Source organism: Hermetia illucens, chromosome 4 (genome assembly GCF_905115235.1).
Source record: "Hermetia illucens chromosome 4, iHerIll2.2.curated.20191125, whole genome shotgun sequence".
In the NCBI taxonomy this organism is placed as follows: domain Eukaryota; kingdom Metazoa; phylum Arthropoda; class Insecta; order Diptera; family Stratiomyidae; genus Hermetia; species Hermetia illucens.
Genome location: NC_051852.1, coordinates 70,680,368 through 70,752,456, shown reverse-complemented (window position 1 = coordinate 70,752,456; position 72,089 = coordinate 70,680,368). Strand labels below are relative to the sequence as shown.

The 72,089-nt window shown below is 41.7% G+C and overlaps 1 protein-coding gene across 3 annotated transcripts; it reads left to right on the top strand.

The window, feature by feature from the left end:
* The first annotated feature begins 22,459 nt into the window (after positions 1 to 22,459).
* Positions 22,460 to 66,948, top strand: LOC119653658. 3 transcript variants are annotated; one of them, XM_038058480.1, is made up of 4 exons: positions 22,460 to 23,451; positions 35,180 to 35,671; positions 37,627 to 37,851; positions 66,146 to 66,948. In XM_038058480.1, the coding sequence occupies exons 1-4, from the start codon at positions 23,159 to 23,161 to the stop codon at positions 66,336 to 66,338; spliced, it is 1,203 nt and encodes a 400-aa protein (XP_037914408.1). In that variant the 5' UTR covers positions 22,460 to 23,158; the 3' UTR covers positions 66,339 to 66,948. The 3 variants fall into 3 exon arrangements, with proteins under 3 accessions (XP_037914408.1, XP_037914410.1, XP_037914409.1); XM_038058481.1 differs by lacking the exon at positions 37,627 to 37,851 and adding an exon at positions 36,958 to 37,179 and having other exon boundaries at positions 22,470 to 23,451; XM_038058482.1 differs by lacking the exon at positions 37,627 to 37,851 and having other exon boundaries at positions 22,464 to 23,451.
* Positions 66,949 to 72,089: the final 5,141 nt, after the last annotated feature.

The window sequence follows — 72,089 nt, the reverse complement described above, 5'->3', positions numbered from 1 at the left end:
CTGGTACGACCGGGGACCCGACGAGTCCTCATTGGATACGGTCGCTGATGAGCTCCGGTGGGAACCTAAGTTCCCGGATCTCCTCCCGTAACCGCTCAATCTGCTGGACGAGCACAGAGGATCAATCTGAGTGTAAGTTACGTCTGCTGTTTATTTCCCGAGAGGGAATGTGGGGCGTTTTTACGTCAGCGCTGGATGGTAGATCCGCTAAAGGCGCTGATTCTTATCTTCCCAATCTAATGTCACCCAGCGATTTGCCTTATGGAAATTTTGGGTACAGCTCCGGCCGGTTTCGACTTGACTTCCTCATCCTCCTCCAACTGTAGGCAGGCAGTGGCTTCTTTAAAAGCCATAGCGAGATAGTAAAATTTGATTCACACTTTCGTGATGAAGAATATAACAGAAAAAATTATTGTTATAAATTCGCGGTATTTATGCCCCTTCCCAATTCCCTGAAAATGGCAGACCTCATAAACAAAATCTCCTATGAAGAAAAAAGCCGACTACCACTCACCCACCAAGTAGATTAATTAGCCCAAAGCTTTTTAGGAAAACAAATTGGAAAGGACGGGGACTCTACGTTTTGTGAGGAATCTGATCAGAATCCCAGACCCTCTAGACTAGGGATCAGGTGACGGCATGGCCATCCTCCCAACTTCGACTAGTCCGGTCGAAACTCAAAGCCACGATGCAAGCCAGACACTCACAAAGTCAACAAAACGCGTTAAAGACCTTTAACTTTAATATAGTGAGTCGATAATTTGAGCTAACTCCTCGGCAAACATTTAAAATGTGGAGCTCCTGAGTTTTGGATGGGAAGTGAATGGGCACATCCTTTTTCCTACATCCTCCACTCAGGCACCTTGGCAATAATTTCAGCCGGCTATCCAAGGGAATCCTCTGAAGAACCCTGCTTTGAGCATCAGGCTCGAACTTACAAGTGGATGTTCACCTAGTGAACAAAATCCTCCTAAGTTCGTTTAGGTATCTGAGTATTCGCAAACCAAGGAAGCTCTGTTCCTATTACTAATAAGCCCGGTGGGTGTAAACCCCAACTCTGTTACGATGTGAGCAAGACGGTGACCACCTTGGCACCAACACGTTCACCACGGCTGCTAACCAACCAAACTCTTCTAACAGGTTTACCAGTTGTGAACACCGACTGCGCGAAATGATATATGGAACCGGACGGCACATGCTGGACCTAACCCGAGGGCTAGCAGTTCGGTGAGATGTGGGTCGGGGTTCCTGGTTGTCACATATTATCTCCCTGTCAGGACACAGAGATTTTATCACCTGCCTTGATTCAGGAGTAAACAAAACTAAACGAAGATTTCAGTCCCAAAGGAACTAAATTGCCAACCGTCCTTAATAAGGGAAGAGGACTAAATCGCAACCTAACGCGCGCGGGACGGACGGGGAAGGACTAGTTCTGAGCCGACTCTAACATCTACTCGACGAGTGGCCCCCCTTTTCCTTTCTTTTACTTTCACATTACCGTAGATTTTCAATAGAAGGCCACTTTAATACACATAATTGTTTCTGTAAGCTATATTTGATCATTTTTATCCTTAAATTCTGCTTATGTCTATAGTTTCATGTATTTATATGCTTGAACAATATTATATAGATAGAAAATAATTATAAGTATTACTAAATAAATCGGGAAACTGGAAGCGTGACGCTTCAGGTATAAGAGGTTTTTTGTTTCCCTATTTGAGTACATGACAGTTCCGGGTGCACATAGTTAAAAATGCCATTCCCTTTATATTTTAGAAAGCGATTTAAATAAATCATTTGATGGAAAGCACTGTATTGATAACAGTCAGCCTCATACGTTTCACACTCAGAGTTTAATATTATTAGCAAATGCCAAGAATGTAACCTACATCAAATATAAAAAAAGGCTGGGGACAATTAGATTCTTCTTGAATGGAATTTTAATATGACTCGAATGTGAATTATTCTCGTTAATTATGACATCAGCATCTTAATTGCATGGCTTAGGATGTTGTTAATTCGCACGAAATTGATAAGTTTGAACTGCTATAACTTTGACACTAATAGTTTGATTTTCATGAAACTTGGCATGTATATGCACGAGGCTGTCCTCTATCTCATCATCATCAACGGCGCAACAACCGGTATCCGGTCTAGGCCTGCCTTAATAAGGAACTCCAGACATCCCGGTTTGGCGCCGAGGTCCACCAATTCGATATCCCTAAAAGCTGTCTGGCGTCCTGACCTACGCCATCGCTCCATCTTAAGCAGGGTCTGCCTCGTCTTCTTTTTCTACCATAGATATTGCCCTTTCAACTTTCCGGGAGGGATCACCCTCATCCATACGGATTAAGTGTCCCGCCCACCGTAACCTATTGAGCCGGATTTTATCCACAACCGGACGGTCATGGTATCGCTCATAGATTTCCTCATTGTGTAGGCTACGGAATTGTCCATCCTCATGTAGGGGGCTAAAAATTATTCGGAGGATTCTTCTTTCGAACGCGGCCAAGAGTTCGCAATTTTTCTTGCTAAGAACCCAAGTTTCGAGTAATACATGAGGACTGGCAAGATCATAATCTTGTACAGTAAGAATTTTGTTGGCTGACATCAACCGTGCGCGGATTTCATCATCGTAGCTGTTATCGGTTGTGATTTTCGACCCTAGATAGGAGAAATTATCAAGGGTCTCAAAGTTGTATTCTCCTATCCTTATTCTTCTTCGTGTTTGACCAGTGCGGTTTGATGTTGTTGGTTGGTTCGTTTTCGGTGCTAACGTTGCCACCATATATTTTGTCTTGCCTTCATTGATGTACAGCCCAAGATCTCGCCGCAATGGCAGCCTGCTTGATATGGATGAAGGCAGTTTGTACGTCTCGGGTGGTTCTTCCCATGATGTTGAGATCGTACCTCTTGCATTTACATCAGCATCACGAATCACTTTCTCGAGGGCCAGGTTAAAGAGGACGTAGACCGTTGTTGATGTCGAAGGGTCTTGTGAGTGATCCTGCTGCTTTTATCTGGCCTCGCATATTGGTCAGGGTAATCCTAGTCGGTCTTTTTAATTTCGCCGGGATACCGAATTTTCCCATGGCCGTGTACAGTTTTACCCTGGCTATGCTATCACAGGCGGCTTTAAAGTCGATGAAAAGAAGGTGCAACTGTTTTCCATATTTCAACAGTTCTGCCATCGCTTGCCAGGATGCAAAATTTAGTACACCTAGGATGAACTTAAGGGGAGTTTTTTAGTCAATTTCTAAAAGTCGATAATATACTATTAGTAGATTTATTTGAGCAGATGCCGGAATGGGACATGTCTCGAAGATTAGATTTCACATGTTTTAGACAAAACCTTAACAAGGGCTGCAGATAACTAGATTCTTCATAAATGCTACTTTAATATTTCACGCGAATGTCAATTATTCCCGTTAATTATGGCGTCAGCATCTTATTTGCATGGCTTTGGAAGCAGTTCATTCGCGCGAAATTGCTAATTTTGAACTGCCATAACTTTGGCGTTAATGGCCAGATTTCCATGAAACTCAGCACGTAATATTACCCTCTATGCTGGTGCAAAATTCGGAAATTCCTAGGATGAATTTAAGGGGGTTTTTCAGTAAATTTCAAAAGTTAGTAATATACTATTAGTAAATTTATTTGAGCAGATTTCGGAATGGGACATATTTTGATCTTACCTAAGCGCACCGCCCTGATTTTTTTCGGATTTTTGGGTGGGGTAGTTTCCGAAAATGAGTCCTCTCTAACTTTAAGTGCGTACATTTTGACTCCTTACTCACGCACTTTGAAATTCACGCCGAAACTAATGTCAGTCTCGGAAAGTACAAATCGATACCTTTCATTTGATACCCTACACGACTACATTTCGGTGAAAAAATTTTTGAATCCCCTTTTGCATCTATGGGGAGCCCCTCTTTAAATTCCACCTAAATTTATCCCACTAGCTGTATGCGTGGGATTTCATAGTTCTCATCTGTCCACCAAATTCCGTTCGGATTGGTTTAGCCGTTTTGGAGAAAAGTGCGTGTGATAGATAGACAGACATTGAATCGTTTTTAATAAGGTTTCGTCTTACACAAAACCTTAAAAAGGGCTGGAGAGAAGTAAATTCTGCGGGAATAGAATTTTAATATTTCACTCGAATGTCAATTATTATCGTTAATTATGACGTCAGCATCTTGTTAGTATGGTTTAGGATGCGGCGAATTCTTCCGAAATTGATAAGTTTAAACTGCTATAACTTTGACACTAATTAATATGCACGATGCTCTCCTATATGCCAAAGTGGCGCAAAATTTAATGCTCCTACGATGAACTTAAGGGGGGGTTTTTCAGTCAATTTCTAAAAGTTGGTAACATACTATTAGTAAGTATTCAGATATCTGAAATCTTCCGAGGCTTACATTTCTTATAAGTGTTTTACACAAAACCTTAAAAGGGGCTTGGAGAAGTAGATTCCTGCCATTTCACGCGAATGCCAATTATTCTCGTTAATTATGACGTCAGCATCTTATTTGCAAGATAATATCCTCTATGTTGTTGGTAGTTCTAGGATGAGCTTTAGGGGGTTTATTAGTCGATTTCTAAAAGTTGGTAATATACTATTGGTAAGTTTATTTGGGCAGAAATGGCACTTATTTTGAGGCCTAGATTTTTAGTTGGGTAGTTTCCTGTCACAATTTAAGCCTGTACATTTTGACTCCTTACTCATGGACTTTACAATTCATGTCAAAACTAATATCAGCTAACCGAGACTTTTCATTTTATACCCTACACGACTATATCTGGGGAACATTTTTTAAATCCCCCTTTGCATGTACGGGACCCCCCGCCCCCTTTAAACTGTACGTAAATTTATGCCACTCGCTGTATGCGTGGGATTTCATAGTTCACATCTGTCCACCAAATTTCGTTCAGTTCCGTTTAGCCGTTTTGGAAAAAAGTGCTTGCGACCGACAGACAGACAGAATGGCAAGTATGCCAGGACTTTACGTACCGCGACCACCAGGCAATCACCTTTTAACTAAGGACGGAGCCACAAGGCGGGAGACCCGCACTCCGCAAGCCGAAATCCAAAAGAACACGACGATGGTCTGCATGCACATGCGATGGATGAGCAAACATCCATGGAGGTGTGGTTACCACAAAGCATCTCTAAAGCATGTGACGCGTCGATGCCTAGGAGATGCTCATTCCCCATTAGAAGACCCAATTATGGTAGAATAGTGAACTTGCCAGCCTTCGATCGATTTACCACAGACCTAGAGGAACGGTTCAGAAGGAAATAGGTAGGATCGATAAAGGGCAAAAGGGCATGCCTATAGAGAAGACGGCAAGAACCTCAAATTGGCCATTCAACGAAGTACGAGGGAATGTTTTAAGGAGCTCTGTTCGGAAGCGGACATAAATCTATGGGGTAGCGCTAATAAAATCGTGACAGCACAATTCAGAGACAGATCTCCGCAGATCACTTGCCTTATACTCTTGGTGAAAATAGTCCAGCGGTTATTCCCCAGAAAGGGGGGGGAGGGTACTGACACCTTCCAGCGCCCATTGAATGTGACGCCGATTTCACCAGTCACCAGGGACGAGCTACTGGAGATCTGCAGTCGAATAGGCGACAGCAAAGCCCCGGGTCGAGACGGCATACCAAATAAGGCCTTCGAACTTGGTGTCAAATGTAGATAGGATATGTTCGCGGAGTTGTTCTAAACGTGCATGCCGGAGGGTATCTTTCCTGCACCATGGAAGCGGCAGAAACTGCTGCTGTTGCCTAAGGCTGGCAAACTTTCAGGGAATTGTTGGAGCGGGTAATTTATAGTAGATTACTCCCAGTCGTCGATAGCCAAGGGGCCTTTCAGATAGATGGGTTCCGTAAAGCCAGATCAACCACTGATGCCATCAAAATGGTTACTGGCTTGGCCGAAAATGCAATTCACGGAGAGGGGTTGTACCAGCAAATACTCTGCGTTGGTGACCCTGGATGTGAGGAATGCATTCAATTCGGCCAATTGGAACCTTATACGAAAGTCTCTGGCGACGAATGGTGTTCCCACCTACCTCCACGCTATTATCGATAGCTGCTTTCAAGAGCGGACACTGTGGTATAATAACGATGATGGACCCAAAGAGTTCACTGTTTCCGCGGGTGTCCCACAGTGCGAGAGTGCTAGGTTGGCACTTGCGGTGAAAAAGACGGAAGCGGTCCTCACTACTAAGGGCCGCAAGAAAAATTACACCTGCATTGGAATCAGAAATCGTATCAACACTCCCAAGTTGGTCATCAAATACTTGGGGTGATGATTGACCGAAAGTAAGTAGCACATAGAGCACATTTGCGAAAAGGCAGCAAACGGGTTAACTGGAATCAGCCCGAGGCAGTCGCGCTGACAGGTGGAACTGGTCCAAATATCGGCAATGATTGTGGAAGTGGAGGCTGAGCAAATTTTTCAGTTGAAATCTGCTCGAAGTATTCTCGCCACCTATCCATTGTGGCTCGACGGTTGGTAAGCAAAGTACCGTTCTTGTCATTAACGTAACAGAAGTGTTCGATATCCTGTGTACATGTTCGTTACGGCTTTTAGCAAGTCGATACAGATCTCTCTCTCCATCCCGAGTGTCCAGTTTATCGTAAAGATTTTTGAAATGGTTCACTCGGGTGACCGCGACCGCTTTCTTTGTTTCCCGGTTGGTATTCTTATAAATTTGCCAATTAGCAGGCGTTTTATCGTCGAGAAATTTGTGGTTGGGGCGTTTCTTTTCACGGACCTTCATTTCAACATCATCATTCCTAAGCCAAGTATCTCGGTCGATGTACCGCTTACCCGGCTTGGTGACACCGAGGGTTGCAGAGGCCGCTTTGCGGATCGTATCTTTCATTTGGTTCCATGATTCTTCCACATTCGTAATGGTCGGCAATGGTATGAGTGAGACCGTTTCTTCTTTCTTCTCACCAAATCGCCACCATTTAATGCGCGGCGGGCCAGTGCATTCCTCACGCTGTTTTATCGGTTGCTTAATTCGCAGGACGGCAATCAACGGTCGATGTTGAGGTGCGATGGTCTCATAGGGAACGACTTTGCAATCAGTGACGGTGGTAAAATGTTGGCGTCTTACGAGGATATAGTCGATTTGCGTTTTACTGTTCCCACTATAAAATGTGGGAAGATGAGCCAATCGTTTGATGAACCATGTATTCATAAGTATCAATGATCAGCAGATATCAATGCGCTTTTTCCGAAGGGCTCTTGCGAGTTCCTCGGTCTTTCCAGTTAGGGTACCAACATTTAGCGTGCAGACACGTATTGGTTTTGTTCGCTGTATTCGGAGTAACTTGCTTACGTCCTGACGCCGTCCATGCGTCAAGAATCCTTGCCCATTTCTCGACAGGACCGGGGCCCGTCCTGCCGCGTCGACTGAGGTGGACGCCCTAACATTTCTCCGAGGCTTGTGACTCAATCCGATCATCATGTTTGTAACGACATTGTATGCATTTTCTTGGTCGACCTGTCGCTGGGCCTTTCACCAAGAGAGATCAGGTAGGATTTAGCATAGTAGAATAACTCCAACTATACTTTATTTATCTCTTTCCCTGATCTCAGCATTTTATTTTTGTTTTACTGAGGATAGTACAGAGTACGTTGCCTCAAACCCTCCTCCTTTACCTGGGCTTGGGATCAGCATACTATGTTAATAGCATGGCGGAGTTTCTGAAGGCAATCCAACTATTATTATTATTCGACGTAAATTCACTGTATTCCAGTAGTTCTGAGCCCGCCATCTATTAATGGCTAGCCGCACTAATATGAGAAGCAAATCGCTCCGCCATTAGTAGATACCACCTGAACTACAGTACAACTAGTTTTCGCTTAATGACACTTACAACGCTTCAGTTAGTCCAAAATAATATTGACTGTAAAACCCTTAATATTTACATTATGAGCAGAATCAAATATATCGGAAGACGCATCCGACATCGAACGAAGGGAATATTCACTACTTTAGCAGCAAACGGTTATTTGCGATTTCTGAAAATGAAGCAGTTGATGGAAAGATAGAAAAATAAATAGTTCGTGACGAGAATCTTTATTGACTACTGAGTTTATAAAAAGCCCTGTGACCAGCGCGACCGAAGCGGTTCGCAGGCAGGACTACGAATTATATTGAACATAAATCCATCAATACTTTAGGCCATGGGCCAAAGCTTGGCCTCTGTCCTGGTACGACATCGTTTTTATTTTTTTAAGCTTGGGTTCTAAGCCCAAATCAGGGGCCCGTGGACCAAAGAAGAGGCAGTAAGGTGCTTCCCATTTAATGCGATCCGGCACCAAGTGGATGCGGACCCCAATCCTCAAACAAAATACCGAGTTTATATTTAAATGAATTGTTTTAAACTCTATTTGTGAAGCTCATTTGACAGACGAGAGAGAAGAGCGCTAGCCTCTACTCTATGTCAGAGTTCAAAGATTGGTAGTTAGGCATAAATTCTAATAATTTTTGCGCTAGTCTGGAAGCCTATAAAATAGAGCTTTGTTTCTGAGTCGAAGTTGAGAGTTGCTTGGGGTTTCTGCGTTTTGGCTGTCAAACGTAAATATGGGTGCTTGTTCGGAGTTTTCGGATTAAGTTGCTAATCGGTTGGTAGCTTTCTGGGGTGTAATTGACGGCTAATAAAGATAGGGCAGATAGGAAGATAAGGCAGTAACGGTAGCTTGCTAGGTGAAACGAGGAGAGATATTTGTATATGAGGGATTTTCCTCCTTCTCTTCTGGAAATTTCTAGGTCCAGCATATTACAATTTGATGCGATATGACCACGCCTCTGGCAGTTTTTACACTGCATAATATCTTTTGTTCTATCAGCTTCAAAAGACACTATTGTGTGGAACAGACCGCGAATATTAAAGAGACTGAAAGCCTGGTCTAAATGTATTCTAACTAAGAATAGTTGCAGATTTTTGATTGTGGAGTGAGTAGTTTGTGTCGTAAAGACGAACAATGTTGCCTCTATTATTCCTAAACGATGAATTCCTTATAGTACCTCGTCGCTATAGTGCAAATTATCTAACCCTCTTATAACGAGAAGAAGAAACGAATTTTTTTAAAAATAATAATCGTTGACGCGGCAACCTAATTGGATTACGGCCTTAAAGCGTGTTAGTGCACTTCATTCAAAACCGTAACGGTACACTTCAGTACACTGTAGGAGCAATGTGGTCAGCATTACGCTGATCTGTGATTATTACCCTGATTTGATTTCTACTATACCACCTTCGCTGGGCGCTGCGCAATCAATTCTATCTCTGTTCCTACTGACTCCTCTTACGTAAATGTTGGCCTCCTTTGAAATTTTGGTCAGTGCATAGTAGGTAGGAACAAAGCCCCTATACCCGTTTCCTGACCTGCACTTATCTGATTCCAGAACGTACAGACAGATCAGCGCTCGCTCGAGGAAACGCGGTGTCCCGACGTGTATCAGTCATTAGCAGTTCACTCTTCATCGAAAAACTTTTTCGAGACTAATACCTAGGAAGGAATTATAATGCCAACCACGGGGTTAGAACTAATTACTGAGGCACCTCGGGGACGCCACCCTCCTTACTGTAAGCTAGCCATTAAGAATCGCTGACAACTGGGGTTTATTGTGCACCTCAAATATTTGAGCACGGCTTTAGCTCTCATAGTGACCACCAGGCAATTCGCATAGAAATCAAAGACAAAACGAGCTCGCAGAATGATGTTTGGTTTACTCGCCTGGACGAAAGTTTTTGGCGGGGACACTTTTTCTGTGACGTTCAAGCCCGACATATCCTTAGATGGCACGGTCAGAGAAAAAGTCTCCCACATCACAAAATAACAATTTGGATGGCATCCCTAACCAAGCTTTGAAGCCAGTGGGGAAGACTAGACTCTTTCCGCTAACAGCTTCGAGGCGTGCCTAAATGAAGGACTATTCCGTGTTGAGAGGAAAAACCAAAATTAATGTTGCTTACCAAATCCAATAAGCTACATGGAGATCTAGCGTCATATCGGCCGATCTGGCTGTTGGATACAATGGTGAAATTTATGGAGAGAGTCGTCCACAAAAGACTGCTACTCATCGTCGAAAACAGCACAAAGGACTGCTACTCATCGTCGAAAACAGCAATGAGCGCCAGTATGTTTTTTAGCATGATAGTGAACTGGCAAAAGGTACAATGGTCTCTGGCGGCTGTTGTGCCGTGCTGGCATGGATATCAAAAACGCATTCAAATCGGCCAAGAGAAACCGAATTAAAGGGGGGTTGGCTGGCAATTATCTTTCCGGATATTTGATGAATTTTGTCGGAAATTATCTCTCGGAGAGGAGGCATGGATGAGGGACACAATGAGTACATTTTCACAGCCGGGGTACCACCAGGGTCGGCGCTAGGTCCCCCGTTATGGAATATCATATATAATGGGGTGCTTGCTGTTCCCGTTCTAGATGAGACTACAATTCGCGGCTTTGCAGATAACCTAGCTTTTGTTACAGCAAGACATCCACAGAATGTGGAGGTCTTCGCGACGGAAATAGTGAAAGCGGTCAAATGTGACCTTGGTAGACGTGAAAACGGAAGCAGTCCTAATAATGGACCATCGAAATGGGAACACTGCGAAAATGAATGTCGGCGAATATAGGATCGTGTCAAACTCCTAGAGATGATGATTGATGCCAAACCGAACTTTAGAAAACACATAGAGTATGCATCTCAAAAGGTAGCTAGTACCACAACCGAACTTGCAAAAAAGTTGCTGAATATTGGCGGGCCGGAACACTGTCGGGAGATTGGTACTAGCTGGAATAGTCCAATTCATTCTACTTTACGCGCCCATGTGTGGGCGACTTAATCGACCCTACCTACCGCCCTCTGAGCCGTAGGTCTCGCTTGGTGGCAAATCGATCCAAGGCTGACCAGTTCACTATTCCACCAGAAATTGGATCTTCTAGTAGGGAATGAACATCTCTGAGGCATCGATGCATCATACCATATGCTTTAGCGGCGCATGTCATGGAAAGCTCTATCCGTTGAGGTGCTTGCTAGGCGGGTCTAGCCACCTCTATGAACATTTGGGCATCTATTGGTCTTGCAGACCATCCTTGCCTTATTTTATGACTTTTGGATTTCGGGAAGAGTCTCCGGCATTAGTTCAAAGATGATGACCTGGTGGTCGCTATACACAAAGCGCTCGCTAACTTGGCAGGACATATTACGGGCATATTATTACGACAAAAGTTAGAATTAAAATTGAACCGGACACACCTTTCTGATAGGTGTTTACAACACCGCACCAGGCGCGGAAGTTTTACCAACAAGTCAGCAGGATGAAGCCTTATACACCTCGATGCTCATCCTGCCGAGACAAAGAGGGAAATCTGATTTCCGACAGAATGGGCATATTAGAGCGATGGGTAGAGTACTTTGATGAGCTACTGAACAACCAGAACATCGGCGAGTTGGAGGTCCCGCCAACTGAAGACGACGGACAAATACTGCCACCACCAAGTTTAGGAGAAACAGTCCGTGCAATTCATCGGCTAAAAAATCATAAGTCGCCAGGAGCCGATGGAATTACAGCCGAATTGGTTAAATATGGAGGCGACCAGTTACACCAAGTGGTTCATCAACTTGTGCTCAAGGTATGGGACAGCGAATCAATGCCTGACGATTGGCAACGAGGCATAATCTGTCTCATACATAAAAAGGGAGATATCACACAGTGCAGCAATTATAGAGGTATCACGTTGCTGAGTACCATCTATAAGATATTCTCCACTATCTTCCTAGGCCGGATAGCCCCATACGCCCAGAACATCATTGGCCCATACCAAATCAGCAACAGATCAGATTTTCTCTCTGCGGCAGGCGATGGAAAAACTGTTGGAATATGGACAACAGTTGCACCATTTGTTTATCGACTTTAAAGCCGCCTATGATAGCATAGCCAGGGTAAAACTGTGCACGGCCATGAGAGAATTCGGTATCCCGACGAAATTATTAAGACTGACTAAGCTGACCCTGACCAATGTGCGAGGCCAGATAAAAGCAGCAGGATCACTCTCAAGACCATTCGACATCAACAACGGTCTACGACAAGGGGATGCGCTATCATGCGTCCTCTTTAACCTGGCCCTAGAGAAAGTGATCCGTGATGCTGAGGTGAATGCAAGAGGTACGATCCTCTTCAAGTCCACCCAACTACTGGCATATGCTGACGATATCGACATCATGGGAAGAACCACCCGAGACGTGCAAACTGCCTTCATCCAGATCGAGCAGGCGGCGCGAGATCTTAGGCTGCACATCAATGAAGGCAAGACAAAATATATGGTGCAACGTCAGCACCGAAGACGAATCAACCAACAACATCAAACCGCACTGGTCAAACACAAACACGAAGAAGAATAAGGATAGGAGAATACAACTTTGAGACCGTTGACAATTTCTCCTATCTAGGGTCGAAAATCACAACCGATAACAACTACGATGATGAAATCCGCGCACAGTTGTTGTCAGCCAACAGAGCCTATTTCAGCTTACAAAGACTGTTCCGCTCGAAACGTCTCACCATAGGGTCAAAGCTCTTACTGTACAAGACTATGATCTTGCCAGTCCTCATGTATTCCTCGGAAACTTGGGTACTTAGCAAGAAAAATTGCGAACTCTTGGCCGCGTTCGAGAGAAGAATCCTCCGAATAATTTTTGGCCCCCTACATGAGGATGGACGATTCCGTAGCCTACACAATGAGGAAATCTATGAGCGATACCATGACCGTCCGGTTGTGGATAAAATCCGGCTCAATAGGTTACGGTGGGCGGGTCACTTAATCCGTATGGATGAAGATGATCCCACCCGGAAAGTCTATAAGGGCAATATCTATGGTAGGAAAAGAAGACGAGGCAGACCCTGCCTAAGATGGAGCGATGGCGTGGGCCAGGACGCCAGACGGCTTTTTGGGCATATCGAATTGGTGGACCTCGGCGCAAAACCGGGATGTCTGGAGTTCCTTATTAAGGCAGGCCTAGACCGGATACCGGTTGTTGCGCCGTTGATGATGATGTTTACAACACCTTCGTTGGCCAGAACTATATCTAACTGGGCGAATGCTTCTAATAAGCACCGCCCCCTTCAGTTAGTGGCTTTGCTGTTCGACTCGATGATCCAAGCATTAAAGTCTCGCCGGTGACTTTAATGCGTGGATTTTGGACTTCGTCCTCTTGCATCGAGAACAAGACCTTCTAACAGGTCTTTGAGTTTGTGGCGCGGCAGGATTCGCAGCATTTGAAATTTATTTCGAATGTTGCGAGCGAATAGATGGCGCGGATCTATCCACTTTGCGTGGCACACCAAGGGAGTGGAAGATCGCAGTAATTATGTTTTTCAGACCTGTCACTGAATTTAATTATTAAGTTGAAAATTGCTAAAGAATATGGAAGTCCTTTTTGAAAATAGAATTTGAGTTGAGTTTACTGTATAGAATTCGGGTTGAGTTTGCTGTATAAAATTCGCATTGAGTTCGCTTAAATATTTCAATAAAAATAATAAGTAATCATAATTACTTAATTGGATTACTTAATTGGTGACCCCGGAACTCGCACCAACAGCATCAACAACTAGGATCCCGAATTCCCAGAACCTGCAAAATTGAAAAACTCAAGCACATCATCATCCCCATCAACAAATCGCAGTCTGCGCAAGCACAATCGCCCAACAGGCAGCCGCAACAACCGATTGGAGATAAGTAAGAGTTCCGCAGCCGCAGCCGCCATCGCTGCCGCAGCCACTTTCGCCGCCGCACTCAACTCCACCATCGCCGACATTGGTGAAGTTCTATTAACGACAAAAATTCGTCCGAACAACACGGCAGAAATAGAACTTCCAAGGACTGAGAAATCCTTCCAAAACATCAGTAGACCGTACGGCAAGCGATTTTCACGCGTTCGCATCTACAGTTGAGTGTGGAGTGCCGTGGTAAACATCACGAAAACGTGTCACATCTCCACATCCCGAGTCGGAGCAGAGGCAAGAAAGAAAAACGCGAGAAAACCTTCTCTACACAGTGTACTGCGCGACACACGTCGGACCCTCACCAGAAGTGGATTTTCACGCGACTTCCCGTACGCACGCCCTCCTGCACAACACCTTTCACGCACCGGACTAGTCATCATTGCCACAACGATCAACAACGGCAACAAACGGACGTCCCCAGCACCGCCAACGCCGCAGCTACAGCCGACAAACAACGAGGAGTTATTCTTAAGAGAAATTATTATTCATTTATATATAATATTTATTTATTTATTCAGTTAAAAAAAAAAAAAATAGTAATAAAAAAATTGAAATCGCTGCAAGAGACGGCGTGCAGGTGTTTAGCATCGCGAGTCCTCCATTCTCATTGGTGGTGTTTTTGGTCTGCGCTGGATAGCGTCCGCTTCGTTTTTTCTCGTTTCGTGCGTGCATTTGTGGGTGCGGCCTGCCGTGTCGGTGTAAAGTTCACCGCGTTTCAGAATAAACTCACCGCGTTTGCATTTCAATCTCGTACTTTTCGTGAAACAAGATGTCTTTTGACAATAAAGACGCAGCAGGCCCATCGAACCCGCAAGTGACCGCCCTCGCCGTACGCGTTCCTCCGTTTTGGCGGCGGAACCCCGAACTGTGGTTCGTGCATCTGGAAGCACAGTTCCAAATGTCCGGCATCACATCGGACGCGACCCGTTTCAACTACGCGGTGATCGGCCTGGACGAAGAGTCCATACTTCTGGTGTCCGACGTGGTGAAGTCGACATCGTATGTGCAGCTCAAGAGCGAGTTGATCAGGCGCCTGTCGGCAAGCGAGTCGGCAAAATTAGACCACTTGCTGGCAGGTTTAACCTTAGGTGATCGAACTCCCAGCCAATTGCTTCGTGAAATGAGGCAATTGGGTGGGAGTAAGATCGGCGAAGACCTGATCAAGTCGCTCTGGCTGCGTCGGCTCCCGGAGGGCACCCAGGCGATCCTCGCTTGCGTCTCCGGTTCCTTGGAGGAACTGGCAGCGACGGCCGACCAGGTTCAGGAGGTGTACGTACGCCCAACCTTGGCGGCCGTTCAACCACCGTCGGATGAGGTGGGTGAATTGAGGCGCGAGATTGCTGCATTAACAGCCAGTATGGCCGAGATGCGGGCGACGTTGGACGCTCAGCGTTCGGGCGCCAGATCGCGAGCACGCTCGCGGTCTGCCATCCGAAAAGGGCGATCAGGTAGCAGGTCGTCAAGACAGTCCACGGACCCAGGGATTTGCTGGTACCACCGCAGATTCGGGGATAAAGCGACAAGATGTACGCTACCGTGTAGATTCTCTTCTACCGCAAAAAACTAGGTCCGCGGGGGGTTTTGGCGGCGGCCACCCAGAACGCAGCACCACGTCGCCTAACTATTTTTGACCCCCTCAGCAGGCGCAACTACCTCGTCGACACGGGTGCGGAGGTTTCGGTTCTTCCCGTACCCCAGCATCATCAACTTTTCCCTCAACCGCTCAAACTTGCGGCAGCAAATTCCTCCCGCATAAACACGTACGGGTATAGGCAAGTGGACGTGAGTCTTGGCTTGCGTAGGACGTTTTCGTGGCGTTTCATCCTGGCGGATGTCAGCTTCCCCATACTAGGCGCAGACTTCCTGTGTCACTATGGATTGCTGGTGGACTTGCAAAACAAGTCTCTTATAGATTCCACGACCAACCTTAATACGTCGGGACATATGGTATCTCACCCAGGCAATAATCTTTCCGTTCTTTTAGAAGACATTACCGACTCTCGTGTTCGGGCACTTCTCCAAAAGTTCAGCCAGATTACTACCAACTGTAGTCTCTCCAAACCAGTGAAGCACAATGTGTAGCACCACATTATCACTACTGGTTCCCCGATCTTCTCGAAGGTGCGTCCTCTACCATCTCAGAAACTGGCAATTGCACGGAAAGAGTTTGAACAACTCGTTCAACAGGGTATCTGCAGGCCCTCAAACAGCTGTTGGTCTTCCCCACTGCATATGGTCCCTAAGCCAAACGGCGAATGGCGCCCATGTGGGGATTACAGAAGGCTAAATGCACAGACTGTTCCTGACCGATATCCAATTCCACTCATCCACGACTTTGCGCATCACCTCGCGAATTGCCGCATCTTTTCGACCTTGGACTTAACCAAGGCTTATCACCAAATTCCAGTAGCTCCTGAAGACATTCCAAAGACGGCAATATGCACACCCTTTGGACTCTTCGAGTTCACCCGGATGACTTTCGGATTGTGCAACGCGGCGCAAACCTTTCAAAGGTTCATTCACTCAGTCCTGCGAAACCTCGAATTCTGTTTCGTATATTTGGATGATGTTTTGGTCGCTTCTTCCACTGAGTCTGAGCACTTAGCCCATCTCGAGTGCATTTTTCAACGTCTCCTTGAGGCCGGTTTAGTCCTAAACGTTGAGAAATGCAAATTCCTTCAACAACAGGTGAGATTCCTCGGCCATTTCATTTCCCCTGAAGGAATACAGCCCGACCCAGACAAGTTGCAAGCAATCACAAGCTTCCCGCGTCCAAAGACAGTGAGGGAGTTGAGGAGGTTCTTGGGCATGCTAAACTTCTACCGTCGTTTCCTGCCCAAGGCCGCCCATCTCCAGTCCATTTTGAACGCGTACTTGTCTGGCCCCAAAACTAAGGACACACGAGAGATCGTGTGGTCTGTAGAGGCTATCTGAGCGTTTGACAAATCTCGTCAACAACTGGCTGACGCTACACTCTTGGCATTCCCTCTGCAAGATGCACCCCTAGCCGTTTTTGTTGATGCCTCTGACATCGCAGTAGGTGCTGCCCTTCACCAAAAGGTGGACCAAGTTTGGCAGCCGTTGAGCTTCTTCTCGAAGCAGTTGAATCCCGCTCAACGGAACTACAGCACTTACGATCGCGAACTGCTCGCCGCATACCTGTCCATCAAATACTTCCGTTTCTCCCTAGAAGGCAGGCCGTTCACAGTGTTCACGGACCATAAGCCTCTCACGTTCGCTTTGAAACAGAAGCCCGACAAAGCGTCCCCTCGTCAGCTTCGACACCTGAGCTTCATAAGCCAGTTTACGTCGGACATCCAGCACGTGTCCGGGAAGGACAACATTGTTGCTGACGCTTTGTCTCGTGTCTCCGAAGTTAACATCCCCGCCTCACTCGATTTCTCGGCTATTGCCAAGGCGCAAGTGGATGACGCAGCACTTCAGAGCCTCAAGTCCAACCCCAAATACAAATTTCGGGAGTTGCCCATCTTCGGCTCAAACCTCTCGCTCTGCTGCGAAGACTCGGAAAAGGGACCTCGGCCATACATTCCGGCCACATTTCGCAAGGAAGTGTTCCACGCAGTTCACGACTTGGCGCACCCCGGCATCAGGACAACAAACCGGTTAGTCACCGGAAAATACTTCTGGCCCTCCATGAACAAGGATATTAATTCCTGGGCCAGAGAGTGCATCGCATGCCAAAAATGTAAGGTCTCCAGGCATGTTAGGAAAGAAGTGGGCTCATTCCCCCGCACTGCCAAGCGTTTCCACACCATACACCTCGACATTATAGGGCCTTTGCGAGACTCGCATGGTTATAAGTATTGCCTCACAATCATCGACAGGTTCACGCGGTGGCCTGAGGCAATACCTCTGAACGACATCACGGCGCAATCATGTGCTGAAGCCCTCTGTCGAGAGTGGATACCTCGCTTTGGCGTCCCTGCAGTGGTCATCACTGACCAGGGAATGCAATTTGAGTCCACCCTTTTCTCCGAGTTAGGCAAACTCCTTGGTTTTAAACGCCAGCGGACTACGGCATACCACCCACAATCCAATGGGATGTTGGAACGTTGGCACCGGACGCTGAAAGCCGCCATTATGGCACGCGACGACCCGTCCTGGACGCAAGTCTTGCCTCTCGTCCTACTCGGCCTTCGTACAACCCGCCGAGAGGAATTTGCTGCCAGCCCCGCGGAGCTGGTTTACGGGGAGAACCCAAGACTCCCAAGCGATCCGGTCTTCGACAAGAGATCGGGTCTCACGGAGTCGGGGTTGGTGCGTCTGCTGAGGGACAATCTCCGGCGCATCAAGGCGACACCACCCACTCGACACTCGTCCATACCTGCTTGTTCGCCCAAGGAACTGGACACATGCACGCATGTGCTGATCAGGACGGATGCCGTCCGGAAGCCGCTGCAGCCTCCATATGAGGGCCCGTACCGCGTTCTCGAGCGGGGAGAACATTTCTTCCAGCTCGAGATCGGTGGTCACAAAAAGGCGGTCTCTTTGTCCAGGCTGAAACCCGCGTGCGCCCCGAAGCAACGTCGTGTCCGCTTTGTGGATTAACGGCGAACGAAGTTCGGGGATCAGTCGCTGAAACCCCCTAGGTTTCATCTGGGGGCGGAGTGATGTGGCGCGGCAGGATTCGCAGCATTCGAAATTTATTTCGAATGTTGCGAGCGAATAGATGGCGCGGATCTATCCACTTTGCGTGGCACACCTAAGGGAGTGGAAGATCGCAGTAATTATGTTTTTCAGACCTGTCACTGAATTTAATTATTAAGTTGAAAATTGCTAAAGAATATGGAAGTCCTTTTTGAAAATAGAATTTGAGTTGAGTTTACTGTATAGAATTCGCGTTGAGTTTGCTGTATAAAATTCGCATTGAGTTCGCTTAAATATTTCAATAAAAATAATAAGTAATCATAATTACTTAATTGGATTACTTAAAGTTCAGGAAATATGAGGCACGCCGCTTATTTTTGGTTACACAAAGCCACTAGCTGCCAGACCCATAGTATATTGTATGGTTTAGTGGTCGCCCGCCCATGTCTTCGCTCCACAAGTCGAACCTGCGACAAATACATCACCCTCAAGGTTTCTATAGCTGTCGCTTATGATGGCAATCTCCATTGCGGATTCGTAAATGATCTGCTTAAGCAAAATCTGTGCAGCTCTGCAATGATTGAGGTTTATTTGTATTAAGTTAATCATTTCATTGCAATTAATGCCTTCCTAAATTCCGGGCATTCAGCACTTCAGGCAATACGCCGGTTATCCCGTTCATAGCCTGCAACCCAAAGTATCCAGATCCTTATTGTGCGAGTCCTAACTGTGCAGTCTCTCAAGACATTATAATACCAGTTTAGAGTTCACCTGGTTGGAACTAAGTGTCTTGATTGCTCCTTGGTTCTCGGTTAAATTAGCAATGTTCCGGCCCCTATAGTTCCTTTGGAGTTTGTAGGTAATACACTTGCCTATGGCGCATATTTTCGCCTGGAATATGCTAGTGTGCTAAACCATTTGTTCAAAGTACGTTTTCCTTGGCCTAATAACCCCGGTACCCATTGCCTCTGCTGTCAGGGATCCATCAGTGTACCAGGTAATCAGTTGTTGGTTTAAGTCCTATGTCGCAGCCACGCTCTCCCAGTTTGCCCTCTTACTCTAACGTGTTTCAAACTTCTTATCGGAATGAAGCCTCGCTGTCATTAGTATCAATAATTCGGTGTACCGCTTAGAAAGAATATCAATCTTCCTTCGATTTAGGCAACTTCCCGGCTCACAGATATTCCCGGACATTCTGAAGATCGCTTATTACCTGCATCTGTATGTGCAGATAAAGAGGATTCATAGAAAGTAGAAAAACTTCCAGGGATGAAGTTGGCCATGTTCTCATTATCTCACTGATACAGACGCAAGCCAGTTTTTGGAGTTTATGTAACTCCTTGAGCGTTGTGCTAACATAAATTGCAAAATGTGCCAGTAAGGAACCAAAACGAGCACACTTAAAATGAGACAGGACTAATTTTCCGAAACTACCCATACGAAATCTAAGCCCATTCCGATGTTTGCTCAAATAAACTTACTAATAGTATATTACCATTTGTAGAAATTGGCTAAAAATCCCTTCCTAACTTCATCCTAGGAGCACCTGCACTGGCATAGTTGTCAAAGCTATAGCAGTTCAAACTTATCAATTTCGTGCGAATTTACTGCATCTTAAACCATACCAATAAGATACGACATTCGAGTGAAATATTAAAACTCCAGTCATGAAGAATCTGCTTTTCCCCAGCCCTTTTAAGGTTTTTGTGAAACAAAAAGTTGACTATTATGGATACAGTGCTTTCTAGATCATTTTTTTGTGTGAATTGATCTTTAAAAGGAAAGGCACAGTTGAATATTTAAATATGTACACGCGGAATTGTCATGCGCTCATCGTTCCTCATATGGGAAAACTCAAAACCTTTTATACCTGAAGCGTCTAGCTTCGGGTTTCCCGAATAAGAAAACATATACAGGGAAATATGAATTTCGTCGGCAACTTTATGCAGACAAAGGAGGAGGCTCTGTGCGGGCAACATTGTCAAAGAAGTGCTGGTAGATAGACCGGTACTGTTCATTAAATTCGGGTTCTTAACCTCAGGAAGAAGATTGAGTTCGACCGGTAGAGGGACCGGATTGGAATTCTTTTCCTCTTGTTGGTGGAAGGAATTCCCAGACTTGAAGGCTCCCTAAGGCGGAAGATGAGAAGGACCAGCCCGAAGTAATGTGTCAAACGATTTCAGGCTAGTTATCTGATGACGAGAAGGTGTTTAGTTGGTAGTCCGATGGCTTACCGTTGTGAAGTCCAGAACTCAGTGCGTAGACATGTTCACATATTACCCAAAAAAAAAAAAAAACAAAACTGGAATATCGCCACCTATGGAAAAATTAAATAAAACAAGAAAATACCTTGTAAACTGAAAATAAAATGAAATGAACCACTAGAACCGCTTATACTAACTTCAGAGTGGCACATGTAAATAAATTGTTTGCTCTAACTTCCAAGATTTTCTAATTTCCGTGAGTTTTAATTTTCGAGCGACTACTTCTTACTTAGAACACATGGTTCTTGATGTATTAGCGAAATTTTTCCGATGGAAAACCGACATGCTTGGTGTAGCCGATTTCGAGGAAAGTGCGTCTGACAGAGAGGCAGATTGATTTTAATAAAATTCTGTTTTTACACAAAGCCTTACAAAAAGTCGGAATACCGGAAGCTGGTGCTTCGGGTAGAAAGATTTTGTGTTAATTTTATGTGAGAAATTTTCTATTAATATTCTTCCATTTGTATATATCTAAAAACCGAAATATTCCTTTATATTTTTCGAAACTACAGAAATAGATATTGTGCTTAAATGACATTGCCTATTACCGGATGCTGAACATATAATTGCACATATATATAAGTTGATCATACACAAATTTCTGATTTACTTCGTGCTCAAAAGCAAACATATGTACAAATACAGTAACTATATTGAACACCGCTGGTGAAATGTGCAAATACGTATATCTATTATAATATGAATTAGACACTCACCGCAAACTTCATTAGCATATGCATATACATACATACATATGCCTGCCTTGAGTAATTGACACTGATATCGAATGACTAAAAACTAAAACAAAATGTATCCTTGTGTTCTTCCATTCAAAAGAGCTCATTTTGTGGTATTGACATCACCACGTATTAAGGTGATGACGTCACACACGCTTTGCAATGCACGAAATTCACATAAAATGGAAAAGTCTCTCCTTCTATAACTTTGCTAATAATAGTTAGATTTCCTTCAAATTGCTAAAAATTATGCCTTATGTTATTCCTTATACCAATGTCCACAGTACTTCTAGGATGAACTTAAAGCGAGTTTCCGTTTCCAAAATATGGTAATATACTATTATTTACTTTATCTGTGCTGATTTCAGAGGCCTAGATTTCATATAGAAACATCATTGTGATTTTTTCAGATTTTTCGCTTCCACGAACGAGACCTGTTTCACTTTTTGGGGACACATTTTGAGCCCTCACTCCCCTATGTCTCCCTCAGTATCAGAAATAATGATTTTCGAAAAGTACTAATCAACACCAAATTACGGTTTTATTTCACACAAAACCTTATTAAGAAAAATTTTCGGCAAAAATGACCGGCTGTAAAGGGTTAAAACTAAATTCGAGATAAAGGTAAGGCTAAACGCACAACGAGTGATGACCGGTATGTTTGTAACTTTTTCCCGAACTCTTTACTTCGCAGAACACAGTTTCACTTCTTATCCCTAAGAAAGGCATGGATTCAAAGTACTATAGTCCGGCAATGCAATTAAAATCTAAATATCTGATGCTTGTAAATTAATAAATCTCCCACATGAAAATTACTCACGTTTCATCACGGCAGAGGGAGACAAATTTACCCACACTGCAGTCGTACTAGTTGGAAGCATGCTACTAGCAGAGTTGAATACAACTGCTTTCAATAGCTCATTTATTGAAAGTTCCACGTTCAGTTGAATGCTCACGAAATTGCTCTCTGCGAACGGACGGTGCCCGCTACATACGAACTACCTCACACACCCGCTGGGTCACCTGTTTAACACGGCCATGGTCGGTTGAGGAATGCCTGTCGCACGGCGGTTCGGAAGTGGAAAGCAGTTCAGGGTGTTGTGCGCTTGAGCTGATTTGCTACAAAGCGGCAATTGCCGCTCGGCTGCTGGCAGGTTGACCAGCATTGGTAGGTGAACGCTTGCCTGTTTCTCGCGGGCAGTTTATTAGCGCATTGGAAGTGTACGAGGGTGGACGTCGTGCGATTGTCGTTAGAAAGTTAGTTACGTTTAGAGTAACAGTTTTGCGGCCACGGTAAACGGTCGCATACGCGGAGCGTAGTTTGTAATTTCGAAGCCAAGATAAGTGATTAACTGAAATGTGGAGAATTCATTAAACCGGAAGCAGGAGTGCTCTGTGATTCCGTTGAGGAAATAAGTGCAGCTTTGTCTCCTCGAGAGTTTATAGCGACGAGAAGTGTACAATTGGTGTTGCGATTAAACAATCCGTGAAATAAATTAGTTGGCAAGTTGGTGCTTAAGCTCCTTGCCTCCCAACTTCACTGCACCTCGCGTGGAAAGACGTTGCCGATACAAATTTGCGCCACTGTCAATCCACTTTGTGCACCGATCGGAATTTATTGTCAATCTTACCGCGGCCACAAGTGGATGCTTCCACGTTGGGAATGGTTTCATGTGAATTTGACCTTAGATAATTCGCAAGCTTCTATCATTTGATAAACTTTCGATATGAATAATAGAGTTAACTTACGACTGTTTTTCGCCATTGTGGTGTTAATGGGCAGTTTTTGGTCATGCAAGGGCAAATCGTGGACTAGAAGTAACGAAGCAGAAAACGATTACAGGACACACTCAAGAAGGCACAGCTATTTGCGGCATCTAGAAAAGGATTTAGATCTACCTGCGTGGGTATATAACGAGAGCTTCATCCTCACAGATAATCTTGAGGATGGAGAAGGTGAAAGGAGGATTTCATCGGAAGGGATCGCCGCGAAGGAAACCAGTGTAGTACACTCGAATGGGTAATTATTTTGCTATCTTTAAAAATTGGACACATTCAGCTTTCAGTTTTGTGTCGCAAAGATTAACAGTCGAACTGTACAAAAACGACATTGTGTTGTTTTACTTCACTTATGTCTGTAGAATACTTTACTTATGAGTAAAGTTTCCAACAAGGAAATTAAGTGTTAGGGTGGTAATAGATAGTAATCCATTCCTTCAAATCTGGTTCGAGTATGTTAGTGAAAACCAAATCAAACTTTGTTTTTGTGTGCAATTAGGAAATCCGCATTTCGCATATTGGGTGATAATTATACCATCCGATTCAGACCGCTAAGATAGAATAGTTTTCGGGAAGATATTAACCTTCTTCTTTCTTAAGGCCTTTGATTTCAATATGGAAAACAAATATGTAAATTTGTGTACAGATAAACGGGCCAAAGGTATACACGTATTTAGCAATATATATATTTTTTTTCGGGTGCATTTTCGTAATGCCTTTCTATGTTGATATGATATATTTAGTGTTGTTTTTCGAAAGTTCTTTTTCAATTACTCATTAAAATTTCAACATCACACTATGAAAGTTCAAGTTTTTAATGTTAACCATTTAAAGTTTTCATATTCATGCATTCATTCAGAACATTTGACTTCTGCAATTCACACAAAAGGAATACCAAAACAAAAGCCTTTCAATCATAACTTGTGGTCCCATGCCAGATATTTTCATCTCTAAATCTTGTGACGGTTCACATAATTGCAGTTGGATTGACATAAGGATTGTTATTTGAGAGCAATTTGCAGCTATTATGTGCAATTAGACTGTCCGAGGGTCTAGTGGTTATGGTTACGTGACCGATTAAACCATTTTACCAAGAAGTGATTTTGACCAGAGGATGTTCTACATATAATTCGAATCTGAATGCATATTTGACTACAGGCCCATATAGAACTGACGAGGAGGGATATTGATACCAGATCTGGCAGGAGGAGGTGCTTAGAAACTGCGCTTTCCATACTACCTAAGTCACAATCAATATTGCCAGAATATGCTACTCCGAAACCGGGCATATGCATTGAAATTAAAGCTTTTGAAATAAGATTTCAGTTCGTGCGGAAAACCTCGTCCGATCTCGATAATGTTTAATCTAGAATTTGAAATGGGTGATAAGATCCAGAAGCTGAATCTCGTTACCCTTGGCACTCGATAAAATCACGTTCTATTGCATCATTTGACAATATATTGAAAAAAAGGAAACTTCCGGACGCAAAGTCTCAAGAAGGGAGTTACTAATTCAAGACAGCCTGGAACGGTCCACTCAATCATTCTATTAATTTGTATACTAAAGCTGAAAAGAGAGATTTCAATTAAAAACAAGCTTGACTCAGTTGTGACGCATGCCCCTTTCCTATTATCTACATACATATGTTTTGCTATATATATCTTATTGCAATTAAAGAATGGGCTCTGGCGCTTATTCACAACACGTCATGTTACGTAAATTTTGCTGGCAGTCAGATTTAGGCGGAATTCAATGAGGCATATACACTAAAGCATTACAGAAACGGAAAATGATTCTCAGCAAATCACGCGATGTTATTTTTAGTGACGAATGTATTGCTTAGTACGCAATGCTGAAGGAGACACAAGTTCTACACCACAGAAATTCCAACGTATGTATATTAAACGCTCGTACCTATTTTTAGAAAGTGTTTAATTGTTGTTCCCCATGGGTAACATAAACAAATCATTTCTTAAAAGCAAGGCCTCGGAGAAGGATCGCACGTCGGTGCATTCTGCATATTGATCACGTCAGTGCAATCGAGTTCTTCCAGCCTGAGTTGCGCTTAGAAAATTCTCAATTATTCGACCAATGGTTCTCCAACACTTTTTTAACTTGTATTAATTGGAAGATCTTTTATTATTCTTTTCTGTTTGCAAGCAAAATATTACTCTTGAAAATTTAATTGCCTGCCCTTAACTTCTTTTAGTGTACATGAAAGGCGCGGTGAATGCATTTCGAAAAGTAAATGTGAACTTCGCTCACAAATCAAACGTCTAGTGTAATTCCGAGTAAACATCAGGTGATTTTAGGTGAATCAGAAGAAACGCATGCCATACTAAAATCAAACGATGCCGCAGCGAATGGTGCCCCTTTCGGAATAAAACGATATTGTAGAAATTCTCTGAACTTTGAAACACATAGCTTTCGTCTAGATAAAATTTGCAACTCGTCACCCGTTGCGTCATTTTCTTCCCCCCGAAACCATGCCACGATCGAACTACCTCATATTCCGATGTTTGATCTACGAGCATATCTTTACTCACCTTACAGCACGGAATTGAGTTCCACGTTATCATGTGCTTAGAATTATAACATATTGCGGTCGATCAAGTTACTATCCAGGTAATAAGAAACTTTCCGCCAGCAGACAGTAAAATCATCCGATTTAGCATCTAGTATGCAACTCGTTCTTTAATGAGCAACTCATGTGCAAAGTTTCGATTGGTATAAGCACGGAAATCACCTGAGGTTTCGTACCAGCTCGTGTTGCTGCGTCATCGCGATCATACGATATTCCCAAGCCATGAGGTAACAAGTTGGCAATTTTTTCTCTCACCCCACCTTGCTGACGTTCCGCAGTCATTCCACCTTCCACGTCATGCTCAGTTGTTTCTCCACATTCTTGTATTTGTTAGGCGCCGCTGTTAGTGAGGCCTCAAAGCTGCTCACTTTTCAACTGTCCATATTTTTTTCATTTGAATCAATAAAAGTGAATAGTTGTTCAGATTGTTACTCTACATACATGTGCTTTTTGGCGACTACCTATTTGGGTTATATATATATACATATTTTCTGCATTTCTTAACGGATTTGCAATGGATTTTGTCTTTCCTTGAGTTGGAAATTATGGAGGAGCATTTTGGCAGACGTGATTATATTAATCAATCCAATTGTTTGTTGTTTCAATTTTATTCATAAAAAGTATTGGAGAAAATGTATACATTTTCGGTGTTGATGGTGAACATTTGGTACGGTCTTCCAAAAGTCATTGTCGTGGTTTCTGTTGAAATCTATTATTGTTGCCACTTCAATAAAGGGGATCCGCTTATCTACTACGATTTCAAACTTCGCCATCTTTTATATAAGCCGGACAAATTGAAGATAAATTCAATTGTAAACATCGTTTCCGTCGTTAATAATGATATTTATAATGACTTTCAATGAATCATTTCAACCTTAGTAAAGCGCGATCTGGATCCCCGTTTACGTTCAGCCCTTCTTTCACTCTTTGTTTTTTGCGGAAAAGTCCTATTATTATACACCTTAGTCGGAAGAAAAAAATGTTGCAGGTAGGGTCTAATCTAGAGTTTGCTTTCAGTATATAAGTAGGTAAGAATGATGGAAAACCCATTGTTTCAAGCACTTACGTCTTACATCACAATGGGTATATTGTATTACCTTCTATTATAATTTGTACCTATTCAGACAGTTCCCTGCTTTTGCCGCTCGGAAGCTTTTAGGATTTGTCTTAACGACAAAAAACGTTTTCGAACAGGAGTTCGCAAAGGAAAGGACACCAATGCATGTGAAATATAGGGGCCAATAAGACGATGATAAACTGAGGGAGTAACTGCGTCTTGGAATTCTATGATTTTGTCTCATTTCGTCCTAAATAATAATAAATAATAAACGCAACAATCCAAGTAGATCTAGGCCTTGAAGCGTGTGAGATCCCTTCATCGCTGGTCCATTAGATGATATTTCTGGACAAGAAACGTAAGATAACTCTGAAATTATTCATCAGTGCTGGAGAGTCGAGAGAGTGCGATTATTATCCAATCTATAAACTTTAATTTCAAATCTCACTGGTGGCAGAGGGATTTGTTATCGTGACTGGATGTCGGATTCCAGTCGATTTAGCTGTAAATGAGTACCTGAGTAAAATCAAGGTAATAATCTCGGTCGAGCACAATCTTGACTCCATTGCCTCCTGCAGTATACTGTAATGTACCGTTACGGTCTTCAATGAAGTGCTCTAACACACTTGAAGGCCCTGATCCCATATGGATTGTTGCGCCAACGTGCTGCTTATTACTTGAAATTTGTTAAAAAGACAATGACTGGCTGATTGAATAAGGAATTGATTTACGCTAGGAATTTCCCTTAATTATTTCACATACTCCAGAAGATTTTAATAGGTTGACATCCGTTGTAAAACAAATGGCCAAAATGCTGGGACACCTTGATTTAGCACGCGACATTTTGCACTATCATATGTCGCTCCAATAATAACTATTAGTTTCTCCCGCGTCCAGAGTCTAAACCAGCTTCCTTTCTGCCAGTATTCTTCTTTTTCAGCATTTGTCCCGTTCAGAAGCGAGGTCGTCTTGATCGGATGCTCCATTTTGCCCGGACAAAGGCCTAATCTGGATCGAATCAAGGCTTACAAATCATCATCTAGCGTATTAAGTCATCATTGTTTCGACCGTTTCCCGAATTCGATGCTTAGACCATTCTTGGCAAGTTAATTCTCGTTAGCGTGAATTACATGTCCTACCATCGTTTGGTGCAACCGAATATTGATCGCTGATATCCTCATTTCGAATGCCCAACGCAACATCTTCGCCTCCGTTACTGCGAGACGCCGTTCCAATTGTCGCCTTCACGACGGAAGGTCTTTTCCGGTGTGGCGGAGCGAGTAACTTGCGTGTCGGACGCACGCAGGTGTGAAATCGTCGTGGCCATGACTGATAGCGTTGAGTTGAACAATAGGACATCTGTTCCTATTGTTCTTAAAATTAATTTGTTCCCGTTTAAATTATTAAGTATATAGAGTAATTTGCATTTCTATATGTTTAAGTTTGAAATGAATATAAAGTGAATTTTTCAGTGGTAACCCCGCAGAAAAGAATAAAATTTGAAAGATTCTTTGTCCTCCTCCACTTCGACAAGTCTCTTTCTTGCTGTACGAGCACTAATATCACCATTTTCAGGGGTGCTAATACCTTTGGCCCAGGCTGTATATCGCTAAACAACCCAAAGAGCGACACATGGTCATGCGGGGATGTCATGAATTCAATGATCCATAAATTTGTGAAAGAACAAGCAAAAATGGGTGACATGAGCACGTTATTGTTTTAAGAACTCAGTGCATATAGGGAGAGAGAGACAGAAACAGTAAAAAACAGGAACACTTCAAAGAAGTTCCCGCAATTACAGCAACTAAAAAAAGTTCAAGTTAATTCTCCATCGGAATCGTAAAAATCATCCCCTTCTTCCACTTTTGCGAAAGGATCTCGAATTGCCAATGCAACTCTGCAGAAACTGCAGAAGCTATGACGAACAATTTCGCGAGGTTACCATCAAGCCCGTCGGCTTCATCACGCTTGAATTCACGAATGATATCACTTTTTTTAAAGGAGCAGTCCGTATCTGCAAATTACCGCAGAACCTCCCTGAATATTATAATATCTTAAATCGTGGTGAAGTGCTCCTTATCGTGAATGAAAAATTTGTCATCCCATGCAAGTGCGGCTTTAAATTCATTATTATTTGCGGTAGTTTCAGCTTTCCTAATAATCGAAGTAATAAATTTCGTTTTGTCGCGGCGCACTACATTGCACTTCCCGAGGTTTTCCGCGGTAATGGAATTCGAGGTTAACAGCAGTTATGTACACATATCATATCATCACAAGGAACTCCTTCTATGCTATCTAGAAACAATATTTAGTGGAATTGCTTATTTCTCCCATTGCCAAAAGCACTTCCACTTTTTTGCTCTGTAGAACTATTGCTCATCCTCTACATACGAATTTTACGCTTTTAAACGTGTGACTTGTATTTACAATAATTATACATGATGAATGATAGCTATGAAATTTTTACAGTGGAAGAAAATATCCTCAAACTTTCGAAAAATAATACTTCGTCCTTTCGAAATGTTGGGATTTTACACTTATCCGATACCTTGTTTTTTTAAAACTACCCAATTCAGTGTTATTCCTTCTTTGGTTTGTCGGCTGACGTCGACTCTGCTATGCACTTGGCATCTGCTTAACTTGATCTAAAGTGGTCAGATTCCATTCACTCCATGAGAATTCACTGTCACTGGCAGTTGGAGTAATTGACATGCATGCGTTTTGAAGTGTTGTGGTATCATACATAAATCTAAAATTAATTAAGCGTGACTTTAACAGCCAGATCGTATATTAATTTAAAGGGGGCACAGATTCCTAAATGTGCTTCGATGTTAATACATTTGGATGTTGTTATGATTCCTATTATTCCCTGTAATTTCTTGACAAAAGACAACGCTAATAGTGACTTCCCGAAGGTGAATATTTTGCGGAAAAGTGGGAGCGATAATTAATTAATCATAGTTTCTCCGTTTAACTATGTGAAGGTGAAACGTACATGTTAATCGCTCGGTATTAACTGGACTGAAAATATGCAAGATATTGCAGCGCCTATACTTTACTTAGCAAATAGTCGGAACTTGATGAACGTAATTTCAGAATTTTCTGGTAAAAGCTCAAAATAATTCCTATCATTACATCAATGGGCGTTAGTTTCATATTCATACGATACAAAACCGCACTGATGTGAAAATATGTATTTTTTTAGTAGTTTCGGAAAAGTAAGTGGTATACTCGTAGATTATTGTAGTATTAGTCGAAGATAGATTTCATCAAAAATTAATACCAGAAAAATAGTAAAAGTACCTATTCTTCTTTATATTTTATTCACAATGGCTGCGAAAATATCAGTGGGACATTGTTTCGAATGTTATCCGATATTTCTTCATGATCATCTACCTTACCCAAAACATCGCAATATGGAAGAAATGCTTACGTGTTAATTAAAATAAAATTTCAACGAAGTTTTCAAACGGACACACCCGTTCATTTTTCTAACTACTCCGAACTGAGGTGCCCTCTACGATCAACGCTACGCTTCGATGAAGAGAATGTAATATATTTCTACCATTCGCTGCGTTCATTTTGAAAAGCATATAGTGTTGACCTGAAGCAAATAATATAGAATGACTCGGTTTTGAAAAACTAGCTGTAGGTTTTTTAAATGTTCTGCATTTTGAGCTTGAATCCTTTGCAAAAACAGTTTTTGCTTCGAAATTTAATATCTTTCTGTAAATCTGAATTTGTGTTATTGCTTTGGAAATTTATAAGGAAAAAACTCAAAACAATTTACTCCGTCGTAGAGAAAACAAGAAACAGAAAAATTCACCACAAGCATAAGAGAAATAATAAAATAATAAAAGTACAAGTGCGAAGTGTGTACGGGTATAAATACACAAAAAATTGTTGGAAATTCAATTATTTCTGGTAACCCTGACATCAAGTTGACATCTACCTACCTGAACAGGATCGACTTCTATTGACTTTTGTATAATGTCGGTGAAACGATGATATTTATCACCGCGCTAAGATCTTTTTTCATATGTGAGCGATAGGCGACCCAATCTTCAACAATATACCAGAACAAGTCGGAATACCGGAAGCTTGCACTTCGGGTATAAAGGTTTTTTTGTTCACCTTATGTAAGAAAGTTCAACGCACATTTTTCTATCCGTATATAGCTAGGAATCCAACATATTCCTTCATATTTTTCCAAATTACAAGCCATACGTACATATTACAGCCATAGATATTATCTTCACTCTAAACAAACAAACTACCTATTTCAGAATACTGTACATATATATGCAAGTATATAAATTAATCGTACCCATATTTCCGATTTACACATATTAAATGTGGCTGGTTTAATGTACAAATATATCTATCTGAATTAGACACTATCCGCAAACTTCATTAGCACGCATATACTATATACCTACATACACACATGTCTGTTTGGAGTAATTGATATTCATGTACAAATGACTAAAACCTTAAAATAAAATAATTCTTTGCGACTGCATTCATATGAACTTACTTCGTTGTGGTATTGACGAATTGATATGGGATGATGACGTCACACACTTTGTAGAGTGCACAAAATTCACCCTATAACTTTGTTAATAATAGTTGGATTTTCAAACAAAGACCAAATTGTGCACTATATTATCCCTTACACCCATGCCAAATTTTGTACTTCTGGGATGGACATAAGGGGGGTTGCGGGAAAATTTCTAAAATGTGGTAATATACTGTTATTTACTTTATTTGCGCAGATATCGCAACCGGATGTATTTTGAGGCCTAGATTTCGTAGAGATGCACTGTGATTTTTTTCAGATTTTTCGGTTGGACAGGTTCTGAGAACGAGACCTATTACACTTTTTGATGGTCATGTTTTGAGCCCTCAGTCCCCTACGTTTCACCCGATATCAAATATGGAACCAGTTTCGAAGTACTATTTGAGCCCTTTCATTTAATACCTCGTACGGCCACATTTTATGAAAAAAAAAAAAAATGTTCCACCATCCCTTCATATGTATGGGACGCCCCACATTAAACTTAAAACAAAATTGCGCCATTTGCTGTATGTAAAGAGAACAACGATTCCGTAGCCCTCACAATGAGGAAATCTATGAGCGATACCATGACCGTCCGGTTGTGGATAAAATCCGGCTCAATAGGTTACGGTGGGCGGGTCACTTAATCCGTATGGATGAGGATGATCCCACCCAGAAAGTCTATAAGGGCAATATCTATGGTAGAAAAAGAAGACGAGGCAGACCCTGCCTAAGATGGAGCGATGGCGTGGGCCAGGACGCCAGACAGCTTTTAGGGATATCGAATTGGTGGACCTCGGCGCAAAACCGGGATGTCTGGAGTTCCTTATTAAGGCAGGCCTAGACCGGATACCGGTTGTTGCGCGTTGATGATGATGATGATGAAAGAGAACAACAGATCACACGCCCTTACCAATTTTCGTGACAATCGGTCCAGTCGTTTCCGAATAAATGGGAATTGGATCGGAATGGGATAAATCGGTTTGTTTACACAAAACCTTAAAAATTATATTATTGTTGTCCCTAAAATTCTGACTACATTGCGCATACAAGGTAATGATACTTGGGTTCAATCCTAGTTCGTCATTATGACTATGATTCCAGGATTATAAGTTACATTAATGTTTTCAAGTTAAGTTAAGCTTAACAATATTGCATAACACACAATATAATAAATTCTAATTGTCAATCGAAACTGCAAATCTATTGATTTGTCCATTAGTTACCACTTCACCAACGAGAAAAACAACATATCGGTGAAGCAGCTGGAAGAGATTTAGTAGCCTGGGCTTCATGTCATCATTGAATTATGTGAATGCTTATTATAGTTAATGGTACAAATTTATTATTTGCTATTGCTTTTCATATAAACATGGACATTATTAACCTACATACACGAGCGTACGAGGCGACAACTGGATTTTATGATGAGTAATTACCCAGTAAGCCTAGAGAATACGTAGAAGTATAATATAACACATACCTCTACGGACGAGACTGTGGGTGAGGCGTGATATGAACAAATATGCATTCGCACTTGTGCTCTGTGCCCTTTTATATTTAAGATATGTTTTTCCATTATAACGTTGTTTCACAGGGACGATTTTCAGAATAATAGAAAGAATGCACGTTAGCAAGATGGACATTTTATTTCCAAAAAACATCTCCTTACCTGCTGCTGGAATACAAAAAATTAATCCTAACAACAGAGCAGTTATATGTACATGAAACTCGGATCATAACTAGTGTCTAGAAATAACTTATGAGTTTACCTAAAACACAAGGTGATAACGTTGAAAGTTACTTTTGTATCCAGCGTCTAGGTTAGATTTGTTGTTAATTCGTCCTTAATTATGTAGTTTGTAAGAACAGTATATTCTCTTTATCTTGCTGACTTCAGAATTTGCGAAAATATTCCGTAGATATGATCGTTAATCATGTCATCATCAACGGCGCAAAAACTGATATCCAGTCTAGACCTAGTTTAGACCTAGGTCATCGCTCTGTCTCAGGCCGGGTCTACCTCGTCTTTTTTTACCATAGATATTATATATATTGTTATAGACTTTTCGGGTTGGATCATCCTCATCCATACGGATACAGTGACCCGCCCACTGCAACCTGTTGAGCCGGATTTTATCCAGAACCAGGCGGTCGTGGTATCGCTCATAGATTTCGTCATTATGTAGGCAACGGAATTGATAACATTGACCCGCGATATTTAAATCACTCAGTTCTGGGTAAGTCACTGCCGCTTACAGTGATTGTGCTTGCTTCATGTGGATCAGTTGTCAAAAACTCAGTTTTATTCAGATTCAATTTGAGACTGTGTTGCATGAGGCAATCATTCCATTTTTGGACAAGTTGTTCTTCCCATAATATTAATATCGTCGGCCAGTAGTTGAGTGGATGATGGTGTTTGCATTGACATCAGCATCACGAATCACTTTCTTCAGGGCCAGGTTAAAGAGGACGCATGATAGGGCATACCCTTGCCTTAGACCGTAGTTGATGTTGAGTGGTCTCGAGAGTAATTCTGCTGCTTTTATCTGGTCTCGCGCATTGGTCAGGGTCAGCCTAGTCAGTCTTGTCAATTTCGTCGGGATACCGAATTCTCTCATGGCCGTGTTCAGTTTAACACCTCTTTATAAGCTTTTTGGTTTTGTGTAAAAAAAAATCTTTATTAAAATCGGTTTACTGCTTGTCGGTCCTCTTGTCTGTCTATCCCCCTGTCTGTTATAACGAGATTATTTAGAAATGGTTATTCATGATCAAGATCATCTCTCTATTAAGGATTGTATTTCAAATTCTCTTCACGTTGTTCCATTGGTAATGGATGATGATCTGGTTTATTAAAAGAGATGCTTCAAGTAAAAGTTGCGGAGCCATATTTCAATATATAGCGCTCATCATATCTGTGATTATGCATTCACCAGCGACTGAAGCGATGAATCTACCTATGGGAAGAGTTAATTTGCGAGTATTTTCAACTATCTATCTGATTTCCTGTATGAACATTACACTACCCTGTGTTCATGTATCACTAACCTACTATTGAGATACAATTATTTGCAAGGAGATGGCTACCTTGCATGCTGGCGGCATAGAGAGTGTAAACAGCCATGTTGGAGATAAAAGACAAAAGCCACTCAAGAATCACGTAACGACCATAACGAAGACATGTGTACTGGCTTCGTCAGGTAGAAAACCAAATTCAAGTCAGCTTTCGTGATGGTCACATTCAACACTGATAAATACAGTGGAATCCCGATAATTCATACAACTTATTCGTGTTTCCGGCTAATTCGTACGAATTTGCTGGTTCCCAATTTTCTTTCCTTTGTACTCCCGATTATTGGGATTTTACTGTATTATACTTGAAATAATACCCAATTCGAAAACATTTATAGAAATGCGGCTGCAACTGCATTCATCTGGTGAACAATATGGACAATGCTATGAGCGTTGGATTCCCATTCTATGTAGTGAGACAAGTGTTACACATGAGTATAAAACACTTGAGCAGTGGATTATTTGGGAATCCACGCTAAAATCTATTCAGCGAAATTACACTCTTATTAACTTTAAGATTTATTACTTTTATGCGATAACCTTTATACACACTCTAAATTACGTACACATACATATGTGCGTTATCTCTGACGGCCTTTAAAGATTTCAGTTTAAAATTAAGTTGTCTGATAGGACTTTGCCCTTAAAAATGCGCTTGCACCAATTAAATATTTTATAAATTTTCTATTTCTTCCAGCAAAGCACTAAGCCTTTTGCAAATATCAAACGGCCATGGTTTCATACAGTTAATTTACTCAAGCCTCGGTGAACTTGTTGACTGTGAATATATTCGGCAAAAACCATTAGTTATTGGGTTTTTAAGAAAATTTTACGATGACGTTGATGTAGTACGTTCGCGAAACTTCACGTCGCCACAATACAAACCTAGAGGCAAATCGCTTATATCCAACCATGAGTTCCGGAGATACATTGACGACAACATTATTCCAGACGAATTTTACGATTTGGATGAGATGACACCTGCTGCAGATGCGTTTAGTATGAGAAATCTATCGTACAAGAGGATCAAGGACAAGCAAGACATTCCCACGGATATGAGACGTTGGTTGAATTTCAACGAATTGAAAACTACGTGCACTGAAAAGCACCGGCAAATGAAACAACTCGTACAAAAAATGAGCAGTATAGACGAAAATGCTCGAAAAAATGCCACCGAACATTTCAACAGGTAAGCCAGCATATCTTTGAAGTCAATACTTTTGATTGAGACTAATTCTATAATGTTAATTCATGTTTGGTATTTGATTTGGTGTGTTTATTCAGACGTAATCTAACCTGAATGAATAAGTGCTGCCTGATGGTTTCTATCACTCTGTCGTGAAATTTAAAGTCCTTTCATTTGGGCGGATATATTCGTATTCTAATTAACGTTTATGTATTGTATGAGCTTAATAATTACGGACTTGTAACTAATTGAATTTCAATTTCATTGAGCGCGTTAGAAGAATTACACACGTTACACTTCAATTGTAAATATGTTCTATATTAACCTGTTAGTGATTTTTTTTCCTCTGAAGCATGTGCATAATATTGAACGACAATGAACTAAAGAAGTGGCAATTTCCGGATGATCTGTTAAACTCACTGGGCACTAATTTTATATTACGACAATTATCATTTTCCTTTTTTTCGCGAAAGAATTATGCATATATGTCTATACAAAGTAAGGAGGAGATTTTATCATTCTTAAAATCGCTATTTGTTTTTTTTTACTTTTTCATTAGATTAATCCTTAGTAAGCTGAAAATATCATGGATAAATAAGATATCACTCGCGCTGTGTAACATATGAATATGTTTGAACCACTTTCAAATACCAAACATGATTCTATCTGATGACATGGCCTATGTCCTACTAACCATTTCTAACTTCCTGATAAACATTGCATTTGCAAGTTTGTCGTCCATAGTCCCATCGAAGTCTTTCCTTTCAAATCCTGAGTTTGTTTGTATCTCCTGGAAAAGAGCGAGAACTAAATGATGACTGCGCTTGCGTTAAAATTAGATATATAAATGTAAGGTGTCGGGCATTGTATACCTTTGGATTTATATAAATTTCCTTTTTATCCAATGAGACCGTGAGGTTAGGTCCACACGTGCACACTTGTACTGTATACACTCGGATCGACTCACTGTGGCCACAAATGTTGGGGGCCAATCACAGGACTCGATTACCTATTGCAGGTCGTATATTCAATTCTAGTTTGTAGATTAGGCAAACTAAAGTCTCTTGCTGTAGGTGTGTATGGTTTATATCATTAATTATAATGTAATGTGTATATGATTAATTGTAATGTAAACTTTTTATCTGGTTAATTACCAAGTGTTTTGTTTTCCAATTTTTGTGCATCTTCAATCTTTTCTGATCCTATTTCTTTTTCTTCATTCTTTTTTGTTCCAATTTTTCATTGTTGGTCAATTTAATTTTTATGATTTCATTGTTAATATTAAATAGGAAGAAACGGGCGTTATCGGACTGGTTGATTGCTCCTAATACTAAGTGGTGCGGCCGTGGGCATAATGCAAATAAATATAGTCATTTGGGTGGCGCTTCACGGGCGGACAAATGTTGCCGGAAACACGACCATTGTGCACTTCATATTCCAGGATTAACCACAAAGTGGCAACTATTCAATTACCGCCCATTTACACTGAGTCACTGTAAATGCGATATGAGGTTAGTAACCATTCCATCTTTTTCGTCATTAAAAATTAGTTGCAATACAGATATTGTCTCTATATATACAAATGTTTCATAATCCCTTTAATGAAGATTAAGAAAAGTCACCTGTTTACGGTATAAGCATGTAGAAAAAATATGCTATATAGGCTTCTGAATCTGTAGAAGAATGTAAAGAAAGTGGATATATGTCTGTTGTGCAGAGTCTGACATAGGGCACTTTATGCATTAAAATAGTTGCCTGCTCTCATTGTACTTTTTGTACTCGGCTTTGTTTATCTACACGCAGTTAATCTGTGAATGAAAACTCGTTCCCCCTTTATTCCTTTTATTGGTAATCCTTTTCAACCTTTCCAACTTCCCATACATAAACATTTCTATCGACAAAATAGAGTGTAACATAATAACGACGAATGGAGATATAAAAGTTGAGAACGTTTGCAGGCAACGTAGAGACTTAGCAAGCTTTCTAAGAGTACCTGGGACAAAGTGGTGCGGCAAAGGTTGGAGTGCGACAAAATATGCTGATTTGGGAGGATATTCAAAAACTGACCGATGCTGTCGGCAACATGATAAATCGTGTCCTTTTTGGATTATGGGATTCGAGACAAAATACGGTTTATTCAATTGGCGCATTAATACCCTAATGCATTGTAAATGCGATGAAAGGTAGGTAATTCGGCACAGAGCTAAACAAGTTTTCTGAAATTTTAGTTTTGTTGTTTTTTTCTTTAATATGTCCATGTTGCTATTGAGTGCAGATAGTAAGACTATGCAATTTAACAGAAATTAATTACTTTTCGGGCTGTATATTCTACAAATATTATTCCCACTTTATAAACAAACCAATAACGGGATAGGTAAGTATCTGCTCTTCTACATTTATTCGTTCACACAAATCTTCTTCACGGAATTGCTTTTAAGATTTTGAGTAAATCAAAACTGTATTAAAATAGATTCGTTAACATAAAGTTATAAGAAGAAGTTACGCACAAAAACTGTCTACTTCTTCTTCCCGTCTCTTCGTAAGTTTGCTCAAAAGCATTGCATCGCGGGGCTGGATCAGTCTTTAACTGCGGCCCGTTGTGGATATCGCCATTGCTATCAGTTCTTGACAATGTGATTCAGCTTTTCCCACAGCGTGCTTTCCTCCCCGACTGTCTGTGTCTAGGGCAACCCAGTCGCCTGCTATGCTGGGATGATGCTCGATTGCATTACGTCGCCTGTTCCAAATATGTGATCAATACACTGCAATTTCTGCCTTCTTATTAACATGTTTACAGGGAGTAAGTTCTTCATTTGTTATTGTCCCAGGCCAGAGAACCCCGATGACACGACGCAGACATGAGTTGATGAAAGGTTAGAGCTTCCGGGTAACAGCGGCCGTTACTTTCCATGTACTGCTCCAATATAGTAGCACAGAGTGATTGTTGGCACGAAACAGCGCCAGCTTGATGTTGGCATTAAGATGCTTGCACTTCCAATTTTTGGACTAAATACTGAAGGCCGAATTAGCGATGTTGATACGCCGAGAGACTTCAGTCTGCAGTCAGCAAAGCTACCTAAATATACGAAATGCTCGACGCCCTCCTTGTTCTGTCCATTACTGCATCTGTTCATTGCTGCCTGGTCGACAGCTTTAACCACGTCAAAAATAAAGCACTTTTGTATTCTCGGACATGATGTTCAGGGTATGTTTGGGTTGCGCAACGAGAAAGATTTCGCACTGCAGGGCGACAGTCAGATCGCGGAGACCATTTTGGAGGTCCAAGGCTCTGTTTATTTGTGAGAAGCGATGCACACTCTATCGAGGCGAATGTCAGCATCGCTCTCGTTACAGACATTCAAAAGACAACTCCTGATCTGATTAGATGTTCGTTGTCGGTGAAACGAAATCCAAATGATCTTGTGGCAGTGCCTGTGTTCAAGCTATACACCACCGATAACGAGCCGATATTCTCAGAGTCCACTTCTTCATTCTTCATTTAACCTCTCCTGCGTGTAGTTACCAACAAAACCTCTTTCTCATCTATATCGGAAATCTATGTCAGAAGGAGCCAATATGGTCAGCATTGCGCTCGCTCGCGATTATTACCCTGATTTGACTCGTTCACAGCTCAGTCGGTTGGTATCCAACGGTGAGATTTGAACCGAGACCTTCCGCTACAACAGCTGAGCGCTCTAACCACTTGAACCATCCGAGCACACTATCATTATTGTTACCAAAACCGCACAGTGACGCAAAAGGGAGAGCAGAGCAGAAACCTCTTCAGCTGCTCTTCATCGTGGATATAACGTCTGTCACAGAACCTTCGAAAGGTTTGCCATCACAGAGTATTCTTGCTGTTCTTTAAACTACTGGACATTTTCTCTAAAATGACGCCACACTGAAATTAATTTATAAAGCAATGCAATCTGCAAGTTGCAGATAAGTTGGATAAATAAAATAAAATACAAACTCAAAAATGAGAAGAGGGAGAAGGGTTGGGCGAAGCCAAAGAGCGTGTATAGAATTCTTGGAAATGGGTCATTTGCATAGACCAGGTATTCCAAGGCATTATGCATCTCCAACAACTCCGAGAGTTCTATCTCAAATCAATGATGAGATTACATCTCAACTGTGTGCTGATATGTCACTGCTGCAACTACAATCACTTGTGTATTCTGGTACAGTTGCTGCTGTCAGACTGCACGGTCAGAATATTCCCTTTCGCATTTATGGGTTGACCGAAGAGATCCACCATGGAAAATTCGTCTGGAACGTCGGCCAGTAAAGTTTTCGGTAACGAAAGCGAAAGAATATTGGAGTGGACTTTGGGGATTACCCGCCCAGCATGCTGAGTGGATCACTAACGAAAGCACCCGACATGCCACTATGCTGAGCATGAATTCTCATGATGTTACCGAAGAGGAGATCTGGCGAGCCATAAACAACTCGAAGAAGTGAATGAGGTCTGAATCGGGTGGAGAACTTTCTCCACACCAACAACATTCTATCCTGGGAGCAGAAGGGCTGTCGAAGCGGTTCAAGAGGTTGCAAAGAGCAATTCATTATCGACTCGGTAGTTGTAGGACAGGCACCTAGAGGCCAAAGAAACCTCGGTAATTGATGTACTGTATCGCATTGATCCCAAACTAATAAAGTTTTTGGCGACAGTCATGGAAGCGTAGCATACCATCTTATCAGTGCGTTCATCTGAGCTCATCCGTATATGGAGAGACATCTTCCATCTTCGTTGAGTCCCATTTGGTTTTATATCACACTGAACCCCCTTTCATGGCTACTGAATGATGCTAGAGGACATGGTTTCGCAATCAAATATGACCTACGTGCTAAGTGTGAGCTGGCACACTTAATGTACTTAGATGACATCAAGTTGTATGCTGGTACTGACGACCAGCTTAGAGGTCTGTTGCGAATAGTAGACTTGTTCAGCTGTGATATTCGGATGGAATTTGGATAAAACAAGTGTCGACTCCAAGCCATCCGCAAATATCATCACGAGCAACATGCCGGACAACAGATTGGTGGCCTCCACATCGAAGCTATGACCGAGACAGATTTCTGCAAGCACCTCGGAATTTTGCATGAAACCCATGCTCGGCTACTATGTCGAAATTCCGAATGCATCACCCAAACTCTGCGTGGAGCCGATGAACCGGCTTCATCACATCGGAGGTAGGGGCGTGGTTGACGTTTTTATAAAAAAGAGCAGGCGAGTCCCTTGCATGCGGCTGTCTGTAATGCAGACTGTGGCCTGACTCCACTTTACTTGAAAGATCGATCTTGCAATCCTCTGAGTGGGGTGAAGTCGGACCAAGAGCGGATCGATGAATGCACGGCAAACACGTGGCAGCCATTGCATTCGTAGAACAGATGGCTGTGTACTGGGGAACTTTTTGCTGAGACGAAGGGATTTAGTGTGGTTGCCACCCGAGCCCATAAAAAGCTTATAATGAAAGAACGGGTGGAGAACGGCCAGTGCAGAATATGTGGTTCGCCGTTAGAAACGTTGGATCATCTCATTGCTGGCTGCACTGTAATGGCACCGGTGTAATGCACGTACATGCATAAGGGTGTATGTAAGGTGTTTCATCGAAACCCTGCATACAAGCATGGGCTGATCACTGGAACATGTCCGGTTTACTGATATGAGCCGCAAGTAGTACTTGATAGTTGTGCTTACAGCATGTATTCGGACCGGCATGCTGTTAGTTGGCAAGACAGGCCGCTCCGCGTATATTATTGAAGTTGCTATCACGTAAGCAGATTCTGGTTTAAAAAACGATCTAATAGTACCGCCATGACCCAACTGCATTCTCCCATCGAATATTACATGGACGGACTGCTGCCTTTATAATCGATCCTACAAAATGTCTTGCACAAAATAAAATATTTTTATTTTAAAGAACATTGTCTAACACAACTTTTGACATAATATTAATTTACAATTTCTGACGCAGAGAAAGCAGAATGATTAGCTGTGCCGATGATACTTCCCCCGCACGGAAACGCACGATCACACATTGCCAATGTCACCTTGCAAAAGATCGATGAATTGGGTTGGACAATCCTACCCCAACCGCAATGCAGCTAAGACTTGGTGTTGTTAATTTACCAATCGTTGAGGCGATGCAGCGCTTCTTCACAGAGAATAAGTTCAATAACCAATTTGGGGAAACAGGCAATAAGTCAGGTTATGGTCAAGAAATCAACCTCAATTTTAATGACGATTTTCTTTTATAATTTCCATTCTGTGCGGGAGCGCTATGATGGTTAATAACTCAAGCCTATGGCTCAGTGCCGTAGGACTTATCACTTTATTTTTCACAAATATAAAACAAGACGATTTACGCATTTACAGACTCGAATTCAACGAATGAGTGAATCTTATGAAGAGTTTTCCAACGAAATTTCCAACAACCTGGAAGAAGTTGAAAAGCAAATGTCCAGTGCCAGAAAGGCCGTTCTCCAAGTTTCCAGTGTCAGTGACAATTTAAGACAATATGTGAAATTTTATCATAGATAGAAATGTGAAATGTGAATTCCACCTAAACCAAATTTATTCTCTATCAATTCAGTCAACAATTTTAAAATTTTATTTATTTATTAACCTTCTGTCATTAGGTGGTTTACCGCCCTTTTTAGGATTTTTCCCGAAATGAGCGTTTAGCTTTCCTGTGGATGCCTCTAGAACCTAAGTATCTAGATTTTCTCCTAAAAGTGCAGATTTGCGTTTTTCACTCATTTATCTTGATTCCCCAACTACGGTAGTACCTGCAGAGGAATACAATGTAGTTCTCAACCGCTTTGGCTGCCCTGTTGGGGTGGAGGTTTGAAGCGAAGATAAGCGTATCATCGGCGAATTGGATGAGGTCAACGCCATCATCGGGGATCGGAATGTCAGCCGTGAAGATGTTATAGAAGGTTGGCCCTGAAATGGATCCTTGCGGTACACCCGACGTTACCGGCAAGAGATCGGAGAATTCATTCCCCACGCTGACATAAAGGTGCCTATCTTCGAAAAAACTTAACGCAAGTCTAATTATCGGGGCAGGGACTTCGTTGTCTATTAATTTATATATAAGTCCGTTTACCCACACGGAGTCGAAGCCCTTTTCCAAATCTAACGCACATGCTACTGTGGGTTTATTGTTGACGTTAAGTCTTGAGACAACAGTGTCGTGAAGGTAGCTCAGTGCGTGCTGGGTTCCGTGTTTGGAGCGGAATCCGAACTGGTGGTCAGGGATAATTTTGTTGAGGTTGCAGTGCTGGACTAGCCCAACTGTCCATGCTTTCTCAAACAGTTTGCCAAGGTTGGATAACAGAGAAATGGGCCTGAAATTGCTTGGCTCGCTGGAAATGCCTTTTTTACAGATCGCAATTATTTTTGCAACTTTCCACGTGGATGGAAAATAGCCATTATTAATACAGTTGTTGAAAACTGCTAATAGGAATTTCAATGAGGCTCTGGGCAGGTTCTTTATTACAAAGTTCGGGATTTCATCAGGTCCGGCTTATATTTTACCGTTGAGGTTTTGGGTTAAGTCGGTGAGTTGTGGTAAACTCAGAAAATGTTGCGATTCCGATGGTTTGACTGAGGTGTTGGTTCTGGTGAATTTAGTGTGTTTCTGGGAGTTCTCAGAGACGAAGGCCTTGATTGTTGAATCAACAATCGAGGATATAGCCGGATTGTTTTGAGGCGGAGGGGAATTGAGCTGAGTCTCAAAAGATTCCGCGAGAACTTGCGCTTTCCTAGCGTCACTGCAGATGTGCTCCCCGTTCTTGGAGAGAGCGATATTACAGGATTTGTGTCTGCCGGTTAGCCTGTTGATATGCTGAAACATATCTGGGCCCGGCTTAATATCTGCTAGTTTCGACGAAATGCTCATGGCGCTTGTGGTTTATGGGTTTGTATGTCGATGGTTCCTAGATGGTTTTCTTGTGTGTGTTTCCCCATCCCATGTGACAAGCCATAAATAGTTGTGCGATGCAATATACTCAATACTTCAAAAAGTGGCCGCACACGAATGCACTGTATCACCTACATGGCATTAACGTCAAAGCTAATGCGCGGACTTTTTTCGTGTACGTGACGTAGAAAGTCGAACATATGCATTAGTTTTCTTCCCCATATAATTTCAAATAGTGCGCCGGGAGAGGAATCTGTAGTCTTCTTATACGTTCCATTTGACCCTCGCAATTGCCATGGTTATGACTGCGGTAAATGCCGTTTCACTTGGTTCTGAGCTTTTTGGATCACATTGCAAGTCTGATGGATTTAATGGCTTTTAACTGTCATAGCATGTTCGGAATGCTTTTACTGAACTCAATTCATTGCAGCAGGAAATGTTGTGTTGAGATTCCTTGAAATTACAACCACTTCTATGATTTCGTCTCTTCCAGAACCACGTAGCACCGAATTTTCATTCAACACCTTTTTCCACTATCAAATTGATCATATGTTTTGGACTTCTTTTCATTAAAAAAAACCGTCACACTACATATACGTAGAATGTCACCGAGATCACATTGCAAAAGTCCGAATGGAATCAACACAATTTGTGAGAAAACTGGTCGTTTATAATAAAAACAGAATTAGTAAAAAAGCTATTTCAGAGTCAGACGCCAAATATGCGGCGTGTGATAATGTTGAACATGATGCCTTTTAGCGTTTCGATTCAATGCCTATCTGTCCATCCGTTTGTCTGCCACCATATGCATGTGGTCTGGGGAACCCTTTACATAGAGCGAGTGCCATGATTTTGTATTGCCGTTAGGTTTCCCATACATGCAGAAAATATAGTCATGTATCATAAGTGTAAGAGAATTCGTTCCCCCGTCCTCCCCTCTCTCAAAACTCAATGTCGAACGAAGTAATGTTTCAAGCAAGTTTTTTGTAACTGTTTTCGAGCGGTATTTGAGACAGAAAGACGGACAGACGGTTTTCAACAAAACCTTATTCAATCGATTCACTGTCTGCTTGTTTCTCAGAAACGACTGTACCGATTAATACAAAATTTTGTGGAACGGTGGGAACTGTGAACCCCCACGATTGCGGTGGATTGCTACACGTTAAGGGTGCCCCCAAACACTTATGAAATGAAATGGTCTCGATTAGTACTTCAGATATTAATTTTGACATTAGTTGCAAAGGGGAGGAGTGAAGGGTTTAAAAAGGGTTATTACTTCAAGGAGCCATCCTCAAAAACTACCAAATTGAAAAATCTGAAAAAAAAATTATGGTCGTCTGAGCATAGATACCATATGGTCGGCCTTAAAATACTCTCCGTTACGATATCTGCTCAAATAAAGTTAATAAAAGTAAAGTAATATATTTTTATTATTATTATTGAAAACTTAAGTTCGTCTTAAATTTTGTAGGATAGGGTTTGATAGGAAACATCATCATACTTTGATGGAAATCGTACTATTGTTGACAAAAGTTATAGCAGGTCAAAGTTTTTCCATTCGCGTCAAATAACTATTTGCAATGAGATAAAATGTTAGTTCCACGTCAAATTTAATATCGGGTATATTCAACGTATTTACAATACGAGTGATATGTAAGTGGAACCATCGTGTAGCCAAATATTTTTACATAAAGAATCAACGAAACCTTTCGTACTTGAAGCGCCGAGCTTCCGATCTCCGACTTGTTTGTAGATAGAGAACGCTTTCACAGTAGGAAGTTGAGTTTATCAGGTGGTAGGAATTTGCAAATTTACGAAGCAGCTATCCGTGAATTGTTCATTAAAAAACATATTCAAATAATTACTATTTGATAATACATTTTTTTTCTTCTGCAACCTTTGTCCCGTTCGCAAACGAGGTCGACTCGTCGTGATCGGTTTCGCCATTTGGCTCTATCGAATGCCTGGGTGCAATCTCGGGACTTTTAAATCCCCCATCCAGCGTATCAGGCCACCGTTGTTTAGCTCTACCTTTTGGGCGTTTACCATCGCCTTCGATGTTCAGACCAATCTTGGCAAGTGTATTCTCGTTAGCACGAATTGCGTGACCATACCATCGAAGACGCCTCTCTCGCATTTCCATAACGTGTCACGCCACTAGTCCAACGTAATATCTTCTTCTCCATTACCGCAAGACGTCGTTCATTGTCTTTTATAGTTGACCAACACTCAGAACCATAGAAAGCGACTGGACGGGCGACATTGCGGTAAATTTTAGATTTGAGACGTTCATTGATACGTCGATCACAAAGAATACCAATTGTAGAACGCCACTTCATCCAGGTTGCGTTAATTCGTGAAGCAATTTCATAACGAAGTTCTCCATTGGCTGATAGCGTTGATCCGAGGTATTTAAATCGCTCAGTTCTGGGCAGATCACTGCCGCTGACAGTGATTGTGCCTGTTTCATGGGGATCGGTCGTCAAAAATTCAGTTTTGTTTAAATTCAATCTGAGACCGTGTTGCATGAGGCGATCATTCCATTTTTGAACAAGTTGCTCGAGATCATTTTTGCTATCAGATGCTAGGAAAACATCATCTGCATAAAGCAGTGCGTAGGGCGCTGGACGTTGGATATCACTTGTGACGGTGTCCATAACAAGAACATAGAGGAGTGGTGAAAAGGCGCTTCCTAATTCGAACATTACTTTTCGGATCGTGGTAGAGCAATTGGACCCAGCGCACGAATTCTTCTGGCACTAAATGTTGTCGTAAAGCATACCAGATTAGTTCGTGTTGCACACTGTCAAACGCTTTTTCTAGATCCAGAAAGGCAATGTAAAGAGGGCGATGCTTCTCACGGTGTTTCTCCATGAGTAACCGCGCAAAGTGTATTGCGTCAGTATTTCCGCAGTTTTTGACAAATCCGGCTTGATTCAAAGTTATTTCAACGATATCGCGAATATGGTTGTCAAGAATGCGTTCAAAAGTTTTCATGGTATGGGAAAGTAATGGGATCGGACGGTAATTTGAACATTCTGCTGGACTACCTTTCTTTTTCCATATTGGAACAGTGGTACTTTCTTGCCAGTCAGATGGTGTTCTTCCTTCCTGAATGACCCGGTTAAAGAATTCACTGAGCCACAGTGTTGGATCCCAGCTCTTCGCTTTCCAGAGCTCAGATGCGATGTCGTCAGGTCTTGTTGCTTTCCCCGATTTCATTTGTTTTATTGCCTCCTCGACTTCAGTTGCACTGACTGGTGGAACTGCTCCAAATGTCGGCAATGATTGTGGAAGTGGAGGATGAGCAAATTCTTCAGTTGAAATCTGTTCGAAATATTCTCGCCGTCTATCCGTTGCAGCTCGACGGTTGGGAAGCAAAGTACCGTTCTTGTCATTAACACAACAGAAGTGTTCGATATCCTGTGTATGTTCGTTACGGCTTTTAGCAAGTCGATACAGATCTCTCTCGCCATCCCGAGTGTCCAGTTTATCGTACAGATTTTTGTAATGGTTCACTCGGGTGACAGCGACCGCTTTCTTTGCTTCCCGGTTGGTATTCTTATAAATTTGCCAATTAGCAGACGTTTTATCGTCGAGAAATTTGTGGTTGGGGCGTTTCTTTTCACGGACCTTCATTTCAACATCACCATTCCAAAGTCAAGTAAGTATCTCGGTTAATGTACCACTTACCCGGCTTGGTGACCCCGGGGGTTACAGAGGCCGCTTTGTGGATCGTGTCTTTCATTTGGTTCCATGATTCTTCCACATTCGTAATGGTCGGCAATGGTATGAGTGAGATCGTTTCTTCCTTCTTCTCACCAAATCGCCACCATTTGATGCGCGGCGAGCCAGTGCGTTCCTCACGCTGTTTTATCGGTGGGTTAATTCGCAGGACAGCAATCAACGGCCGATGTTGAGGTGCGATGGTCTCACAGGGAACGACTTTGCAATCAGTGACGGTGGTAAAATGTTGGCGTCTTATGAGAATATAGTCGATTTGCGTTTTACTTATAAACTTACTTATACTTATAAACTTTACTTACTTATGAAATGTAGGAAGATGAGACAATCGTTTGATGAACCATGTATTCATAAGTACAAGGTCATGAGTGCCCTGAGATGGCAATGCCAACACCATATTGAGTGTGTGGGCTACCAAAATAGAGAATTTTATAGCCAATTTTACCGCGTTCGCGTTCAATGTCGCAGCTTTTGGCACCAGACCATCGGGTTTCTTGCGGAGTGCAGATATCCATGCGCCTTTTCCGACGGTCTCTTGCGAGTTCCTCGGTCTTTCCAGTTAGGGTGCCAACATTTAGCGTGCAAACACGTATCTGGTTTGTTTGTTTTGTTCGGACTAACTTGCTACATACCCTATTTATCTCTTTCCCTGATGTCAGCATTTTATTTTTGTTTTGCTGAGAATAGTACAGAGTACGTTGCCTCAAACCGTCCTCCTTTACCTGGGCTTGGGACCAGTATACTATGTTAATAGCATGGCGGAGTTTATTTGATAATACCAACCTAAAACGAGACTATGCAATTAGTAAAAAAAATTCGCCAGAAACATCCGCTGGTTATCCCAGCCCGCAGTCGACATGTTCATAAGGTTTTGCCTTCCGGAAAACCATGCTTTATAAATTTTATATACTATACTATTCAAAATTTTATGATCCTGTAATAAACTTAAGTCAATGTTAAAAAAATATAGCGAAATACTATTATTTACTTTATTTCAGTAGATATTAGTGTGAAGAGTATTTTGATTTCTAGGTCGGAGGGGAGCAATTTCATTATTTTTTTTCAGACTTTTGGTTTTTGGTCCGTGAAATATATGATCATTTTCTAGAAGGTTTTCCACTTACCTCCTTTGGATGCAGCCTATTTGCATGTAGTTTGAATCAAATCCACAATCAGTCACCCAGACTGATATTTTTGTTTGAAAATTGAACCTACTTTAAAGTGGATACATAACTTTTGTTTCTTTCGTCACCAACTAATCTCCCACTTCAAATTTCATCTGAATCAGTCTTGACGGAAAAATTCAGAGATTGAAAGCTTTAATGACAAAGATTGTGCGGATGCCCTGGTAATCCGCTCAATTTTTGTTGTTATTTCCTTTCTTATCCGATTCTCAAATTCATTATCTTATTAATCCACGTTCATAATATACTGCATTAGGCATAACAGAAACGGACTCTTTTCTAAATAATTACCAATGGAACTTCTGAAAGACAAAGGCAGATTCTTATTATGTCTCTCCTTTAATTTAAACGAGCAGACACCTGTGCAAACCACAACTCCCTTAACTTTTTACCTCAGGTTGCGCTCCTTTCTATTTCACGACTGTCTGAAATATAGATGCGATTCATCTTATCAAAATAAGATATCTCTACTTTATGTCTGTAGTGAACGCCAGCACTCCTAATAATTGGTAATATTAATTCCTCTGGCGAATAATGGTTATAATATTTCTAGTTACGTTTACATTTCTTGATGGTCAAGTATAGGCTATCATCTTCATACATCGTAGATGGATAAATAGCAAAAAATCTCTACACGTATCACCGTCATCGTCCAAGTTGACACTTTTATACATTTCGTTAAGGAATAATATCTATTGTATATATGTACGTATATATGAATGGCCTAGTGCCACAGTTTGAATCAAGTTGGGGTTGCAGCGCACTATGGTAGGAGCAATTAGAGGCAGTTGTATTCAATAGATATAATAAAAGTGACAAAAGCATGCCTTCTTAATGTGTTCGCTTAGTTCCAAAGAGGCAGAATTTCAGATTGTTGATATTTTATTGACTTATTGATTTTTTTCTTATTTATTATGTACTAAACGTGGATGAAATATCCTAACCAGATTCTCTATTGATTTTGCACCGTAACGTGCCGTTTTACGTTGCGATTGACAAATCGTAGGTCGATAGAAAGTATTGTTACCTCATACATATAATATAATTTCTCAAATGCAATTATTATTTTTATCCCAAACGAAAAATATCAAGCATTAGCGCTTAGATTATGAATAGATGTCCACACAAAGTGAAAACACTAAAAAGTGCTGATTAGAGTCTGTCGGTGCCGTGGGAGGCAGCAATTTCCACAGTAAGAAAATTTTTAATACTACCCTTATATTCAGATTTGACTGCAGAAATTAATTTTTGGCTATCATTCGTAATTGTCTGATTCCTACTTTTATTGAATAATGTTAACATAGATACAGAATAAAAAGTAAACTTTAACAAAAAATGAGTGCTATCAAATACACAAATGTATGCAGTGTACATAAGCGAACAATCCAATTGGATCAGGACCTTGAAGTGTGTTAGAGCACTTCATTCAGGACCGTAGCGATACACTACCGGATTACAGTACCCTATAGGAGGCAATGTGGTAAACATTGCACTTGCCCGTGAAGATTACCCTGATTTGAATCGTGTACTCATTACATCTAAGTCGACTGGTATCCGACGTCATCCGATACAAATCCCGCTGCCACCGGTGAGAATTTATTGAAATTTAAGACGTGTGTGACGTCGTGATTATATAAGGTGAACTCATATGAACGGCAGAATTAAGTATATCTAGGAATATTTTCAATTTTTTGCTATGTACTAATGGAAAAATGGGAATAGGAAATTTCTCACAAAATGGGCACAAAATCTTTATACCCGAAGCGTCCAGTATTCTAATTTGTTTAGATTTCGGTTGGGTAATTTCTGGTGAAGTTACTGGCTACAATTGATGAAGTCCTGTTTCGAAAATTGCTCACCAGGACTTTCCATGTTAGATCCGTTCACTAGGGCAAAGGTATGAATCATTTCAAAATTTCCACACTCCCATGAAATTTCGTAACAATACTTAGGAAGTTGTTTCTTAAATCAAGAGTCAAAAACCATCAGAAAGTAATCAGCAAAAAAATCATGATGATGACATTATTGACGTCTTGAAATACTTTCTATCTACCCACTCAAATAGAGTTATTTTGTCAATTTACCGGAAACCTCTCTTAAGTTTACTCAAAAGTTATAAAGTATGATATTGGAAAATTTTATGGAGATTTTACTGTTATTAACGACTTTATTGTTAAAGCTATCTCACTTGCTGGCCGATCGATAATGACCGGCGCCTCGCGGCAATGGAGATGAAAATGTTACGTTCGAAAAATGACGTAACATATTATGAAAACATTCGAAATGAGGACAACCGCGATCGGTATGAAGTTGTACCGATGCGCACTATATCTAGCGGGATATAATTCTTTTCAGTACAAAATTCACAAGTTTGTTTGAAATAAGTTGTAACTAGTGTTTATAAAGGGTAATAAATGTATTGCAAGTTACTTATTGCAGAGAAAATACATTCACTATGGTGCAAAAATGAAACAATGTCGAACGAAAATGAAAAAAGTCACGATTAAAAATTGTTTACTCGGTTAACCAAATAATTTTCTTCTATTTTATTGAACTACAATTCATTAGTATTAAACAAGTCGGGAACCGGAAGCTAGACGCTTCAAGTATGAAAGGTTTTATGTATTTATTTTATAAAGAGATTTTAGTGTGCATTTGTCCCATTAGTATGTAGCTCGTGATATATGCACATATTATGTGAAAATATCCAGTTTCAAGTGATATTGACATTCATAGCCTTGAATTTGCACAGAGGCGACATCTTTGATCTAGTATAATTTTGTTAGCAATAGTGCGATATTCCACCAAATTTGGCAGGACTATGCTCTACGCTGTAGCTTACACTGCTGCAACATTTCCTGATTCTAGGGTGAATTTAAGGGGGGTTTCCCCGTCAATTACTAAAAATTATAGTAATGTACTATTATTAACTTTATTTGAACAGGTATCGGCTTGCAGGTTATTTTGGAGCCTAGGCACCATATAGTGGCAGTCTCTTGATTTTTTAAAGATTTTTCTTTTGGATAGTTTCTGAGAATGGGTTCGATAAAGAAATGATCATTTTCAACCCCCCGCACTCCCCACCTTTCCAACAAATGTGAAAAAGATCAGCTTCAAAAAATACTAACCGAGACCCTTAATTTGAAACCCCACGTGACTATATTTGATGAAAAAAAAAATTACTCCCCCCTTTTGTATGTATGGAGACCCCCCCTAAATTCGACGTTAACGGATATAACCCACTATATGCGTAAGCGTTCACAATTCCCATCTTTCTACCAAATTTGGTGTCAATCGCTACAACTTATATATATACACGCTTGTAGCAACCACCATGTCCCGTGAGGAACTGGGTAAAGTGGTAGTTCGTCGCCTCATGTTTTCGCTCAAGCCACACCCTAAAGTTGGGAATGACCCATCAAAATACTGCCTCATCTGATGTGGTTCTAGAGGCACTGCAAACCCTCAGCCATCAGCCGGTAAACCGAGTTCACTGCTTCCGTCTCTGAGAGTTTACAAGCGTCTCTGCCCACACAGATGACGAGTAGAGCAGGATGGAGCGCACCACTCCGACTAGCACCAACCTCCAGCAGTGTTTCGGCCTACCAATATTTAGCAACATTTTTGCAAGTGCCGTGGTGGCACTGACTTCATATTCTAGGTGCTCCCTAAAACTCAATTTGGTGTCAATTATTATCCCCAGGAATTTGATAGCCGGCTTATATACGACCACTTTCACAGTATTATTTCTCCTGCGGTTCGTTATTATGACCCCTTCCGTTTTTACGTCCGCCAAGGTCAGCCCGGCCCTTTCTAGCCAGGACTTTACCGCTCTCACTGTTTCCGTCGCGTAGACCTCCACATCTTCTGGGTGTTTTGCTGCAACAACCACAACTAGGTCATCAGCAGAGCCGACAATCGTAGTCCCCTCTGGGACGGAAAGAACAAGCACCCCATTATACATGATATTCCACAACAGGGGATCAAGTACCGATCCCTATGGTACCCCGGCTGTGACAATGTACTCTTTGGGGCCCTCATCCCTCCCGTACCAGAGAGTCCGCTCTGAGAGGTAATTTTCCACCAAATTCGCTAAATATCCGGGGACACCTATGTCAGCCAACACCCTTTAATTCTATTCCAGTTGGCCGAGTTGAATGTGTTTTTGATATCCAGTGGCAACACGGCACAGCAACCGCCACAAGTCAGTGCACATTTTGAATGGTTTACTACCATGCTAATTGCGTCCACCGTAGAGCGGGCACGTCGAAAACCAAACTGGTGTTCCGATAAACCATTGCTGGCTTCGACGATGGGTAGGTGCCTGTTGTAGATGACTCTCTTCATCATCTTCCCCATTGTATCCAGCAGGCAGATAGGATGATACGGTACTGGGTTTCCAGGTGGCTTGCCAGGTTTCGGAAGCAACACCAACTTCTGCTTTTTCCACTGGATAGGGAATATTCCTTCTTTTAGGCACGCCTCGAAAGTGTAGGCGAAAAGGTCGGGCCTAGTCTTCACTGCCAGTTTCAAAGCTCGATTGGGGATACCATCCAAACTTGGCGCCGTGTTGTCACCGACCCTACCATATATTTCCCGCAGCTCCTCCACAGTTACTGGAGGTATTATGCCTTCATTAAGCTGGACAACCATTTTTCTTTCCTTATTTTCGTGGTGAGGGAACAGAGTACTAACAATCTAGTTAAGGAGGCGCGGATAGGTCACCTGGGGTGATTTCCGCAGCCTTTTCATTACAACTCTGTAGGCCTCGCCCCAGGGGTTTGTGTCGGCATGGTCACACAGCTGTTTGAAGCAGTTCCTTTTGCTCCTCTGAGTGGTTTCTTTGTGTGCCTCCTGTCGACTATCGCCACCGGGTATTCTTCTGAGCCTCCTTGCCCGAAAACATGCGGCTCGCAAACTTGCGATTTCGTTGTTCCTCCAGTAGTTGGGTTGCCTACTGGGGAACAATCGCCTTTTGGGCATAGTAGCATCGCATGCTTCCATCGCCCATCGGGTGATTTGGGTGGCTTTTTCTCTAGCCGTACCATTCAGGGATATGTCGGGTTTGAGCGTCACGGAAAACATGCCCCCTCGAAAGCTTTCGCCTTCCAGTCGAGCATACCACCCAGCATTCTGCGAGAACTCTTTTTCGAGCTCAGTCTGCCCTTGACTTCTGTACAGATTGCCTGGTGGCCGCTGTAAGTATAGTCCTCACTGACATGCCAAGCGACTCTACTGGCTAAAGGGGCACTCACGTATGTTAGGTCCACTATAAACCCCAGGCCCCTTCCCCGGAATGTGTACGAGGTCCCAATATTCGCCAGTACCACGTCTAGCTCCGCGAATGCTTCGAGGAGAACACGTCCCCTCACATTAGTTATCCGGCTGCCCCATTCAGGAACCCACGCACCCTCCTCCGAGTGCTTCATTATTTCCTCGAAGGCTTGTTCTCCACAAGCCCACAGCGCTGCTTAGCTCGTTTGGTCTGTGACCCAAATGCTCCCACCGTGGTTTCGATATGGCTCACTTATTATGGCCACAATCAGGTTTTTGCTCGCGTATGGTTTGCGAGAGTAGATTCTGCGTCGCCTCGCAGTGGTTGAGGTTGATTTGTATCAACCATTGCGATTTGTGTTAAAAGCTCTCCTGTATTCCGGGCACCTGCTGCTGCCTGCAATGTGGCGATGATCCACAACCTCCTTCGCTTTGCACGGTAGGCAATTTGGGTCAGGTTCGCAGTCCTTGCTGATATGGCCTTCCACTCCGCATCTCCTGCATTGCTTCGACCTGTCATTTGGACTAGTACATGCCTTCGCAATGTGACCGAAGCTAAAGCATCTAAAGCACCGCTTTAACGCCACCTGTTCCCTAAGACGACACATAACCCAGCCTATACTCACTCTCCCTACTGCTAACCATTTGGGTGCGTTCTCTATTGGTAGGCTGATGATGGCGGTTTGTGTTCCTCCGTAGGTTTTCCTCAGCGTTTTGACCGCTGACTCTTGTAGTCCGGCAAGATCGAATTGCTCCTCCAACGCTTCGCGTGATTTCATCTATATCTTCGCAGATTATAGTAATCTCCGCCCTGCTGGCCCTTATGTCGGCTTCCTGTCCTAACGACTTTCGCGGTTACATCCTTGGATTTTTTAAGCTCCAACATAAGGTCTCCCTTCTGGGACCATCTAATGATATTATCTCTCAAGTTGGTGACTTCGGGGTCTACCTTCACTCTTCTGAGAATGATGAAATTATAATCACCTCTTATCTTCCCCCGATCATTTATTTTCCTTCCTTCCACTTTCCTCCAAACTTCCGCATCCGCCTTTGAAGATCCGATCCCTTTTCTCGAGTTTACGGCTGCAATAGTTCCACTGGCAGCTTCAGTTTTCATGAGTTCCGCCTTTTTGGGAGTTGAATCTTTTTTCCTTTTCGGGGTTCGCTGGCCTGTTGAGTCGTTCAGATTTCGCGCAGCCTCTTTTCCGGTTTCCCCCTTTTGTATTGTGAACAGGCGTTACTTGAGTCGGCCGGTTCACTTTTTCAATCGACCGCTTTCCCCTCGTTCGTTCTGGGCCTTGACGTACCCCAAAACGGATGCCTTTTATCAAGGCCCTTATATTTTGGTGAATGTTCTTGGGCTCCTTTATGAATTCACACAGCTCCATGATCTTTTTACTGAGGGCAGTAAAGGCAGCTACAGACTGATCGTTGCCTAAAACATCGCTCGGGTGATTCGGCGTCAAGAATTCTTTCTCATCGAAGACTCCTGCTACGCACTTCCCACTGGGGGTAGCGATCGCGGTGGCTTGTGCCCGTGAGGTTCCAGTCCCTCCTGTAGGCTTGTAACATTAGATGCTACAGTAGCCAAAATTCCCACTACTGAGGCATGGCGGTCGTTGGATATTGACGGCCGGGAGCCCGCTTGCCAACTCCCAAAAACCGTCGGTACTGAGTTTCCGAAGCCCTACACCGCAACCAATTTTTATCCACGTTTACTTCCCACCTGAAGCGGAATGTGTTCATATTCACTTCATATTCCTATCAATAGTTCGAACAAATAAACGCTACACAACGAATAATTTAAATAACCTCGTTTATCTACCATTTTCGAAATTTTTTAATTTTTGTTCTTGCTTACCTACAACTAAAAAATAAGAGCTATCGTGTTGAGTGAGATGAGATGAGATGAGATTAGGTTGAGATTTTGAATTAAATCCCGCTAGTCTGTGATTTTCTTACAGTGTGCAATGGTGGGAAAATTGCAAGAGAAGCGTCTTCGTTACCGTGGTCACCTAATTCCCACTGACCATAGCTGACTAGGTAAGATTTTTCCGAAAATCGAAGTCGACGGGAAACGACCGAAACAGCGAGGGTTTGATACACTATATGGTCATTAAAGAGCCTCTCGACTCCATGCGGACCAAGCCTATGACCTAGAAAACTGATGGATTCGATCAAGACGAGTTGACCCTTCTACAGTAAGATACAAAGCCCAAAGAAAAAGAAGATGATCCACAAATGCCGCAAGTAACCATACGACATATGGAGTTCGGTATTAAAATTAACCAGACGATGAACTAGTTGGTTGAACGTCAGCCTCTCGATCTAGTAATCTGTACTCGAATTCTTGTTGCGTCGTGACGTTTGCTTTAACCTTGTGCTCGCTCCTGCTGCTATAGACTTAACATTTGCACAACAATGAAAATTAAATATAAGACAACAAATAAGACACGTTTCACTGCCCTTGCTCCTTAATGAAGTTTTTAATAGTCCTTGTCAAATGTCAAATGGAACGCCCCAATTAGTGCTGTACAAAAAAGGTCTAAGTGTTGTGTCGGTTGCGAAATAGAGTAGAGAGACTTCAAAAATTCTGACTAAGATAAGACTCATTCTCAGAAATGACCAAACCGAAGCATCGGAAAAAATCGTGATGGTGACTTGTATAAAATGCAGCCCTCAAAATGCAATCTATTTTATCACCTAATGAAATTCCCTGAAATTCATCCTACGAGTACAAAATTAGCACGGATAAAGGGCGTTATATATTCGAAATCCTAATCTTACTAACAAAGTTACAGCAGGTCTAAATCGTTTATTTCTTGTGAATCTATGGCACATTAAAACTATAGAATACCAGTTTCATCTTAAATAGAAAAGTCTGGCATACTAAGGGCACATGGAATGGGAATATTTCCCTTTACGTACGGCTGCTTCACCAAGCGAACAAACTGTCATTGCCTAAGTATCAAGGGGATATTTTGATAAATGTATAAGAATAACTATAAATTAAGATAGTGGTAACGAATTTATAAACCGCATTGCAACCTCCGATCAACCGAAATTAACAATTTCTTAGTTGTTGTTCACTGACGTGTAAACTTGAAGCGATTGTCGTTCGTGCGAATCTTCCGATTATGCTACTTTTCGCATTTCCCCTTCATCCTGGCCTTTTGGTGAGCATTTGTGCTATATATTATTCATGATAAATTGTATTCAGCGTCTTTATTGACAAGTTGCCATTGCTATGATCAGGTCAAATGGTTATATTCGACGCCGCAGTTGCATGCATGTGTTATTTGACACGTGACAGTCCACATGTTTGTTTTTCGAGAATATATTGAGATGTTTTCGAAATGGAATTTCCTCAATACAATGTGTTTCTGATTTTCTATCTTTCCACATCAAAGCATTGTGATTGAATAATTTGTTCCCAGCATTGATGAAATGAACTGCACATACTAAACATATCATTGATTTTATTTTTTTTTGTCTATTTTTCATTTATATACATGCATATACGACCAGGGAGAATTGAAAGAAATAAATTATTAGGGTTTTGTAGAAACTATGCGCAGAATTCGTTTAGAATCAGCAGCCATTGTCATGTAATTAAGTTGAAATATTTCAAATCATGATCATTTTCAAAAATCAAAAACTACTGAGGAAAACGAATTAAAGAAATTCGGGAATAACAAAGCGTAAATTACTAGTAAAAATTATATACAACAATATGCATTGAGCAAAACTGAAATCCGGACACCGAGGTACAAAATACATAAATGATTCGAAGGGGTAAAAGTTTGTACGTGTAATTTTTCCCAAAAACGAACCGTACAGCCTGTTGGATACAATGCAACGGAAATTAACGAAAAATGGTAAAAAAAAACCTTGCCGAGGGCGAAAATTAAAAGAAACTCCATTTTCCTACGCAAAATTGAAATCCGGACAGAGCTGAAAAATCGTAATAATGACTAGTTAAATACTACATTTTTCGACGCCGAAATGCAGATTTCTTTTTGAAAAATATCGATGTACATATTCACATCCATATTTCTCTCCATAAATACCACATTACCTCCACCGTCCGCTCTGTATCAGTCACACCATAACAATTCCCACTTTACCGTGCTTTTCAGATTTTTGGCTCCAGTTTTGTGTTAAGCTTTCTCTACGTTTCTACTTTTTCATCGCTGGAGAATAATTAAATTTAAATTTGCCTGGAGAGAGCACATCACCCGAAAACGCTTGATCTTCAAACTAAAATCGCTTTACTTGACTGACTTCATTATCATAAATTTGATTTCGTGCGATACATGAAATGGATGTGTAAGGGAAGTGCTATGGTGGGGCGACTATTACGGGGTGGACGGTGCAGGTAATGTGGTATTCATTCAGGAAATATCAAAATTAAAAAAAAAACAGAAACATTCAAGATATGTCGAAACCGTGATCCGAAGCATAAAGCCGGTTTTTGACAGGATCTTGCCTACGAGATTGAGGAAAATCACAATTGCGCTGTGCTACACAAAACAGAGATTTCGCCAGGAGAAAGTTTCTTGTTGCTCCCTCAGGATTTTCATAACTAAATCAAAAGGACAATGTTCAGTTCATGTCCTCAATTTTTCTCTATTAACTATTCTTTAGAAATAAAATGAAAAATAAGCACTTCATTCCGTTATTATAAAGAAAAAACCAAAACAGGAAATAAACGCTAGTATTAAACGCCAAAAAAGTATTCGTCTCTACACATTTTCCCTTGAAATGTTACCAAGTAACGGTACTTACCAAAACATTTTGGTGCATAGTGGGTCAGAAAAGGTGAATAGATGAACACTTTTTTGACACACTGTATGTGTTCTGCGACTAATTAGTGCTAGTATACAAATGGCTAAAAAAAAATAAAAATAAGATATTCACATCCTTCCTGCTGTTCCGCTGAGCCCAATTTATATAAGGATGACGTCATACACGTTTTATAATGCAATAAATTCCTCTGAAATGCAACTATTATTAGCAAGGTTAAAGAGGGTGAACTTTAACCTTGCTAATAATAGTTGCATTTCATTCAAACTTTTGTTTTGTTTCACACAAACCCTTAATAGATAAAACAAGTCGGGAAACCGGAAGCTGGACGCTTCAGGTATGAAAGGTTTTGTGTATTTCTTAGTACGTGGCACGTAATATATGCATATATTATGTGAGAATATCCACTTTCGGATGATATTGACATTCATAGTCTTGAATTTGCAAAGAAGTGACAACTTTGACGTATTATAACTTTGTTAGTAATAGAGCGATTTCCACCAAACTTGGTAAGATCATGCTCTATGTTATGTCCTATATTGTTGCGAAATTTCGTAGTCCTAGCATGAACTTAAGGGAGGTCTCGTAGCGAATTACTAAAAATTATAGTAATATACTATTATTAACTTTATTTGTGCAGATATCAGTGTGGAAGGTATTTCGGAGCCCAGGCACCATATAGTGGCAGCCTCTTGATTTTTTTCAGATTTTTCGGTTTGGTAGTTTCTGAGAATGGCCCCCGTAAAGAAATGGTCACTTTCAACCCGCCGCTCTCCCCACATTTTCAACAAATGTCAAAACTAAGACCATCTTCGAAAAGTACTAACCGAGACCTTTCATTTGATACCCCACATGACTATATTTGATGAAAAAAAATTTACACCCCCCTTTTGCATGTATGGGGACTCCCCCTTAAATTCATCATTAAAGGACGTAACTCACTGTATGCGTGAGCGTTCACAGTTCCCAGCTTTCCACCAAATTTGGTGTCAATCGCTGTAACCGTCTCCGAGAAAACTGCGTGTGACGGACAGACAGACAGACAGACAGACAGACAGACGGACAGACAGACAGACAGTAAACCGATTTTAATAAGGTTTTGTGTTTACACAAAACCTTAAAAAGTGAAGCGATGGCGGCTTTACGGTTTCTTACCAGGGCAGAGGCAAATCGTCAGACGCTGCCTCACCTCTGCCCTGGGAGCAGCGTGACCGTAGCGGCTCGCAGATGTTGAGTGCTCCTTTGTATAATTCGTAGAACACGATATGACTACGAATTATATTGAGCGCAAATCCGCCTCTGCCCTGTTAAGAAACCGTAAAGCCGCCATTGCTTCACTTTTTTGAGAAGTTTGGGTGCAAGCCCTAAACGAGGGGTCCGTGGACTAAGAAAGAGGGAGTAAGTTGCTTCCCATTTGGTCCGGTCCTGCATTAAGTTGATGCGGACTTAGGACCCCATCATTCCTTAATAGATAACCAAAAATGCAAAAACCTCCCTTATCTCTGAATTCTCATCTATATGTTTTTTTGAATTTGTTTTACAACTGAGTAAAAGCACAAAAAATTCAAATAAAAATCCCATGTGGCTCCCATAAAAATCCTATATGGCCTCCATCAAAATACTACAACTCGCAAAAAGTGGCAAACCTGGCTGCGCGTCTTACACACCACGCCAATTCGCTTCAGGACTTGGTAATTTAATGGAATGATTTGTGGTATAGAGTTCTAATATGTATGTCAGCGCTGGACCAATTTTCCTGAAACAAGTGGTACTATCCACCATTGAACGGGGCATCCTGTATGTTGTCGCTCTCACGCAGCCCCCATATAATTATATAAGCTTTTAGTACTTTAAATTGTTCACATTGCACTATATTTCGGTTACGATATATCGATATCGGCATATATACGTGCGGCATATAGGATATATTCGATATGGATGTAGGGAATTCAAGCGGGAAACAAAGTTTCATTATACTAAAATGTTGTTACTAATAGTAGGATTTCCTTCACCCGGTCAATAAGGATTCAACCAACCTTGTTAAGGATGATTACCAGCTTGGGTAGAGAACTAATTGGCGAAGAACGAAGTAAAGCTATCTGCTAGAATACAAACATCATCATCACCAACGGCGCAACAACCGGTATCCGGTCTAGGCCTCCCTTAATAAGGACCTCCAGACATCCCGGTTTTGCGCCGAGGCCCACCAATTCGATTCGATATCCCCAAAAGCTGCCTGACGTACCTGCCTACGCTATGGCTTCATCTCAGGCAGGGTCTGCCTCGTCTTCTTTTTCTACCATAGATATTACCCTTATAGACTTTTCGGGTGGGACTATCCTCATCCACACGGATTAATCGGATCGCTCACAAACCTATTGATCCCGATTTTATCCACATAGATCATAGATTTCGTCGTTATGTAGGCTACGGAATCGTCCATCCTCATGTAGAATGCAAAAATTCTTCGGAGAATTCTTCCCTCGACCGCGGCCAGAGTTCGCAATTTTAATTACTAAGAACCCAAGTCTCCGAGGAATATATGAGGACTGGCAAGATCATAGTCTTGTACAGTAAGAGCTTTGACCCTATGGTGAGACGTTTCGAGTGGAACAATTTTTGTAAGCTAAAATAGGCTCTGTTACCTCCCAACAATCGTGCACGGATGTCATCGTCGTAGCTGTTATCAGTTGTAATTTTCGACCCTAGATAAGAGAAATTATCGACGGTCTCAAAGTTGTAGTCTCTTATCTTTATTCTTCCCATTTAACCAGTGCGGTTTGATGTTGTTGATTGGTTGGTTTTTGGTGCTGACATTGCCACCATATATTTTGCATTGCCTTTATTGATGTACACCCCAAAAATTTCGTGTCGCCTGCTCGATCTGGATGAAGGCAGTTTGTAGCTGCTGCTTTTATCGGGGCTCGCACATTGGTCAGGGTCAGCCTAATCAGCCTTATCAATTTCTTCGGGATACCGAATTCTCTCATGGCCCTGGCCAGTTTTACCTTGGCTATGCTATCATAGGTGGCTTTAAAGTCGATGAAAAGATGGTACAACTGATGTCCGTATTCCAACAGTTTTTCCATCACTTGCCGCAGAGACAAAATCTGATCTGTTGCTGATTTGCCTGGAGTGAAGCCTCTTTGGTATGGGCCTATTGTGCTATCCGACCTAGCAACTTGATATCTCTAAATTGCTACACTGCGTGATATCCCCCTTTTTATGTATGGAGCAGATAATGCCTCTTTGCCAGTCGTGAAGCATTGATTCGCTGTTCCACACCTTGAGCACAAGTTGATGAATCACTTGGTGTAATTGGTAGCCTCCATATTTAACCAATTCGGCTGTAATTCCATCGGCTCTGGCGACTTATGATTTTTAAGCCGATGAATTGCACGAACTGTTTCTTTTATACTTGGTGGTGGCAGCATTTGTCCGTCGTCTTCAGTTGGCGAACCTCCAACTCGCACAGCTTGATGTCATCTAAATACATCAAGTGTTTCAGTTCCAAACCAAAGGGGACTCAACGAATCCCCCTGGAAGATGCCCCTTCGTATACGGATGGGCTCTGAGGTATCAGCACCCTGAAATGTAGGCAATCATAAGGTGGTATGCCGCCCTTCCATGACTATCGCCAAAAGCTTTATTAGTTTCGGATCTATGCGATACAAATGTAGGACATCGATTAGCCAGGTATGCGGAACGCTATCGAAAGCCTTGGCATAATTGATATAGCAACTAAACAGGTTTATTTGGCCTCTAGTTGCTTGTCCTACAACTACCGAGTCGATAATGAGTTGCTCTTTGCAACCCGTTGGCCCAACGCGGCAGCCTTTCTGCTCCTCGGACAGAAGTTATTGGTCTCGAGGTGCGCATTGACCATTCCACTAATAACGAATTTGTAGACGGTTGGTAAGCAAGTAATCGGTCTGCGGGGTCCTGATAATCCCCGCAGTGAAGAAGGATGGAAATTCCTCCGGCCGACTCATCACCTTATTTATACTGTGTGCCAACCGACTGTGTACGCTGGTAAATTTTTTATACCAGAAATTCTGCACCCAGTCCAGACCTGGACCCCTCTAGTTCTTCGAGCTGTTTATGGCTCGCCGAACTTCCTCTTCAGTAACGTCCGCATAACTCATGCCAGGCGTATTGGCCCGGCGGGTGCCTTTGGCGGTGATCCACTCAGCATGCTGGGCGGGTAACCCCCAAAGTCCACCCCAATACTCTTTCGCTTCCGTCAGCGAAAACTGTACTGTCTGGACGCTCTGTTAGGATTCATTGAGAGATCTGAGAAAGCTCCGCTAGTTTCTCACGTATGTTACATTCTGGACACGTCTGAAATGACTTTCGCCATACCGTCGTAACCGACTGCATATGACAGAATTTCAACTACGGCTGTCTAATTGGGGATGGCATAATTCTGGTAAACCCTCTGCACTTTATTTCTCACCCGTCTGCTGGCATTGCCAGTGCCGATATGAATCAGTCTCGCAATGTCCTGCCTTAGTGAATCCCGCCGACGTTCCAGACGAATTTTCCATAGTGGATCTCAAACTGAAAGCGAACCTTCTGACCATGCAATCTGATAGCCGTAACTGCACCACAATACACAAGTGATTGTAGTTGCAGCAGCAACATATCAGTACACAGCCGAGATGCAATCTCATTGATTTGAGATAGAATTCCCGGAGTTGCTGGAGATGCATAGAGCCTGGGAATACTTGGTCTATGCAAAGGATCCATATCCCAGAATTCTATACACGCCCTTTGGAATTCATCCTGAACCTCAGCTGAACGGTGGAGAAGAGTGCTTCGGCGTGTACTGAAACTGTTGCCTGCAGTGCGGCCTGGTGTTGATGACGCCGCCTTTGCCCCCATCGACTCTCGGTCACCAGTTTCCCCGATGAACTCAAGTCGAACACGCTCCCTGATGGTGGCAGGGATTGTGTCGCTGCAAGTAATAAAGCGGTACTGGCCTGCAACTCAATGCACAGTCACGTGCGCGAATTGCGGGAAACGCTCGACGAATCTTTGGTGCAACAAGGGGCGGTAAGATGTTGTACCCGCCCCCGCCGTTATTTTGTAGTAGGAGCGGATGATGAAGAGGTTCATTTCTTCAGTCCATTTCATCTGCTGCCTACGCGATCCTGTTGAAGTGGTCGCCACAGAAACAACCGCAGCAGGCGGAGCTGTGCTTCTGGTCGTCGTGGCGCCTAGACGTCGAACCGGCCCACGACTAGCGGTTTCGACGTCGTGCTGTCCATTACGGAAGCCCGACTCAGTCACCAAGTCAGACGACTCCCGCCGGTTTTCCGTACCGGACCTCAAATTTCTTCTTCTTCTGATTGGATGGATTTGCATTTTATACTTAATTGCCAGGTGTGGGGATAGTTTCCTCAGTGAGTAATCTGCAAGACTGCAAAGTTCCTGCTCTTTCCTCACCTACCCCCTGAGACACTGTGGTGGCGTACAGCCATTCAGACTGAAGCTACCCATCCCTCCTCCTTTCACAACCGGGCTTGGGATCGGCTTCGGCGGAGTTATTATTATTATTATTTTCCTCTTAAAGGTGTTCCCGGGGGCTGTGTTGTGGATGGCTTCAGTGTTAACTCTCACCTGATTGCAAACATCATCTCGGTAATTCTACCCTTTCCTTTTTAGTTGGATCTTACAAGCTCATAAAATTAGTCGGGATACCGGAGTTGGACGCTTCGAGTATATAGGTTTTGTGTTCATCTTATGTGAGAAACTCTCTATGCACTTTTTTTTGTATACACCTAAGAATGCATAATATTCTTTCATACTTTGCCAAACTGCAAGATGCACACATTTACACACATATCAAAGGCATAAATATTGTGCTCATCCTAAATAAACAAACAACTATTACCGCATACCGATGGATACATATATATGTACGCATCTAAATTGATCTAACGCATCATGCCGCACTTCCGCTCTACTCCTCAAAAGCATACATAGATTTGTATAAATTATAAACCGCTGGCATCACACACACATATATCTATCATATTAGATGCTATCCACGAAATGAAATTTGACATTCCATAGCTTCGTTAATAACAGTTCGATTGGCTTCCGACAGAAATATGCCCTATATTATCCCTTATGCTGATGCCAAATTTTGAATTTCCAGGATGAAGAGGGGGGAGGGGGCGTGTTTGCTGATAAATTTCGAAAATATGGTAATATACTATTATTATTATCGACTTTGTTTGACTAGATACCGGAATGGGATGTATTTTCAGGCCCAGATTTCGTATAGACGCACCATTGCGATTTTTTTCAGATTTTTCGGTTGGTAAGCTTCTAAGAACGAGACCTGTTTCACTTTTTGGGACTCATATTTTGGAGCCTCACTCCCCTCTATTTCACCAAGTGTCCAAAATAATATCACTTTCGAAAAGCGTTTTCATTTGACACCCCGCGTGACAATACTCTGCGAAGAAAAATTACGACCCTTTTTTGCATGTATGGGAAGCCCCCCTTCAACTCAACAGAAAATGGTGCCACTCGCTATATGTAAAAGGTTCACAGACCACACCTCACCAAATTTCGTGACAACAAATTCAACGGTTTCCGAGTAAAGCGAGTGTGACAGACAGATATTGCATCGATTAAGGTTTTGTTTTATACAACCCTTAAAAGCGCTTCATGCCAACAATTAGAATTTGCACTTCTAATAAAACTACTCGAATAAGTGTTTTATGTTGGACTAATGTTCTATGAGAAAATAAACGCCAAATTTTCTGATTGATAAAATTTGATGTTTGTGGTGGCACGTAAATACCTCAACTATTTTTACAGCATCCGTAACGTTGGATAACAAAATCTTTATAGCCATGACGGCGTCATTTTAATTAATTTTATGGATTAACATAGATTTAGCACATAGTTATACGTTGCACGCTTCACGCAAACATATATATGTAAGTAGACATCGTACAAAGCAGAAGAAACTGATGCAGGACCCAAAGTCCATGGAGGCGTATTTAATGGAGCGCTGATTAAGATGTTTAACGTCAATATCTCTAATTAATTGGAATTAGAGTCTTTCAATTCGAACGCAAAATTGAGCAGCTTAGCGTCGAAGTAGTCAATCAAAACACGTAATGTTCTGCAAGCAGAGATTTTATTTGCACCGCACCCTTAGCTATGTGGGAATATCCCCGTGAATGCTTCCTTTGAATAGGGAATTGGGAAAATGATTGTGGAGTTTATCCCCTTAGAATGACTATATCGAATCATTGAATGGGATCAATTGATTGTAACATGCGCCTTTTTTATACTTCTCGAGAGTACTATACCACAAATCACTAGGGAACCTTTTTGCTGTGTCTTGATACAAATGTTCTGCGTCAGCGAAAATTGCGGTTGACTTTTATTCCCTTTGAGTGGTCACTTTGTTAATTTTATGCACATATGAACCAAATATTTTACGAATGTATGGCCAGGAAATCTTTCAAATAGATGCCAGATGGATACTAACATTTCGTTTTATTTTATTCTTTCAGGTTTCGCACTTGCCTAAAGATGGCCGACTCTCCGGATGCGAATTTGGTTGGCAAATTGTTTTTCAATATTGTGCAGACAAAGTGCTTTGTCTTGAAACCGGAAAAGGTCTGCAAACGAACATCATGGTGGGGCAAATGCGAGGAACGTTCACTCCGGAAGAGAGCACATATTCGCGACAATAGGCAGTTTTAATAGACTGTCTAGTTTACCTTAATACTCCGATATTGTTGCCAAGAGTTCTTGTCCTAAAATATTTTATTTAAGAAAATCAATCCTTGACGAGAAATTAAAATAGTGAATACCTAAAGAATCTCAAATACTAGGTAGATTCAGCCTAATCTTTACTACTTTGAAGTCATGGCAAACTTTCAAAAATGTGATTCATAGATATATAGTCTTTTTGAACTTCATTTAATTTTCCAATACTTAACTTAAACAACATAGAGTAAGGAAACAATGTTCCTAAATGAATATAAGAATTGTTCTTAGCATTTAATATAAGTTTCTATAGTAGTAAATTAGGTGTAATGGGTGTAGCATAGGACTTTCGGTTAATATTTTAAATGCTATTGTAAATATCTATTTAATCGTATAGTCGAATTGAAGCTGCAGTGTGATTTTATTTTCTTGATATATATATACAGTTAGTTAAAAAAGTCTTAAGTCAACTTCGTACATCATTTTAGGGATCACTGATTTCTACGACTGTCAATACAGGGCAAAATATTAATTAAATAGAGAGGCCATTGTACTTTAAGGCTAAGTTACTCGAAATATAAAAAAAAGGAAAATTTCAAGTTCAGCTTCTTTTTATTTATTTGATAGTTCTGGCTTAAGAAAACTAAAAACAGGAGATGAAACTAGTAAAAAACAGAAAAAAACAGGTCTGGAATCCGAAAGCTAGACGCTTCAGGTATAAAAGCTTTTGTGTTTCCCTATGTGAGGAACGATGAGTGAGCTGTTGGTTGACAACAACCGTGCGCGGATTTCATCATCGTAATTATCAACGGTCTCAAAGTTGTATTCTCCTATCTTTATTCTTCCCGTTTGACCAGTGCGGTTTGATGTTGGTGTTTGGTTGGTTTTTGGTGCTGACGTTGCCACCATATACTTTGTCTTGGCTTCATTGATGTGCAGCCCAAAATCTCGCGCCACCTATTCGATCTGGATGAAGGCAATCAATTATTCTAGTTAATTATGATGTCAGCATCTAATTTGCATGGCTTAGGATGTAGTAAATTTGCACGAAATTGATAAGTTTGAACCTTCATAACTTTGACACTAATAGTCGGATTTCCATGAAACTTGGCATGCGTATGTGCGATACAGTCCTCTATGCCCGTGCAATAGTACTCCTAGGATGAAATTAAGGGTCTTTTCAGTCAATTTCTAAGAGCTGGTAATAGACTATTGGTAAGTTTATTTGAGCATATGTGGAAGTGATTTATAAGTGTTTACACAAAACTTTGAAAAGGACTGGGGAGAAGTAGATTTTTCATAAACGGGATTTCACATGAATGTCAATTATTGTGACGTCAGCATCTTATTTGGTGGCGTATGTTGCAGTAAATTTGTAGGAGATTAGAGATTAGATGTCTAGTCTAGCCTAAAATTGATACACCAGTAGCTTCCTCCAAACTACAATTTTTATTTTACAGTGTAGATATATATTTCGGGAGCAACTTACCCTCTTCATCAGTACAAAGCTACTAAAAACAATTGCGATTATATGATTCTTTTATACTTAATCACTAATTACTTAAATTACTTTGTAAAAAAATTTAAATTTTTAAAATATTAACCTAATTACCTGTTAATTACCGCAGCCAGTCTTATTAATATTGAAGGGCTGAATCCGGACGCTATATTTTTTCAAACTTCCTTTGTCCTGTTCACAAACATGGTCGTCGGGCTCGTCGTGATCGGTTTGCGCCATTTTGTTGTATCAAAGGCCTGATTTTGATGCAGTCGCCATGCTTTCAAATCCCCATCCAGCGTGTTATGCTACCGTTGTTTCGACTAGCTTTTTGGTTGCTTTCCATCGATTCGATATTCAGACCAAGCGGGCGAATGAATTCTCGTTAGCCCGAATTACAAAACCATACCATTGAAGGCGTCCCTTTCACAATTTTTCCACGATTTCTACGATCATATGGATTGCGGATATTCTCATTTCGGATGTGATCAAAGCGTGTTACACCACTAGTCCAGCACAACACCTTCGTCTCCATTACCGAAAGACACCATTCACTATACATAGAAGGCGACAGGGCGGACGACATTCCGATAAATTTTAGATTTGAAATGTTCGTTGATACGTCGATCACAAAGGACACCATTTGCGGAACGCCAATTCATCCAGGTTGCGTTAATGTGCCGTTGACCCTGAATAATTAAATCGCCCAATTCTGGGCAGGTCACTTCCGCCCATAGTGATAATGCCTGTTTCATCGAGATCGATCGTCAAAAATTCAGTTTTATTTAGAATAAATTTGAATCCGTGTTGCATGACGCGATTGTTCCATTTTTGAACAAGTTGCTCGAGATCTCTTTTGCTAAGAGACGCCAGGAAGGCATCATTTGGATAAAGCAGCGTATATGACGGGGGGCGTTGGATGCCCCGTGTGACAATGCCCACAACAAGAACAAAGAAGATTGGTGAGGGGGCGCTTCCTCTATGAACACCTACAGAGACACGAAACGGTTTTGATACATCTGCCATACTTCGAACTTTACTTTTCGGGTCGTGGTAGAGCAATTGAATCCAGTGCAGTGGCACACAGTAAAACGCCTTCTCTAGATCCAGAAATGCATGGATGGTGCATGGTGGTGCATGGTACCAATGGATGGTAATTTGAACATGCTGCTGGACTACCTTTCTTTTTCCATATTGGTCATGGTTTCTTGCCAGTAAGATGGTGTTCTACCTTCCTCAATGAGCCGATTGAGCCACAGTGTTGGGTCCTAGCTCTTTGCTTTCCAAAGCTCAGATGCGATGCCGTGCTTTCACCGCTTTTATTTGTTTTATTACTTCCACGACTTCAGCGGCGTTGACAGGCGGAATTGCCCCAGTGTAAACAGACTAAACAAGGTAATATCATCCGATCGTCACGTCCGCCATATTTGAATTTGGTGACGTCACTTCGGTCGTAATTATCGAGTAGCTCGTATCGGTTTAAAAATCGTTGCTAATATTTTATTGAGAAGTATTAAAATTTGTGGTTTTAATTTTTAAGATTCTGTCGTTTTCCGAAGAATGAAACAATTTGCGAAGAGTAGAGAAAACTTTGTGAAAAGTGTAGGAAGATCGACTTCACGAACGCTCGTGTGTGTTCAAAATATTCAAACAGGGAAGGAAGGAATCAATATTTACGGCAAAGGGTAATGAAAGCGACAGATCCCAAAGAGTAAAGTTCAGGAAACAAAAAAAGGTGGTAAAAGATGCTGTATCATCTTTTGAGAGGTGAGATGTTATTCAATTTGAACATGGAATCTAAAAAATAGAAGAAAACTAGACGCAAGTACTATTTTTTCGCTGAAGGGTATTTTTACGAAAAGGCAAATTCGGAAAATGGGGAGTTTGAATAAAATGATGCGTTGGAGTTGTGAGGATATTCTTTCCGCATTCCTTTCTACTCTGCTGGACCATGAGCATATAGGCTTCTATATAAGAGAAAAGTAGCTGTGCCGACACTAAAGAAATGGGAAATTGAAATTGAATGCAACTTTGGATTTACTAACAATAAATTTTAGTCATGACTTCACTTTTGGTCGCAGTATTAACAAGTCTGTGTTCATCTTACCAAATTGGAAACTTGAAATCGAATATCTCTGAAACTTTCAGATATTCATAGATATGAACTTTATTCATAGATAGGGATGTTACCTACAAATCTTAATTCATAACTTTCTTTTGGCCATAATAGCTCCAGAGATACACGCTGTTTATTAAATTTCACTATACGTTGTATCGGTTCAAGTGACGTCATCAGCAATTTGACGTTTCGTATTGATATTACCTTATCTATTCTGTGTACACTGTTGTCTAGTCTGTGTACACTGAAATTGCTCCAAATGTCAGCAATGCTTGTGGAAGTGGAGGATGAACAAGTTCTCAATCGTCTCAATCTCGTCGGCCTCTAAGCAAAGTACCGTTCTTGTCATTAACGCAGCAGAACTTTTGCGTTAGTGTCGGCTTTTGATAAGTCAATACAGGTCGGCATCGGTTGCCAAGGCTATTAACAAACTAACCTCCCCTAACAGGTTTGCCAGTCGTGAACACTGGCTCCGCGAGATAATATGTAGAACCGGACGCAACTTGCTGAAGCTAACTCGAATGCTAGCAGTTCGCCGAGGTGAGAGCCGGGGGTCTTGGTTCACAAATATCATCTCCCTGTCAGTATGCAGAGATCTTACTCACATGCCTAGACTCAATAGTCAACAAAAACTAAACCCACCCGGGGTAAACTCCGCGCGGACAGTCGGCTTTCTGTTTTGGCGAGCCCTTAAATAACTAACTTGAACTCTATGTAATTTGTATGTACATTTATATATTATTTTGGCTGTAGAAAATATATAGGAACAGTATAAAGCTCCTCTAGACGAATTTAAAGAAATCAATCTAAATTTAGTATATTCTGTATCTACACTTATGACCACTACATTTGAAAAAGTACAGCTATGCCAACGCTCATTGGAGCCACTCTGTTCTATTCTAAATTCCAATTCAAAAAGTTCTCCGATCATTATTTGTGGCATTAAGGTTTACTTTTATCTCAGTACATACTATTATTACTTTATTTACATTTTTTGTTCCTTGTGCAAGTGGTAAATCCATTTACCTGTTCTTAATATGCAGTTTGTTGTGGCCAACCTTGGCATAAAAGTGAAACGCCTTGCAATTTGAGGCTCTTGATGCCTAATTGTTCCTTAAAATGGCTATGTCCTTCGTGGGGGCTTCAAGCAGCGACGCGCAGACGCTACCATTGGCGACTCTCGATAAACCAACAGAACTCGATGAGAGTAAGTGACTAACTAACGAGTAATACAATGATGTTGACTGTGGCACGGTGAAGGCAACCTTCACGGCCGAGAACCACGACTTCAGCTCGACAACAGCCCTGACCTTGTCCGTCGAAAGCGATGGCAACTTGACAGAATTGGTCTTGAATCCACAATCAACTTTGATTGCGAATCGCACGAACCCCACACTGGTGATGACAACGGACATAGTAATTGATCCGACCTCACCTCATGGGAGCAGAACCGCTGCTCGCAATCTAAATGCTTTGTTGACTGCCATTGCCGTCCTGGAGGAGATCCCGGTGCTCACTGCTATGGATTCAACTTTTCCGTTACTATATAATCTGTACGTTTTGCCTTCGAACCCGAACAGAAATCAAAGGGCTCAGCTTTTACAGCGCCCGAGAAAATGTATTTAAGAGATTTTTCGCGGAAGCGCAGCGAAACTTGTATAACAAAAGTTACCACTTCTCACCTTTTTTGTTTCGTCAAAAACATCTGTAACCCAATTTTACGTCCGTTTTCTTTCGACCCTCAAGAACTTTCCCCCTTCCCCTTCCCCCCTCTCTCCTCCAAAAATCCATCTCCATCTTGCGCGTCAAAACGGAACAGTCCAGCCACTGCGATAAATTTTCCTTCAGTGACCGAAGTTTGACGACTCAAATTTGAATTTCAAATTCAAATTTCCAACCCTCGAATGCAGGCAAGAAAATTACATCCATGTAACAGATCTCTCTTACCATCCCGAGTGTCTAGTTTATCGTAAAGATCTTTGTAATGGACCACTTAGGTTACAGCGATCGCTTTCGGCCCTTCCCGGTTGGCATTTTTGTAAAGTTGGCAATCGTGGAGAAACTTTTGGTAGAGGCTGTTCTTTTCACGAAGCTTCATTTCAACATCGTTATCCCGCCCGTTGTCCGG

What these genes read in the sequence shown, in the direction of transcription:
- LOC119653658 (XM_038058480.1), top strand. Translation starts at nt 23,159, where the DNA reads ATGAATAATAGAGTTAACTTACGACTGTTTTTCGCCATTGTGGTGTTA. An exon ending in AGTGTAGTACACTCGAATGG is followed by an intron (nt 23,452 to 35,179) that starts GTAATTATTTTG and finishes TATTTCTTCCAG; the next exon opens with CAAAGCACTAAGCCTTTTGC. An exon ending in CATTGTAAATGCGATGAAAG is followed by an intron (nt 37,852 to 66,145) that starts GTAGGTAATTCG and finishes TTATTCTTTCAG; the next exon opens with GTTTCGCACTTGCCTAAAGA.